Below are 72,089 nucleotides of genomic sequence, written 5' to 3' on the forward strand. Positions count from 1 at the left end.
GATGATAGAGTAATCATTATACAATCATTTTAGCCCTATCATAGAGTTTTCCCACGGTGCAGTTTTGTGTCAAATCGCGGTAAATCGCGATTGTTCGATTCTTTTCTTTTTCATTACGCTTATGATTAATTCCTGAATAAAGATATCAGCAAAAATATTTGCTATAAAACGAAAGAGTAATGTATTAGCTTTCATTTAATACCAAAATTGAATATCGTATGAAAATACACATGGAGTGAATTTAAGAAATTCAATTGCATGTGATATCTTTTTCAATCTTACCGTCTGTCATAGTATATTGAATTCCTTGCATACATCACATACAGAATGACAGAACATACAAATCAACCTTTACAAGCATTTTTATATTACTCATCATATAGGAGTTTTTCTGTTCAATATTCACCACAATAAGTCATGTTGCGCCACCTTTTTCTATTTTCCCCTTACTTATAAATTGCTGTGTTTTTCACAATGAACTTTATGTGCATTTAATTAATTTTCATAAATTAAAATATAGATTTGTATCAATGTTTGTGTCTAGATGTTTGATTTAGTACAGATGTTAAATTTTAATAACTGGTGAGATGTTTTTATTCTTGTTGATCTTTTTTTCGAATTGACTAATTTTAAACCACATTGGAACTCATCCGAAATAATTCGGAAAATGATTGGCAGTGCTATTCCATTTAGTAAGAACAAATACATGTAAAGTAGTAAAGAACGTGGAATAAAGCCAATACATGTACAAGAAGAATAAATTTTGAAACATTTAAATTCGAGAAAAACCAATGCCAAACAGCGTGTAATAATGAATCAACTTGCGTTAAAACACGCTCCATGGCATTACCATTATACTGGTTCAAATGTTTATTCTGCAAACAAAAGTCATACAACGAGATAAGCAATTTGAGGCATGTTAAGTCATTTAAGCGTGCTGATTATGTTTTAAATGACGCAAATTACCAGTCAGACTATCCAGTGGCAAGTTAACTCTCTATATAGATTACTTCAAAGACAAGGCGCTGCATCATTCATGCATTGTTAAGTAATTGCTGAAATGAAACATTGAACATGCTTCTGATGCGTCAAATCAGTCGGAGTGCTTTCCCAAAACTAACAGAAAGTCTAAGCGATGATCTGTTTGTGAAAAAATGCATTTTTGTTGTCATATAATTTGCTAGATACACACTGTTCCTTGCTTCGAGACCCTAAATGATGCTGAAAAAAAATCAGAAAAGCAAGTTACGATCGTTTGAAATTTCAAATTATTACTACCAATTTCCGTCAAAATGTAGTATTCCTACAGCTTTACAATTTATTCCTACCTCTCTGATAAAAATGTTTGCCAGGTTAGTGGATGACAATTATTTTCATATGGAAAATGATTACAATGCATTATCATGTGATACTGTACGGAAATGTATACCTTTAGCTGAGTGTGTGATATCCCTGCAATAAAAATATGTACAAGCCTGATCAAAGATGGTATGGGTATTGTAAAAAGTCTTTATGAAAAAGTCAATCTTTATGAAAAAGTCAAACAGTTTTTGGCCAAAAAAGCCTTTAAAACCCTAAAAGCTTTATTTGAAAACTTTGGTTGATATGATGTGGAACATTGTACAAAATCATCAGAAAGAATAAGGAGGTCTTTTTCAAATGATTGTAGATCTAAGGTTCTTCGGGTCATTGAAAGCAGATTAGTTAGAGATTTTAAGAAATTTTTTTGTGCACCAGAAAATAAATAGAGGTTGATAAGATTTGATATAAGAATTATTCTGCTGTCTCTGTTTGCTAATGAACAGATGGTAAAAAGTAATAAGAGGGGTCGCATTATATTAAGATCATTAGACACTTACGTTTTACTTGTATGAGGTATTTTCCTTAGATGTCAAACATGATGAATTGGAAAAAAAGACAGTTCTAAAGCGTCAAAACAAAACCCAAACATGTATCAAAGTTTGTCAATCTAGCTGGTTCTAATATTAACATATCTGTTGCAGTGAAAAGTGAATTCATCACGGATCTATATGACCCCAGAAGCAATGCTCAATCAGTACATAGCGATCTCAATAAACTAAAGAGTGAAGTCGACGATTTCTAAGGATGCTTCCTTAGAGAGACTACTTCCTTCTGAGGCATCATTCAGACAGCATATTCTTCGAGTTCTACTCTAAGTGTACGTCTGTATGAATGCTTATATTGCCAAACCACGTCCTAGATTATCTTTGGAATATGGATATGGGGAATAGCTCCATAGTTACAGTATATTTTGAAATTAATGTCCTCTGACTTTTTACAAGACCTTGTTTGTATATGTAAATTCAAAACCATTTGTAGAGAATTTTCCGTGCACTAGCATTTATTGTTGTCAGGGCAGTGGTGAATGTAGAAACCAGCTTACTCGTCAGATTGTTATAGAAGATTGCTACGATAAGGATGATGATTGAACTATTAATCTCAATGCCCAATATTTCAAGGTTTCTGCTGTCAGTGGCCTACAACTTGATGTGGTTGGGGAGCTCTCCCTCTGTCTAAAAAAAAATCCCAAAACCAAAACTAAAAAAACCCAAACCTGCCAATGGTCACGGATCTTGACGCGGTTGGTGCACTTTCAAACCAATTGGAGATATTTTTGCATCGAATATTTCGGAAGTATTACTATGACATCCACATATTTTTTTCTAAGTATTCCGTTACATTTTAGAATGGACGTGCATATTGATGTCTAGTGTTAGTGTAGTATATACCTAGATATCTTCCTTTGATTCGTAATCTCTGTGAATCGTGTTTGTTTGGAATTCACATATATATCGGGCTTTAAAATCGATTTTGGTCAAGCCTGCTATATATTCAATTATTTGTGTTGATTTATAAAAAAAGGGGGACACAAGTTTTCAATATGTTATTACTCTTGTACTAGTTGACTTATTTACATAAAAAAACTTCATATACTTTCGTGATCATGCTGACATTTATGCATCAAGACTTTTCTTTAAACATTTTTTTGGGTTAAAATAATCAATATTGAATTTCATAATTTTTCATTGAATCATGGACCGGGTGTTAACTTTACAGTTCTTATTTCTCCTTTGTTCTTTATAGCATGTTAACAAAACTATCCCAAAAATATATTTATATGTTGTTATATATTATTGCAAAGCTAAATATAAAAAACAAATTTTTTATGTCGATGATTTCTGTAGATAAAGACATTTTTTTCATTCTCTTACATGTTTGAAGAGGGGTTATACATCACTAAACTCTGGCAATCAGGCATACATATGACAAGATGATTTTGTGCAACATTCCCAGAGCATGATTCCTCAGTTATCATGAGGGACGACCGAGACATTGTAAAAAACGTTTCAAAATTGCGATGTTTTAAAATCCCCCTTTTGACCTTTGGCCACAGTTTTGTAAAATCTGCACCACTTTGGCACTCTACAACACGCCTTAATCAAAGTGTATTATATTTATCTCCAAAATAAGACCAAAATTATCCGTGAGATGTTTCGGTCCATTAAATTTTTATTTTACTTTACTTGTCACCGTACTATAATATGCCTGTCCCAAGTTTGGCCTGTAATATATTTGTTTTTCATTCATCATTTCGTACAGTTTATTCATGTGTTGTTTTGATTTATCAATCCCAGGTTTAGGGGAGGGTTGGGCACCCGCTAAACTGTTAAATCCGACACCAATATGTATATGCCAGTTCCAAGTCAGGAGCCATAAATTCAGTATTGGTCGATTGTTGCTGTATATCATATTTATGAACTTATACGTCATTGACAATTATAAAACATCTTATGTTTACACGAAGAATTTGGTATGGTCAAACCTGGGACAGTGGTATTATATAACGACATTAGAACAAACTGTAAATATCAGTTGCAAAAGGCTTAACTCAATAGATCGGTACGAAGCACAAAATATAAAAACAATAACACAGCATCAAAATAAAAATACTCGTAGTTACTGAAATCTTGTTCAGAGTGAATTACAACTAAAAACAGATAATGTTATCCCAGACTTAGGAATCAATCAGTTCACATCATTCAGATTTATTGTAAAGACTTAAAAAACAGTCTGAAAAACGTAGAACCTTGTACAAAGTCAAAATATAAGTGAATAGTGTCTACAAGATTAAGGATCATGAGTTTGCATGACTCTACAAAAAGTAAAATAACAAAAATACCGCACTTCAAGGAAAATTCAAAACGGAAAGTCCTTATCAAATGGCAAACTCCAAAGCTCACTCATCGAACGAATGGAAAACAATAGTCATATTCCTGACTTGGTACTGGCATTTTCGTATGTAGAAAATAGTGGATTAAAGCTGGTTTTACAGCTAGCTAACCCTCTCACCTGTATGACAGTCGCATAAAACTCCTTTAAATTGACAACATTGTGTGAGCAGAACAACAGATATAATAGGTAAAAATGTCAAAAATTGGGGTTCAGCAGTCAACTTTAGTGTTATAATCTCAATAACTAAAAAAAGAAACAACTATGTCAACAAAGAAAATATATATTTAGTTATGTTTTAATTTTCAAAAACAAAATCAATGTGAGTGCCCATGAAAAATAATGATTACAGATTTTACTACATTGTTAAATTACCAACCTTTAACATGTTTACAAATACTTTTATTCAAAGCATCAAGGAGTTTACATGTATCGTAACCAAATTGACGGGCCCCATCAACAACATAACTGTAAAAATTAGGATGTGATATTCCTTTTTAATAAGAATTATTTAGGTACAGGCAAACTTCTTAAGCAAATCTGACTATTGTCTTTAATAGAATTTAGTAACATTTTGATTAATTTATTATAGTGCAATCGCTGTCTTAGTAATTTACCAATTAAACTTGAATTACGTTTATTGAAATCTAAAATGCTACTACACACACGGGCATAGCTAACAAATTGTGAAACATAAACACCGTTAGAAGGGACATTACCATCTCAAATAAAAGCAACAGTAGGAACAAAAACGGAACAACAGAAACACTGAACTACGACAAAAGCAACCGCCAACATACATATAGACTTACTGTAGATAACAACTGCCATATTCCTGACTTGGTGCAGGACATTTTAGGAAAAACAAATGGTGGGTTAAACCTGGTTTTATGGCCAGCCAAACCTCCCGCATATATTATAATGTCAAAAATACCACTAAAATGACAACACTACGTGACAGACAGAATAAAAGTGAAAATTAGCAAAAATAAGGTTATATATGTCCAATATTTAAGAATAAAGGTATCCAAATGATGTGGATAATTATCGTGGTATTACTATTTTAAGTTGTAATGATAAATTATTTACTTGCATTTTGAATGATAGGCTTCATACATATTTAGAAGATTCTGGTATTTTGTGAAGAACAAGCAGGGTTCAGAAAAGGTTATAGTACGACAAATCATATTTTTTATTTGAAATGCTTGATTGACTTATACTTACATAGAAGTAGAGGTAGAACATTGTATTGTGTATTTGTTGACTCCCGAAAAGCTTTTGACTCTGTCAGAAGAGTATATTTATGGCAAAAACTAGAATAAGAAAAATTTGGTGTGCTGTCAGCTATAAAATTATTTTAAGAAAGTTCCCTCGGTATAATTTCGGCAATAATTTTTTTAAATATTGAAAGCAAAAGTGTCTTCGAAGTAACGGTAAAAGATTTTTAAATTTGTCATATTAATTGTTATTCAGACGACTCTTTAGTGAGTTTGGTCATCGACTGTGGTTCATAACAATACAGGAACATGTCTGCTATTAAAGGGGCCCATAATAATTCCTACAATTAGTCGAAAAACGTTATTGTCAAACAATGCATAGATGTCGTCAATAAAAACATTTTCCGTTTAGTCATCTCAGTACTGTTCCTGTAAGTATACCTAGCATATTTCCTTTTTTCTTAACAAAAGAAGGCTTGATATGAGTTACAATAAAACATTTTACAATCATAGGACCATTTTCAAAGGCCTATTCAATTGAATAATAAATAAAAACGTTAAAAAAGATTGTTTGACAGTGTAGTGTATAGGGTCGAGAAGTCATAGCCGTAAACCGAATGTAATAGACTAGTGAAATTCATCCAAATATTCCAAATAAATCATTCTATTGTTTTCGTATTCCTCATTTAAAAAAAACGAATCACAAGTTCTTAAATCAAAGTAATGAAACTAATTAACAGGAAAGAAGTGTTAGTCTTAGAACACTTACTAGGAGCCGAAATGAATCGATTTTTGAAGGGTTTTTAGCTGAGATGTGGCAGTGACGTGACTATTGTTGAGCCTGCGCCATTTATGTCGCGAAAGCGACAAAATAACGATCCTAGATTCCGTCGTCGTCTGCAATGTCGTGTTCATCGTACTCAGTGGCGGTGGCCACATTTAAGTTTGTTCTATGGTTAAAGTGTTTCTTAGACATCAATAACTTTGTCAAACCTGAATCGGATTTTATGAAATTTCGACAGAAGTTGATGTCCAAAAGACAGTCACCAGAGCAACAAGTTGAAATTTTTTTTTTACAGTTTTCCGTATTTTATTGATAAATGGCCTTGATTTTAACGTATTCCAATCATAAAAAACTGTGTCAAGGTGTAATACAACCATTGATTTTCCCCTATTAGTCTTTGTTAAATTTGCACTTTTCAAAAAATTGTGTAGAATTTATCTTTGTTTCAAATAAAGAAATACTTGGCATGAGTAAAATTTTATCCTGTTTAGATTTATAGACAAAATTTCACATGACATTTCATTGCATATAAGAAAATAACTATCACTGGAAGTTAACCAATCAAGTTTTCAACTCTTTTTACCTATGTACAAGCTTTAGTAACCATGTAACCTCAAGTTTCCAAAATATTCCATAGAAACACCAAATAAAAAAATAATTATGCTTTGAAACACCCAAGATAAATGTTTATAACCCAGAAATTGTTTACTGCAATGGAATGTAGGATTAATTTCCTACAACTGTCATATTCAAAGGAATATTTTTTTCGACCCATTTTCGTATGCAACCGGATGTGACATACTATGATTTGGTGGTATTACACCTAAAGAAGACTTTTTTGTTGAATAAACTGAATGTGATTTCTTTTCTTTGTAATACTTGTTATTTCAAGCATTACTGTTAAGTTTTGTCAGTTAAATAGTTTGAGAAAAATCTAGAATAATGTAAGACGACATCTACAGCGATTCGAGCAAAATTTCTTCGAAAAATCCAAATCAGGCCTCATCATGATAGAATATAGTGTGGACCAATACATGATCAAATATTTATCTCATCTGCCTACAAACAGTTGAATAGGATACAAAAGATGACTTTAGGATGATAAATACCATAAATGGACCTCTTTGTCTTCATTATAAGGTCTCTTTTGGTCCATGTATACCTCTCATTTCCTCAAAATTTCAACTTTGTAGGCCAATAAATAAAAATTTTAGGGTAAATTTCACTCATTTATGATAGAAATATTATAACAAATGAGTAATTGAGGAATTCAAGCTGAATGAACTATCCAATTAAAAATTTACTGACTCCAAGGAGGTTTCAATAAGTCCTTACGTAAAACTTAAATTTACGCCACGTTCCAGAGAGGGACATTAAAGGCTTCCCTTTTAGTGAATAATTTGTTGTTACTGGTTCAAAAATATTTCATTTACTTATAACTATATATTTATTAAAGTATTACTTAGGAAACAGTTTTCTTTTATAGCAGAATATAAGAAATAAGGAGAAAAGGTCAGATAAACCTCCTCAAAACACTGAGTATGGCTTGCTCTGTCTACTAATATTCATGGTAGAGTCCTATTTCAAGGCAATTTTCTAATAAAATGTGTTTTTGAGACTCAATCTACTCAGAATATTTCATTTCTTGTAATATTTCACTTAAAAAGCATGTAATTTTAACAAATGAAAGTACTCACTAGGTCAAAGGTGCATGTGCAGCTTCCCATATTAGGTGTAATAGCACCATTGATTTTCCCCTATTAGTCTTTGTTAAATTTCCACTTTTCAAAAAATTGTGTAGAATTTATCTTTGTTTCAAATAAAGAAATACTTGGCATGAGTAAAGTTTTATCCTGTCCAGTACTATAGACAAAATTTTACATGACATGTCATTGCATATAAGAAACTAATCATCACTGGAAGTTAACCAATCAAATTTTTACCTCTTTTTTTACCTGTGTACAAGCTTTCGTAACCATCTAACCTCAAGTTTCCAAAATATTCTATAGAAACACCAAATAAAAAAATAATTGTGCTTTTTAACACCCAAGATATATGTTTATGACCCAGACATTTTTACTGCAATGAAATGTAGGATTCATTTTCTACAACTGTCATATTCAAGGGAATATTTTTTTCCGACCCTTTTTGGTATGCAACCGGATTTGACGTACTATGATTTGGTAATATTACACCTCAACCTTCGTGGTGAATTACATTTGGCCAGAAGTTTTTCCATTTGCAAAAGACATTACCAAAAGCACATTAAATGTTTGCAACTAACAGGTAGATTCAGTATGGGGTAACATTTGATACACATCCAGTACTTTTTCCAACCTTCATAGTATTTAATGAAACTTTCACAGAAGCTTATTTATTATTAAGAAATAATGTCTGAAGTAACATTTTAAAAATACATTGATTTTTCATTTTCCTGTTTTTTTTTTATAGGTGGACATTAACATTTACAAACAGTCTGGGATTATTTTTTTTTACACGATACATTTCTACACCTTCATGGATCGTTATGAAAATTGGACAGAATTGTATATTGGAAGCAGTTAAATCCCATAATTCCAAAAATAGAGATACACATCAAGGTTAACACAAAAACTAAGGGAATGGCATCACCTTTCAGAAGAAGTCAGACCGATTGCGTCGAAAGGAAAACGTCTCCTGCTATTCATAGAAATAAGAAGATGTTGTATCAGTGTCAATGAGACAACACTCCATCCAAGTCACAATGTGTAAAAAGTAAAAGCTATAACAGGCCCCAAAATGACTAGGGTAAAACAATTCATACAGGAAAACCAATAAATATCACAAATAGCTACTTGCAAAACAAACAACTTATGTTTTACAACCAGAATATTTTAATCAAGTGGAAACATGAAAATAAATTATTAGTAAACCAATAACAATTGCTTTCAATACTGCAACACCACATTATTCTTAATACAAACTTATGATGGGTTTCTCTATATATTACGTTAATCTAACGGATGGTTAAACGATATTGTTAAATACAGCTATTTATGAATTAATTATATTCTGTCGGAAAGGAAGATTATTTTCAAACGTCCCTTTTATGATTTCTCCCGGAAAGTTTTTTTTTTTATTAATGTGATATACAAATCAGTAATCGGTCCTGAACAGCAATGCTACAGTTAGGTATGGTTTGGGGATAGAAATACCGTCCATCTACCCGTGCGTCCAATCTCTTTAGCGCAATTTTTGACAGATTTTTATAAAACTTAAAACATAGATTTATATCAGCAATGTCTCGGATGAGTTCAAAAATTAGTGACGACCAACTATTTTTTAAAGCTATGCCGCATGGAATTATTAATTATATGGAAAATTGCATCGTTAGCACTGTCATGTGTACATATCTTTTTATGAAACTTATTTTGTAGGTGTATATCAGCAATGTCTCGAACGAGTTCTAAAATCAGTGCGGATCAATTTTTTTATAGAGTTATTTAAGACATGTAAATTGCATTGATAGGGCTCTCATGTGTACAATTTTTGCCAGATTTTTATAAAACTGATATAATTGGTTTTAATCAACAATGTCTCAGATAAGTTCGGAAATCAGTTGCGATTAATTAATTTTAAAAGAGATATGCCCCTTAGCAAAATATTAATCATACGGAAGCTTGCATTGTAAGCGGTCTCACATGTACAATTTTTGCCAGATTTTTTATCAAATTCATATCAAAGGTTTACAACAACATTGTATCGGACAATTTCGAAAAAAGTGCCCTAGGTCACATGATCATCAAGGCTCTAAAATATAGCTTTCAGTTGTCGAGTAATGCCTTTCCTTGTTGGCTTTATGTAGGGCTGTAACACAGTACATAATGTATAATGGCAAGTAGGATGGTGCATGTATATCTTTCAAATCAGCTATGGTTTGTCCGCCGTAAAGGATTATAATTCAATTACCATGCCGTCACATCAAATTAAATTTCTTCAATTTTTATTATAATAGATAATATACGTCTAAACATGTGACAGCTATATGACAAACATTTGCCATTTGATAACCCGTGTTTATACAGGACTAACACAATCTAGTCGCCATAGACCACTCGACCAACTATGCTAAATAAAAAATTTATAATGCATTACTCGACTAACGAAAGCTCTATTTTATAGCTTAGTCGGTCAAATGATCCAGGGCGATGGAAGCGCCTCATTGCCTGCTCAGTGTCAAGCGCCCTTGACAACCCGACTAACTAAGCTAAATTAAAATATAGCTTTCTTAAGTCGAGTAATGCCTTTCTTGTCGGCGTTACCAAGGGTGTACATGAATCAGGCCGTTACTTTTCTCGTTTGAATTGCGTTACAATTGTCATTGCGGGGCTTTTTATATCTGACTAGGCAGTATGGGGTCTGCTCACTGCTGAAGGCTATACGGCGACCTATAGTTGTTAAATTCTATGCCATTTGGTCTCTGGTGGAGAGTTGTCTCATTTCAATCATACTGCATCATATTGTTTTTATGTTGTAACACAGCGCATGATGTAAAGTGGCAAACAGATGGTTTACCTTGCAGATTAGCTGTTTTTTGTCTATCGTAAAAGATGATAACTTTATTTGCAATGCCGTAATATCAAATTCTAGTTCTATTTTAGACGTCTTAAATTGTGACAACTCTACGACATACGTTCAGCAACAAATATCCTGTGGTTACACAGGACTAACACAATACTTTTTATAAACTTCGTCTCAAATGCAGACCAACAATGTTAAATATGCAAATTTGCTAACCAAAGTTATGTTTTTTTCTCAGCGGGTTTCGAACCCCTACTTTTGTGATATCGTGACAACACCGCCTGCACTGTGTGCCGCGCCAAAGTTCACACGGCCAACAAGTCTATATAAAATTAATTTCTCATGCAAGTACAAATCCACTGAAAAGACTCATTCGATAATATCACAATCGACAAAAAGAGGACGGAATTGTGGTTACGACAACTGGAACATAACCGTGGTCATCCACGACGCAGATATGCCTCGCTGGAACGCGGGGAATAAGTCTTATGCTTACATTTTCAGGCTCTATTACTAGAATGACTGTCATCATTCACATGCCAAATTGAGCTTGGATGAGAACCAAATTTGTATTCTTACTTCTTCTCATGATATACACAATATGTAACTTCAGCAATAGCAAATCTTCACTAAATATTCTTCCTGGATATCATACAACTAAATTACAGAGATGCCTAGCCTTATTCTGTAAACTAAGTATACTGTTATACAGCTGATAGTGCAAAACAGATAAATTAATTAGTGAAAAACAAACAAAATTGCATTATGGTGAAGGACATAACGTGTATTATATTTATATTTTCAGAGATAAAGCTGCTAAAGAATTTCAAATTGGAACCAAAAAAATGACCAAATACTTGAAATATAGTACTGGTAATGTTTATATTACTTTTATTTACCATAAGAAAGAAGATGAGTAATGAAGAAGTGTTTTTTATGAAGGAAATAGAAAAGGTACGAATTATGTGTGGCGAACTTTGCGATACATCACGTATTGGGCATCCTGGTCTATTTTTTGACATAATAAAAGCAAAGGTAAATTGCAAAGCTTTATTTAGAAATGTGTACGTCGATGCGACCCATGGATTTTCACAGGCTCCCAGATATATACCCTCTGTTTTTATGAAAAATTTCACTATGGGAGAAAAATTAAGGTTTAATGAAATGTATTTCAATCAGCCATATCTAGGAAATAAGGCAAAAACACCAGTCTGGACTAGGTTATAAATCGACCAATATATATCACAAGCGAAACTAGGACAATTGAACGGTACTTATGGCATATCTGAAACAAACGCGTTCAGAGATGGATTAAATCACGCTCCAGGTGTAAAAAGCGGGCGTATCTTAGTGATAGGTTCAGAATATCCATGGGTTGAATCATGTTTACTTAAAGCGGGTGCAAACAGTTTTGTAACACTTGAGTATGGCCAAAAAAAAAGTGAACATGATCAAATTTCAACAATGGTCCCGTCGGAATACAGACGTCAGTATTTAGATAACACCCTAGGATTGTTTGATGCAGTTGTTCCATTCTCTTCGGTCGAACACTCTGGGTTAGGTAGATACGGAGATGCTTTAAATCCGTGGGGCGATTTAATTGTAATTGCTAGAGCATGGTGTGTAACGAGAAACAACGGCTCATTGGTTCTTGGTGTACCTTACGATATCAATAATGATTATATAGCCTTTAATGCACACAGGTGTTACGGAGCTAAGCGATATCCTTATCTGACTACGAATTGGCATCAACATTATTTAGGAAAAGGAATCCACCGAGTTCATGTTTTTACAAAGTAAACTTTAATATATATGCATGTCTCCAAATATATAAATACATACGTGTTGGAACGATTCATTCCAACGAATCAATTGTTTAATGATATTTGTTAGCAATGTCTACCATGGTTGACTTAATGGCATAGTAAAACGGTGTTTATGACAATTTTAAACATTGATAATGTGTTTATGACTATTATTGATGAAAGATCGGTAACCATAACACATGTGTAAAGTAGGGTTATGTTTCATAAATCGTCTCATTTAATGTCCCAGTGAATGATATTAAAAACAAAATTGAAATTATATCAGTTGTGAAATTGATTTAATTTTTTGTTCATGTCGAGTTAACTATTAAGAGATAACAAATGTTTATATAAGGTTATTAACCCTAAACTAAAAGAAGAAGAAGAAAATAATATGGAACTACATTTGAACGACTCCGGTGCGATATTTTCAATAACGTAAGTTGCAATATATTTTTTACTTACTTGTCAATTTTGAAATTATGGTTGTTACTAAACACATGCTGTTAATGCGTGTCATTTACTGTCTAAATCCGACATATTCAATAAAACAGATGAATTTCACATTGATAATTGAGTTTAGATACAATTACCAATATCTTTATATATGTTATCTTACTAGTACTCTTGGTACAATCATAAACCTAGTAATAAATTGTTCAAATAAGGCCTTTGAAAATAGTGGAATTAATTACTTTTGGAGCGTCAAAAATTCGCTGGAAGTACTTGATAAATTGCATGCTTATATTGGTGATATCGAATCTGTTCAAAGTTTTGGTTTTTCTACCCTATATAGCATTTTGCCTCATAACCCTTTTAAGAAAAACATCACACACCTAATTAAATGGGCATTCAAAAAGTCGGAATGAGAATATATATGTTCAAACTCTGTTAGGTCATTTTTTAGAAGCAACAAACAAAAGAACTATGTCAATTGGACCTGCTTTGATACTATAACTGCCCTTGAATGTTTACTAGATAGCATTTTTGTTCGCAATGGAGATTCCGTATATCGTCAAGTTATCGGAATTTCAATGGCAACTAACTGTGCACCACTTATTGCGGACCTGTTTCTGTATTGTTATGAGTAACAATTTATGACTAAAATGAGCAATGACCCATCGAAACAACATCTGATTCCAAAATTTAAAGACACTTTTAGATATTTGGATGATATATTGGCTTTCAATAATGACGACTTCAGTATGTACACTAAAGAGATTTATCCTGCTGAACTGACATTAAATAAAGCTAATACTAATAATGAGCACTGCCCTTTCCTGGATCGTGATATCTATATCTTTAACGGGAAGCTTAATACGAGAATTTATGATAAAAGAGATGATTTTTAATTTCCCATTGTTGATTATCAATTTGTAGATGGTGACGTTCCCTTGTCACCATCTTATGGTGTTTATATATCTCAACTTGTTCGATTCGCTCGTGTATGTAACAACGTATTTGATTTTAACGAAAGAAAACTCTATATTACTGCAAAATTATTACACCAGGGTTTTCGATATCACAAACTAGTCAAAAGATTTACTAAATTTTATCATCGGTACAAGGACATCATTTGTAAATATAAATCAACATGCAGACACCTTATATGTTCAGGTATTTCACATCAAATCTATTAAAGTAATATTCTTTACAGAACACAAAAATGTCGGCATTCACCTCAAAAGCTAACCAAACCTTTGAACAGACTTATTCAGAAGGAATATAGTTACGATACTGTTGTCAGGTCATTAAAGATGGCATATTTTGTATTACTATTGATTCACTCATAGGGTCTTTGCATCGGAAATAAACAGATTTATTCTAAAACCAGTTGTTGTCAGGATACGGGTTATGTTCTTCTCATATATTTTATAATGGCATGATACTAAACCCCTAACGGGAGGGATTGTGCTTGATTTTCATACGATGAAGACATAATTTTTCAATCAGTTAAATTTAGGTCTGGAACTGGCATGTCAGTAACTGCTAGTAGTCCTTTGTTGATTTATGTATCATTGTCATTTTGCTTAGTTTCTTTTGTTACCTATTCTGACATCGGACTCGGACTTCTTTTAAATTGAGTTTCACTGTGCGTATTACTGTGTGTTTGTTTATTCTTCATTGGCTAGAGGTATAGGGGGAGAGTTAAGATCTCACAAAACATGTTTAGCCCACCCGCAGTTTTGCGCCTGTCCCAAGTCAGGAGCCTGTGGCCTTTGTTAGTCTTGTATGTTTTTAAGTTTAGTTCATTTATATGTTTTGGAGTTTAGTATGACGTCCTTTTTTACTGAACTAGTACACATTTTTGTTTAGGGGACAGCTAAAGCCCGCCTCCGGCTGCGGGATTTTCTCGCTGTGTTGATGACTCATTGTGGCCTTCGGCTGTTTGGTCGGGTCGTTGTCTCTTTGACACATTCTCAATTTTATGTAAAGTTAGATTATTTAATCACATACAACTATCTTGTATGAGTTATATCGATAATTTAATACAATACTTTCAATCTAATGTGAAAATTTAAGCTGGTTAAATGAGTTGTAATTTGAATTTTCATATCTTCTAATATTATGCAAGCTAAGATAACGTAACAGCACAGGCCATGTTGATGAAATTAACCCATCATTTAACATAGTTTTGCACGTTTCTCCATATGTATACCATGGAGATGTTTAAACTCTATGTACTCAAAGCTGACAAGCTTATAACTAAGTACACCAGATGAGAGGGCATACAATTTATCAGTGGCGCTCCAATCAAAACAGAAGGTACATTAAGTCAATAGCGACGTTAAAAAACATTGACATCCAAAAATATAGATCAAAGTTATGCCAATCCTGAAATGTTGATTTAATGAAAATAGACAAATACGAGAAAGCAATAGATTTACCTATGTTCAAACTCGTAAGTCCGTTTTGAAACACTTGTAAACAGGTTTTCTATTAAAAGGGTAATTACTATCTGAACAGGTCTCAACAATACCAAATTAAGCCATGTTTGGTCTTTCGTTTGCAGTCAATTAAGATATGTTCAGTTTATGATCGGGTTGTGCAGTAGCCTTGATTTACCTGCACAAAAAAGACCATGAGGAATTGTCAGAAAAGCAACCAAACAGACAGTTTATTGACTGCAAGTGAACCGTCTAAACTGTCCTGAATTAAAAACAAGAACATATGTTAAAAAACATTAACTCTTAAAAAGACAAAAGGATTTTAGGTATAGATTTTCAGATGATGTCAAAACCACAAAGTATGTTCAAGATTGAAATTCATATACATTCGAAAATAATCAACAACAAAAAATGACTGGTGAATTTGAACTCCAAATGGAATAAACACTGTTTATACAAAATCAGTCGAAATTTTTCTTTGCTGATAAGGATCCGGAGTAGCAATACCATGATAAACTATCTAGGAGAGATACCTCTTCTGCTATCGCTTTTACAGTTGTTAATAATTAGAAGTAATGAACTTTAATAAAGTTATTTTCAAATATTTTATAAAATGAGGTCAATTAAAAGGAAACTCCAGTGATAGGTTAAGTGAAACTGATATCCTAAGTACAGTGTCTGTTGTAATTTACTTTGAAGATTATCAGCTAGCTAAGGTTACAAAAGTTAAATGGCGGTAGAAAATAAAACAAATCAGATCTAGAACAAATTCTTAGGTCTCTTTACATACAATATTAAAATTTTAACAGAAAGTATGAAAGCCTTATAAAACATATTTGTTATGAGATATTTAAAAAGATCTTTTTTATTTTTGATTTCACAGTTATTGATAACAAATATATTTTATAAAATGAGTGCAAACAATTATAACTTCCGGTTTCAGATAAAAGCTTTTATCAAAATGATTTGACAAAAACATTATGTGTTAGTACTTTACTTTAGTAGTTGATGATCTATATTTTTGCGGGCGTTTACTTATTTAAAAATGCTATATTTGTATGCTCGACATAAATTTGCTACTTCTGGTTTATACTATTTCACTTCCATTGTCATTGAATATTTTACTTCCAAAAATATGCCAATTACGTACTTTTACCTTGAAATTCTATCAAAATTGGCTACCTTCGGTATACAACATTCACTTCCAGTTGAACAAAAACACATTTGTCCTTACATTATAAAAAAGATGTACAAATATCAAGCTATAACAGATACAAAAATATCAAGACATTCAATGTTGAAAAAAGTCCAATAAATATCATCGTATTTGTTTGAACCAACTCTATCAACTTTTCCCTATAACATTTTGTTCCATTTATTTTCTCTTTCTATCTTCTACATTTTTAAGCGACAAACAGTAACTAGGTCAAAATCTAGAACACCAAAATAGCCTTAATTTTAAAGTCATAAACATTGATCTCAAATCAAAAGACCTTTTTTTAACTTCCTCAATAAATATTAAGACGTAGCATTATTGCCAATAAGGCAACTATCCACCTAAAACCAAATGTTAAAGAAGCATATAAAAGCCATTTTGTGTCAACGTATGACCTTCAATAATGATCAAATAGATACCATAAAATAAGCTATAACAGACCCCTACACTTCAAAATGTAAAACAAGTCAAACGAGAAATCCAAAAACCGAATTTATGCACAAAACAAACCAAAATCAAACATGACCAACAACAAACGCTATATTTTAGACTTAAAGGTACTTTAACTTGGAACATGTATTGTTACGATTATTTCAAACATTCTTTGAGAGAAACTTTCTTTTAAATGTCACTGTTTTATTTCGTAGTCAAGTTTCAAATTACAACATGTCGCAAGTAACAATTTGGTAAACACCTTTTGTCGATATATATATTGCGGTTTTTTAGGAGCAAGAGCAAAAATCAATAGTGTGAACTAATCCAGTTGTGAAGTTTCCATTTTAAAGCAGTAACATTCCCTTTGCTCCATTGTTAGACGTTTATATATGTCAGGTAATACGTTACGCTCGTGCAGGTGCACACTTCACGGACTTCATAGACGGGAATAGGTTCCTTACACAACAATTACTCTAACAAAACTATGAGGATGAACGACTGAAATCGAAACTACAATTCTACGGTCACTATTGAGAATCGGTTGCCTGATATGATGAGTTGGTGTCTCAACCCACCTGTGACACGTTTTTGCGGTCCAATTCTACTTACCATCGCGAATTGGTTGACTGATATGATGTGTTGGTGTCTCAACCCACCTGTGACATGTTTTTGCAGTCCAAAATCTGTAAAGACCAATTAAATTGGCTTATATTCCCGATTGTGACATTTTTGCTGAGTGTGAATTCGTGTAGTTGGTGATGCATGCATAGCAGGAGAGGCTTACCCTGTCTTTGCATCCTGTCTCGCTCCTTTTATTTTTCATACGATTCCCTGATTTTTTTTTGTTACCTTGATTTGTGTCTTCCGAATCGAATTTCAAGGTTTATCATTGGTAACACTAATAAATGAATTTTAGTCTAAAACTGTCATTGTGATCTTAACATCGTCTGAAAAGTCTTAACAATAAATTATACAGTCATGTTGAGTGTATAAGTCAATGTTCAGTCTTATTCACAGCGGGAAATTAAGTACTGTTCAAATAAATCAGATCAAAATTGATTTACTATCGTAGACTGTTGTCGCCTTAATTAAAGATGGTGATGTTATCTGACAATACTGTGACATAATATTAATTTATTTATAAATTTATAAATACCAATGAGGACGCTGTTAATGACTGTTTATGTGGTGATATATATGTGCATACGGTCAATATTATTTTTTTTTACAATTTCTTCAGTTTCCGGCTGCATAAAGATTTTCTACTCTCTTGACTAAATTTGTCTGAAGGACCAGCGCGTAGAATATGCGAGTTATGATTTTGTAACAGAACACAACGTATTGATTTATTTTCGTACGTATGTAAGTCACATACGAAACAAGAGAATACCTATTATGCATTTCTGTTTTTATCATGCGTTGTGTGTATCTATTAAGTAAGGGTTTTCATTTATTAAATAATCCCACGGAAATACAAATTTAAGTGAACAATATATAATATGCAAATTGAAACTGTTTTTATTAGATATCTTATACAGCTGTTCTAAAGTGTATGCATATACTTGTAATTGCTGTATGGTTACTTTTCAGAATATCGAATCTTGTTCTGAAACTGTGCATATTTTTTCTGCTGTAGCACAAGCAAAGATGGATTTGAGTCTGATCAAATTTATTGTTTTAAATGTTTTTGATGGCTCTATCTATTCCAACTACGACTGTTGTATTTATGGAGAGAACGAACAAGCTGTTCATCGAGTAAACGCCGTTGTAAAAGAAACATACACTCATGGCAGTAAATTTTCCGATCTTATAGCAAGACAGTATGTATGTTCTGTACAAAAAAATTATCTAAAGATAAAGAATATACAATTGGTCGGAAAAATGAATTTTTGTAATTGTTCTCATAATCTTCATCCTGTGTTATATGCAGCAGTCAAGAAAAACAAGTTTGCAATATGTGCTAAGATAGCTTACAATTATCTTAATCCATTGTATCTTATTGAATGGTTCGAATATCAAAAAATGATGACAGTAGATACAGTACTGATATTTATACAAGATATAAATGAAGATGCGTATGCAGTTCTAGAATATTATGAACAAGAAGGGATTGCAAAATTGCTTCCATATCCAAATAAAATGCCTGGAAATATAGGTTTGTATGGAAATGCACATTGTTAATATATTTGTATATGTATGTTAAGAAGAAATCAGAAAAGAAGAAAATCATTATATATCGGTGTATTAAAAATCGTTCACATTATGCCTACCGGTTTCACTCCTCATGGAAGATATTCATGGTAAACATCCATAGTACAAGATAACAATATAAACGTTTTCGTTTGTAACTTAACGTTACAATCACAATCTTCCGTGAGGAGAGAAACCGGTAGGAATAATGTGAATGATTATTGCATGCACACGTATAAAATTGGGTTTTTTTTATCCAACGCAATCATAGGTTTGAACGTTGTTTTAAAATTAGACTTGTATATATATGACGCCCGACAAGCAAAAACAGCCCTTATAGCAAAAAATATATATTTTGGGTTTTTGTCTTATTTATACAGATGCTATCAATGCAACCTTCGTGCCAGTAATTTGTCAACGATCAGAGAAAAATTAGCTGAGAATTTTCAATTCTTATTGCACACAAAATATGCTCTAACATAAAAAAATGAGTATAAAGTTTTTTGGTGGAATACTTTGACGTCGATTTAGACCTGCTGAATTGTTTTACATTTGTCATTTTGTTTGAATTGCTTTACATTTGTCAATTTGGGGCCTTTTACAGCTGACTATGCAGTATAGGCTTTGCTTATTGTTTTTGGCCGTACGTACCGTGACCTATTGTTGTTAATTTTTGTATCATTTGGTCTCTAATGAAGAGTTGTTTCCTTGGCAATCATACCACATCTTCTCATATTTACTGCAGGGTTTGTTACTCGTGTTGTGTGGATAAAGTAGCATGTATCTCCGTGCCTGTAGTGTATGTCCATGTATTTTTATAGTTAAAGTGTTTTGCTTGTGAGAGAGCCGTTACATATTCCATTATATTAATGTTTTATTTCTTTGACTGTATTTTATCCCTGTCCCCTTTTACGGTTCTACTAAGAATTCTGTATTTACCATTGTTTAGGTCCGGGAATACAGTTTTTGTCCTTTGATTTTCATTGTCAACAAAAAAAGTCCCTATTGCGGACAGTGTATAACTTGCGCACATTTTGTTCATGCACCTTCCAAATTTATTTCTTTATGTTCAATGCATAAAATAGTGAGTATGGAAGTGAAATTACATCTATAAACAAATTGGTCATATAGATGAAGACACATTTGAAAATCTAAAACCTGAAAAATGAAAGACATTGAATGGTGAACACTATCTCCAAGGTAATGAAACAGTAATGGGGACAAAGATTTCACAGTGGTGAAGTTTAAATCATCCCTTCGTAAACTTTACTGACGCCATCACGAGCTGGTTGCCCGTTATGAAATATCTGTTTCACAGATAACAACTGATATGTTCCAATTGTCGTATCTATAGTCCCGTCCCCTTTCCCAGAATGAAACCTAACGAATAAGATGTATCACCGGGTTTGAATTTGAATAAGCAACAAGACGGGTGCCACATGTGAAGCAAAATCTGCTTACCCTTCCGGAGCACCTGAGATCATCCCAGCTTTTGGTTGTGTTCGTGTTGATCAGTCTTTAGTTTTTTATGTTGTGTGTTGCCTGCTGTCGTTTGTTTCTTCTTCTTCTTTTTTTTGCCATGGCATTGGCAGTTTATTTTCGACTTATGAGTTTGAATATCCCTTTGGTATTTTTCGCCTATCCAATTAATGTAGTATGGGGTATGAAATAGACATGTGTATTTTGTTAAACTTTGCAACGTAAATCTCTGCAATATATACATCGAAAACACAGAACAATTTTAGGTTTCCCCCCGAGGGTATCATCAGCCCAATAGTCAGCACCTCAGTGTTGCTATGACTTAACATTGATATGGTCATAGCTATACATTAAGATTATCAAACTTTTACTTTTTCGAAATACTAAGGATTTCTACCCCAGTTATAAATTACTTTCGCTGTACGTTTTGGAATTTTAGGTATTCATGATGGTCAACGTCGTACTTTATTCAATCTTTTAAACGTGTTAGATTCGGTTGTCACTGATGAGTCTTTTGTAGACGAAATGCGCGTCCTGTATACAAGAGATGCAAAAAATACAAGAGGGACAGTCAAACTCATAAGTCGAAAATAAAATGACAACGCCATGGCTAAAAATGAAAACGACCAACCGACAAACAAACGGTTCACAAAAAACAACATAGAAAACTAAAGACTGAGCAAAAAGAACATCAACAAAAGCTGGGGGTGATCTCAAGTACTCCGGAAGGGTAAGCAGATCCTGCTCCACATGTGAGACTCGTCGCATTTCTCATGTTAGTACAAACCCAGTAATAAGTCTTATACGGTAGAGCACATTCGGGAAAACATTACGGGATTGTAGTTACGACATAAGGAACATATCCGGTATCATCTGTGTAACGGATTTCCATAACGGTCAACCAACTCGTGATGGCGTCCTTTAAACTTACAAAGGGATAATGTCAACTTCACCTCTTGGAACTCTTGGTTTAATAGCTTCTTTGTGAGCAGCAACCCTCTATCAAGGAAATCATGATAGGAAATACAAGCCCTGGAATATCATATCAACTGGGAGATATATACTCCGTATGCAGGCGCTGCTGAATAGTTGCTGCATAGAAATGGAAAGTTCACAATTGGGAAGCTGAACTCATCTTTTTAATCGTAAAGTTTTGTTTTCAACCGACCCTCATTGTTAATTTCTAGATGTTAGTCAAGATATGATGCAGACTTAACTGTATCTGTTGTTTCCGTTCGGATAGATGCGTTAAATATGGTCACCAAATTTTGAATAATTTAGTGAGAGAATATCATCTTTATAGCGAACAGTACAGTTAAAGGATACTGCTAACTTCTTCTCTTTCTTCCTAAGAAGTTCCTGTATAAAGTCAGCCTCATATGAATAAAGGAACAAGTCGGCAAGAAGCGGGGCACAGTTTGTTCCCTTGGGAATGTTGATTAGTTGTTGAAAAACACGTCCTCCAAACGTAACAAATATGTTGTCAATCAAGAAATCAAGCATCTTTATAATGTCATTTTCAGGAAAAAGGTTAGGAATATAGCAGTTGTTTTTACTTCTTCCGTTTATTGAAAGCGTTTGATTTTGTCAGTATCTTAGAAATGTAAGGCTTGGCATCATGCCAAGAAATATTTTTTTCAATATATGCTTACAGTAATTGGTACTGTTTGTATATAATTTCATATAATAATGGTATTGATAGCTTATTGTTGTATGTTTCTTTGTTAAGTCTAGATGATGCTTTAAAAATATATATGCATTTTTTTTTGCATGTACATATAGCTTAAAAACATATGTTTGTTCATATGTTACACGGAAAATCTACATGTATTGCACCTTTTAATATAAAAAAAATACAAAGACAACGAAAAGGACGTAACAACTAAATAGGTAAGTTATAGTACATTGCAGTTTTCTCATATCGGCGAAAAATATAAAGTTAACCTATACTCGCCACAAAACAATTAAAAAGCTCGCAAGAACAGACTGTTCTTCCAATTTCAAAAACTTAAATTTAATATTTCCGACAGAAAACTAATAGTTTTAGTATACGTGATATCATAAATCATAGAAATAATTGGTAGACTTTGCAGATAATATATTCTATGATTTATTTAGATCGCGGTTTCCTTCTTCATCAATGGCATAACCGTCAAAATACACATGATGAACAAGTCGCAGTGTATTCATGCAAAGAACTTTTACAAGGATTCGCTTTTGTGGCAGTGGTAGATGTAGACGAGTTCATTGTTCATGACAAGTTTTTAGGATATACAGAAATACTTAAGGTAAATAACGGTAAATAGAAAAATAGGTGATTTAAAATGTTACCAGTTTTTTAATTTATAACTGAAATATACTCAAACAAGAAAACTTTGATGCATGTTATCAATTTCAAATATGAAATGAAAAAGGGACATTTAAAACTATAACAGAGAAAAAAGAAGAAAAAAGAATAAACAAAAAACATCAGTTCACAAAAGACTAAAGTAGAAACAAAAGTTTAAAAAACATAAACTCCAAACAAGAATTGAGCACAATTGTCACGGAAGGTTAAGCTGTGCTTACTCCATCATTTGAATCCGTCGTAGGTCAAGATATAAAACAGAACACATTGTATATGAGGAAAAACATCCGTCACCAGTGAAGTGGATTTTGGATTCATCAATAAAACTAAACCCTTAAGATCAAGTATTATCTGGTTTTGTTTTTACAATTTTAGGGAGGGGGGAGAGAGGGGGGAGTGAGGGGGTAATGATTTTATTAATACCAAAGCTAATCATTAATAATTATCTTATCATTACTATTGTTTGATTTGCATTCTTAGTCTATTACAATATTTTCTTCTTTAGACAGAGTTGTTACCTGTTTATCCGGACGCTGCTGCTTTCACACTTAATGCTTCATTCTTCATAACAGATTGGGGAGTTTCTGGAGTTGAACCTTTATTAACTAGTAGATACATAAAAAGATCAAACCCACTTTTTCATCGTTATAAAAATATCTACTTGCCTAACAGAACGACTTCTATGGATATACATTTGGTGTGGCCAAAGAAAGGTTACCGAAGGTATTAATCATTTACTAATCAACATTAAAGACAACACTCGTAAATTACCACAAATATATAATGCTTCGTCAACATGCGCGGCGTCTTTAGAACAGGTTGCAGTATGATATAAAATATTGAATTAAAACAACAACTTGGCTTTGCGGTTCATCGAAGGTAGTGTGACAACCACACTACGTGGACCATAACACAGACCAATTTCAAGATACCATACAATTATCTATGGAGTCCTCTATTAAGGAAAATGAATATAAAGATATAAGTACACGTAGTCAAAATCATTTGGAATACCAGATAATCCATTTGGAGAAAAGATGAAATATTTCGAAAAAGAATGAACCACAGGAACTACATGATATTTACAAAATAAACTTGATCCATGAACTATATACACAAACTTACAACGTTGACAGATCTACTACGATTTCTAAATTCCAAACAATTTCGGCGATCATAATCTAACAATTGTACCGACGCCATTGGAAGCAGTCCCTTCTTCTGGGTGAAGTCAGTGGAATTGGTTCTGAATGGCAAGTTAGGCGTTGTCAATTTGCAAAATAGAAATAATATTCCATTATCTTATTTCTATTTTTATAACAGTACCACTAGGAACTTCCAATGAGAATAACTGAACACAAACGTGTGTTAGACAGCTATCTACCACATAGTTAAAAGTTTGAATACAAGAAAACACGAACTCACCTACAAATAACTTTATATTTGTCCACTGTATTTTCACTTTCAATTAAAAATAACGTCGTCATGATTACTGGCACAACACTCCGGCGAACAACACAACATGTTTTGTACTCTAATGCTTTGTACTTCAATGTTTTATATCATACTATACTTGAGTTTTTCTGAAGACCGCTTTATACCAATAAAATAATTAATTCTCAGTATTTTAGGAGTTTTGTTGTCTTTAATGTCGATTAATTATTACTTTTATAAAGACAGATATTTTGTACCCACTCATGTATGACCCATCCACGCAATCCCCACCCTTTAGAATTACAGTTTTGTTAAAACTGAAAGGTGAATTGTGCGCATAACAACTCACTAATGACAACCATGCGAAGATCTCTTATGTGTTTACATCCTTGTTATAAAGTTGATATTTGTCCCATTGGCAATCATAAAACATTTCCTTTTTTTTTTGCGGAAGACCAGGTATTTTAAAGGGAAAATGATTGTTTGATTTTTAAGTGATCAGCAATATGTTAAATACATATATAATTAATTAGGTCTTTCCACCTTTCCGTGGAAAGACCTATTGGTTTTCTTCTGATTATTTTTTTTTTCTTCCGCCTAATTTTTTTCTTGCGGTGTATTTTTGTTTCAAAAGATGTCGCTTAGTTTTTTGGTATATGATATCATACAGTCTATACGCTTTTGAAACTGACCCTGTTTAACCGAACACTTTTCTTTGTAAGAGTTATCTCCCCAAACACTGTTTTTCTTGTTATGAGATCTCCTCCGCAACCGTAAAAGAAAGTGACAAATTTATTTTTCCAAATTGCTCGTTATATCCTCAAGATGTTAGGTTTTATTTTGACCGAAGCCGTTTAGAGATTCCATATGAGAGTTATTTCCCCTTTTGTATTTGATATAAGTGAAATGTATTTTTAACTGGAAAACCATAAGTGATAGAGGCCTAGGGTCTTTTGATATGAGGTCCTTGGTCCAAAAAAATGAAAATGAGGTCAAGGTCAAAGGTCAAGGTCATGTTCAAAATTTTGATTTTGGCTTGTTATCTCTTATTTTTAGAAATCATATAAGATATCGACAAAATCTTTTCACACAATTGTTAGTTGCGACATGTCGTAACACGTAAATTTTAGTTGAAAGGGTACGTAGACATTTGATGTGAGTCTTCCCCCTTTTATATCTAATATTAGTCGTATGGTAATAGAACTCATTAACAATATAAAGTAGAGGCCTAGAGTCTTTTGATTTGTGGTCCTTGGTTTATGACCTTGAAATTGAGCTCAAGGTCATAGGTAAATTTAACCTTCTAGATTTTGACCTTTGCTTTTACCTCATATGTATACATGATAAAGCCAAGGGACTTTTTGCATTAGGTTGCAAGCAATGTGACATTGAAAAAGTCAACCGGAAGTGACCTTTTGTAAACCGGAAGTAGCTATTTTTTGTACTAAGTTAATGTAAAAGTATATAGAACCATATATTTTTGGAATCAGTGTCAAGTAAACTATCAAACAATACCGGAAGTAACATCTTTTAAACCGGAAGTAAAAAATTATCTCCCTTATTTATATCTTTTTGTATAAAAAAAACATATATTTTTGGAATCAGCGTACAATAAGCTGTCATTTGACGCGGAAATTGACATTTAAAACAAAATTTTAATATTTTCATATCAAAATAGATCCTTACTGGTGGAAAGACCTTCAATTGTTCTCTGAACAATTGGTTTTTAATTATGTTTTATGTTCCGTTCTTACATGTGTATAATTTTATTGATCTAGTATCTAGTTAGACTTTCTTATTTTGATTGTCCATGAAGAGACATTAGTAACGGGTAAAAGGAAAGTATTGGTTTAAAAACAGCATTACACGTAAATATGAATTAAAAGTTGACTCTCTATGGTTTATAAGAATAGAATGTTATTTCTAATTTACAGTCCTTTTTGTTGGCATCTGTTAAGGAACTTCAATGATTGATTTGTATGATGTTTTCCAAGATCTCCATTAGTAAGGGTCTTAAAACTGTTTATTGAAACGCACAATTGTTGCATTGCTATTTATATTTGTGGTGAACATTGTGAATAAAATTTAAAAAAAAGTAAACTCTGAATCAACTATCCACTAAAGTTATTTAACAATGGCGTAATCAAACCAAATGCTTTTATACCAATGTCAACACCGAGCAACAATCATATATATTGTAAGCTATAAAATGTCCGGGACCAAAAACATGTATGTTAAACAATGCAAAAAGACCAAACAAAAAACTCATGTTTTAATGAGCAATTAAGATATATCCCGAACAGATACAGTCGTGTTACAGCACAACATCAAAACAAACTGTAAAATTATGTTGGATATAGATCGAATTATCAAATCGATACTGATCACAAAAAAACCAAAATGCCCCAATTTACTTACCTATAAATAGCTGCGGTTAGGAAAATATATTTCAAAGTTAATTTCACCGAGAGCATATACCATGTTTCCAAAGAATTGAATATCAATCAGTACATTTACACCTGCAATGCATTGAGTGTTAAGACATGAAATATAGTCTCAAAAAAGCATGATATGCTTTAATACAGAAGACATTTTTAACTTATGATATCCCAAAAAATACCAGGCTGAATTTATACACAGCAACAAAGTATTTTCTTTTCCAGTTTTATACTGATTCATTCCCAAAGAAAGTCATTTTTTACGGTATTTATTTATTAAGATGCATACGACCAGAATGTAGTGATGCATTAGTGATTTTAATTTTGTCATACACAACAATGTATTTTCTCTGTAACGGGATTATGCTACGATCTCATAATATAATTTTGTATCACTAGAGAAAAGGCTACGAAATACTGATACAAAAATGCTAAAAATCAAGGATAAGTTGTATGAAAGAGTAATTGCAGTTAAGAAAAGATGTGGTATATCTGCCAAATAAATAACATATTTCTTTATGAATTGAATTGTTCTATAACACATACAAGCAATCAGATTGTTGTACACAAAATATTAATATTGATTTATGTACAATATTTGCAGCCAATTTCTGTTTTCAGTATATATTCATTTTCAGCAGTTGTAACAGTTTCAAATATAAAAAAAAGATAAAGAGTACTTGTATGATTTTGTTATTTTTTAGCATTCATTTGCTTCAAGTGTATTATGTCGAAGTTATATATTTTAATATATTATTTGGTTTGTTGACGTCTAAGAAAAGTGAAATAGGTATACTAGATATAAAATGTAGGGGCGTTACCAACACTGAACAAAATTCTACATGAGTACTAAATAAACTAAAATAACAGAAATAATGTGATTTCATTAAATTTCAAAATCAATTAAGGACTGCATACCCCTCATGCGTATCTTTGATTCTTGCCGGGGTGTGGCATTACCTAGATGTTTTAAGTTATGTCTGCTCTTTAACAACTGTTTTAGGTTTTTGACTTCCACAAGCTGTTGACTTTATCATCACTGAAGAGAAATTAATTGTCAAAATGCGCATCTAGTGCACAAAATTTGGTTACGTTAATGTTTTTGCTACCACTGATTCGATTCCTCTGCTGCTAGAATGTTAGGCACGAAGGTATTGCAAGCCAAGTAGCCAGTACTTCGATACTGGCAGACAACTATGAATATCGTTCTATATAAACAATTAGTATTTGAAAAAAAAGAAGATATTTGATGCATTATGATTGGAGCAAATTATTTTTATGTCTTTTCTTTCATACCGAAATGCTTTAAATTTGACGTCAAAAGTTTGACAATTCGGAAATTGAGTGCACGCATTTGTTGCTGACAAATTTACCGTTAAATACAGTGTAGAGGTATATATATTATCTTCTATGAGACAAGTGCCTGTGAAGTCAAGATAAAATAAAATATATACAACGTAACAGATAACAAATTGAACAAAAAAAAAACAGTTTTAGAACAGGGAAGACATGTCCATGATAACTATACAAGCCATGATAACTATACAAGCCATGATAAATTAGAGAAGCAAACCATTTCGGCAAGTAATGGACGGACGCCAAATTGAGATGATCTTTAACATATTTTAATTATGTCTGTCAAATGTTCACTGTACCATGTGCACACAATTGTTAACAGAAGATTAATGTGCAAATTAAAATTTCCCTTGAAGAGTCAATGAAAGATATTTGCATAGCATTCGAGCTATTAAACTTCAATTGTAGATTACTGAACCTGGTAAAAACTAAGGTTAACTTGTACAGACGGTACTTTAGATAGGCATAACTGATTGACGATCGTGATGAGAAAGAATTGAAAACATGCAAGTTTGGAAATAATTTGGCATTGGTGATAATGACCTTTTCAATACCTTCATTATGTTAATCTCAAAGTTTTGATCTTGAAGATGTGAATTTTCCGTCCGTAAATTATTCTATTTCTATGGTACCATTAATACTATTATTCCGATTGAGTAAATAAAGGCGACATTAGAATACCGCTGTTCAATAGACATACATCGATTACGCGAAAACAAATCCGGGTCACAAACCAAAACCGAGGGAAACACATCAACTATAAGAGGAAAAAACCGACACAACAGAAACACTGAACTGCAACAAAAAGAAACGCCAAACTACAAAAAATGGACTACTTGATAACAACTGCCATATTCCTGACTTGGTACAGGGCATTTTAAGAACAAATGGTGGGTTGAAGCTAGTTTTTTGGCCAGCCAAACCTCCCGCTTATATGGCAATTTTAAATAATATATAGAATTGTGTTAGTAATGGTGTAATTATTTGTACTTTTTAACCATGTCGGTTTTTCTTCTGAATCAAAACTGTGTATAAACCCAAAAAATACAAGAATGTTGGATGTATAAATACCGAGACACGTCGTATAGCAATGCGAATTCGGCAAAACAGTCATATTAAGGAATGGGTCACGTTCGGTACTTAGCAGACCAGACCACCTAGATGGTAAACCACAATCTAAGAAGTGGTAAAAATGCCGTTAGTTAGTTTAGACACAGACACAGCGTATAGATCAACCAATTCGTGATGGTGTCCTAAAATTTACGGAGTGTCATTTTTAATCTTTCCTCCTCATAACTCTGCTGGAGCAGTTTCTGCGTAAGAAGCACACTGTATATGAAGTCCGTATAGTGTGAACATGCACGAGCATAATATCAACTGAGATATGTAAATAACATACCCTTTTCTAAGGGTGACGATAATGCATGACAACAAATAAAAAAAAAAGAGAGTAATATCTATAAACACATTCGATTACATCATTGGCATCAGTTAAAATCATAATAGTTCTCGTTTTACTAGAAATGATTTACCGTTATTTGAAATCAGTAGACCTTGTAAATAAGAATGAATTGTATTACATCCACACGAGCAATAGTTATATAAATCACTGTTATCTTATTTAGCATTAGTTGATTCCTTCGTATTATTGTAAAGTATATATACCGGTATTGGAAACAAGTCGTTTTTTTATTTGGATTCCGTATGATGTTACCAAATACGTGAACAGTTACTTAAATTTGTGTCAGTGGTAATAAAATGTGGTAATAATGACAGTATTTAATATTCTGAGGTCTGTTGTTCAACTTATCGTTGGTACTGACGAATGGATTGAGAACAGAGTGTTGTTCCACTTGCTGTTATTACTTTGAAAACTGTTAAAATGCAAAATATTTCGATTAATTTAATCCATCCCATGAAGGTGTATAGAAGTTTAATTATACAATTAACAGACTAGCATTAATCTGACACCTGCATCAAAGTCTATTAAGGGTAAATGTTATGCAACAAAAAAGAAAAAGAGAGGATCGAAGACAAACAATGACAGAGTTTCCAACCGGAAACAGACACATGTTGTATGAGTAACCTTATCAAGCTATGTTGGAAACTTTAAGAAACAAATTTTACACTCTGTTTTCTTCTTCGACCGACCGCTTCTATCATTTCAGATGATGAAATTTGTAAACAAACAAATTCAAAATCTAGAGCCTTAGTCATGGTTGAAATGGTAATTAGATATAAGAAGATGTGGTATGAGTGCCAATGAAACAACTCTCCATCCAAGTCAAAATTTATAAAAGTAAACCATTAAAGGTCACAGTACGGTCTTCAACACGAAGCCTTGACTCACACCGAAAAGTAAGCTATAAAGGGCTCCAAAAATTACTAGACGTGTAAAACCATTCAAACGGGAAAACCACGGTAATGTTTTTTTTATTGCAAAATATGCATTGAGGCATATTTTGTTAATTTTTGTTTGTTTTTTAATTAGAATACATTAATTCCTGAAATACTGAAAGTAACTGACCCTTGAAGCACATTTGCATTATGAAATCTTCAAACAAACCAGTTTCAGTTTTCTTACTAATGTTACCATATACAAATATGTACATATTTAAATATAATATAATTCACTTACATTTGACAACAATAAGGAAGAAAAAAGCCACATTTTAAAGCAGAGAAGGAATTTATAGGTCTTGATTCACAATACATTGGGGGAACACTAGCAAATTAAAAAAAAATATATCCATAAATGTAATACCATGATCAATTTATACAATGATTAAAACAAATTGAACAATAAGATTTAATCAAGTATTTTGTAATCATGCGATTACATCTGAACAGCTCGTTAATGTAACATTAATCATATGATTAGTTAAACGACAATTTGAACATTAGACCCCTGGTATCCAAAAAACTAAGACTGCAAAAACATCTCGCGAGTGAGTGACTGTAAAACGTATGAAGAGTTGATTTAAGTCAGCCTCGATCACAATTCTTTTGACAAATTTTGTGTATAAGGAGCACACCCAATCAAAAGTCCTTATATTTCTTTTTATATTCATAGTTGAAATTATGTAGTGATATAAGAAATCATTCGACTGATTCAGCAAAGGTGGATTGTTCATTTGTTACGGGACTTTCCGTTTGAAATTTTCCTTGAGTTCGATATTTTTGTTATTTTACTTGTTGTATAACAAAAAACTAAACATCTGCAATGTGCTCACAGGTAGTCAGGAATCATGCAATTTCTGATTACGTGCAATAGACTGAATAGTAACTTAATCAATTACAATGTAAAAAACAGATGTTATCCTGATTATTTTTAGATTAATTTAAGATAACTTTCTGATTATAAATTTTGTATATGGAAATAGTCTTTGATATGAATAAAATGTTTATGAAACTAGTAGTTGCTATGATTGATTCTATCTTCTATATAACAAGTTTAATATAGACAAGCTAGGACATGAATAGTGTGTAAAGTGTGTGATTTATTTTGTAAACAGTTCACTTACTGAATTTACCGTCAAAATGTTTCAATATGAGAATGAATCCTTGTGATACAAGAATATGCTTTGAAAACATTTTGTATTCCCTAATGGAATACATATGATATTAACTCCATTTTTAGTTTACACAAAATGTGTTACTAAATCACATATACATGTAAATCAGTCCGTTTTTGTATCGTTTTAATTGTTTAACATTTTTCATCTGGAAGACTTTTATATGTAACCACGCGGTATGAGTTCTGTGTCTTATTGAAGACCTACTCTACCATACTCTCAATTTAATAATTGATTAAATCATGTTATTAAAAAGAGCTTCTACAAAACAATAGAATCACAGGTACACATTCATTGCTCAAGGACACGACCATTTGTTTTAACTAAAAAAACTGATTCAAATTACAAATTACACCGAAGATGATTTATTTAAATGCTGTACATATTTGTTGAAATTTGTTTCAACAGTCAGTATTCCAATATTTACTTTTTGTTTAACTCTAATTGTAGACTTGTTTTGGACTCATATGAAGCACAGTTCATACAGAATCTCATAAAGACAAAAAGAAAAAGCATCTCCCAAAGTTCTTTAATTAATTTCCTGATCAATCTTTCATGCCCAATTACTCAATAATGGACATTTTAATGAGTGTTACTCATCAAAAGTGCAAAAGAACTTGAGAATAATCATAATTATACTTTACATTAATCACTATAGTTCTATTATATGATGAAATTCTAAAATTGTGTACCTTACATCAAATCACTCTTATACATAGTACAATGACAAGTATAAACTCATCATAGATACGAGAAAATCTCACAATAATTTAATTTTCCACTAGCTAACATTCCAATTGTCAGCAGGCACATACCATTTGCTCCATTGTATATATGCAATCGTTTATAATCTTTATTTCTCATTTTTTATTACTCATTTTTGGTTTGCTGGTTTGATTCTCTCTATAAAAAAGGTCAGTTGTGTAAGTTGTTGCTGACCTTTTTGCAACTTTATGTCTGGAGTGGATTCACATTCTTGTTTCTCAGGTAGGAATTGTTGTATTGCACTTTGTTTTTTATCATTTGAATCATTTTGACATATTTTCATATGAGTCGGAGTTACTTCAGACACTTGTCAAAAACAAGGAGATCAAAGAAGCTAGATCATTTCACATTCAAATATATTGATGACGTTTTTTCCATTAACAATTCAAACTTTTCTGATTGGGTTCCATTAATATACCCTCCAGAACTAGAAATTTAAGAAACATCAGACACGGCTTCTTCCGCCTCAGGTTTAGACTTATACTTCGATTTCGACATAAACGGTCACCTCAGTACCAGAATCTTTGACAAACGAGACGATTTTCATTTTGAAATTATCAATTTCCCCAACATTAGTAGCAATATACCAACTTCACCTGCATATGAAATATACATTTCCCAACTCATTCGGTATACAAGATCTTGCAGCTGCTACTCAGACTTTATAAAACGTCATCAGTGTCTGAGCAGAAAGTTGATGAACCAGGGTTATGTCAAAGAACGTCTAGTCCTTTTCTAAAAAGGTTCATCAAATGATGCCAAGACCTTGTTGTTAAATATTCCATATCAATTTCACAAATTATACATGATGGTCTTGAATTAATTTGCCTTTGTAAATTATTAACCTTTACTGTTTAGTCCATTTAAGTAATATCCTTTTGGCGTGGCTCGGTACGTATACATCCCGATATTGTGTTATTTGCTATGGTCATTTTTTGTATTCGTGTTGATCATTTTTGCTTATGCGCTTTGTCTATATAGAAATAAGAAGATGTGGTATGAGTGCCAATGAGACAACTCTCTATCCAAGTCACAATGTGTAAAAAGTAAACAATTATAGGTAAAAGTACGGCCTCCAACACGAATCCTTAGCTCACACAGAACAACAAGATATAAAGGGCCCCAAAATGACTAGTGTTAAACAATTCAAACAGGAAAACTAACGGTCTAATCTTTATAAAAAACGAGAAACACTTATGAACATGCCATTTTGTTTTTCTTTTTTGACATATATGTTTGTTTTTACATTGATTAAGATAACACTATGTTGACTGTTGTACCCTTTCTTTTGAGATTTTCACCTAATATGTCTGTTTGTTTTGTTCACACATTGTTGTCAATATAATGGATTTTTTTGCGTCAGTCATACAAGTGAGAGGTTTAGCTAACTTTAAAACCAGGTTAAACCACCATTTTATACATCTGGAAATGCATTTACCAAATCAATAATATGACAGTTGTTTTCCATTTGTTTGATGTGTTTGATTCCGCCATTTGATAAAGGAGTTCTGTTTCGAATTTTCCTTGGAGTTCGGTATTTTTTGTATTTTTACTTTTTGCAATGTAACTAACTCGTTTTTCCCTATGTTTATCATCTCTGTATTTTTACAGTGAACTGTTTGTATATACTTTTGCTATTAATAATAATGTATGTTTGCCAAGCATTTCCACAAGATAAATAATCACGCTCTAAAGGGAAATTTCGAGATTTTTGACTAAATATGGTCATCATAACATAAAAAAAATATTCACAAAGTTTTATCAATCTATGCGCAGTAATAAAGAAGAAAATCAATAATTATTAATTTCTATAGACTACTGCCTGCAGTACTGACGTTAACTACTGATATTGCATACCGGGATTTAAAGAACAATCATTTGAAGTTTTGTTCTTTAATCATATTTCAACGTAATCATAAGCGCGCCGATGACTGATTTTCATAGCTAATTACCATCCAATAATAAGAAAATAAAACGAACAAACATGCAACTTGTTACATTCATAAGTTAAAAATTTCTATGTTCACCGTATATATGTTGCTTTTTGATATGTTGAAAGCGCAAAAAGTAAATCTTTTAATTGTTTTTAATATTTTCTTTTCCAACGAATATGGGGAAAAAATTAGAGAATACAACGTTAACTGTAAGGACAATAAGTCACGGTACGTTTTGATCCTTGATTCAAGTAAACATTTCTACGCTAGGACTATGGTAATACAATGTATATTCATCCCTGGCAATACACTGGAAGCCTTGTTATAAAATCAGGGTCATTTGCAGATCGGTATTTAGCCGTGTCTCTAGGGCACACCGTTCCTGGTTCGAAAAAAAAATCAACAAAAATACTGAACTCCGAGGAAAATTCATAACGGAAAGACCCTAATCAAATGGCAAAATCAAAAGCTCAAACACATCAGACGAATGGATGAAAACTGTCATATTCCTGACTTGGTACATGTATTTTCTTATGTGGAAAATGGTGAATTAAACCTGGTTTTATAGCTAGCTAAACCTCTCACTTGTATGACAGTCGCATACAATTCCATTATATTGACAACAATGTGTAACCAAAACAAACAGACATAATAGGTAAAAATGTAAAAAATAGGAGTACAGCAGTCAACATTGTGTTATAATCTTAAACACTATAAACACAAAAAAATATGTCAATGTCATTTCGGATGGAGGTCGAGTTTAATGCACAAAGTTTAAATACATATTTAAGGGGCATAAGCTACGAAATACAAAAATAAATAAAAATCGGATTTTTTTTGTTCAATCATTAATGCAAGCAAAATAGCGAAATAATAATTCACTTTAAGAAGCCAGTTTGGTTCAATTTTGTCAAAATAAGCTAAGAAACATCGCTGATGAATTATTCACTTGCAAGTGAATAATTCGACCTCATCATTAAATCCGTATTCAGGTGACCTTCAATTTAACCCCTTAGCTAGAGATGGGTTACGCATGAATTAGACGTGTTCAGTTATTAAAAGGAAAAGAATGTCAACATTGAAAGTGAAACAAGGGTAAACCATTTGACTGATTTGATCCACAAAAAAACTAATTTTGTACACGATGATTAACATATTTTTTAACCTATAATATGAAATCAAACGGACATAGCAAACGGACCTAGAAAAATCCGATTGCACGAGTTTGCTATCTATCTATATCTATATTTATATTTATATCGGGTTATATTACCGTCGGCAGTCTTCGGAGGATACCTCGATGGTTCATTAGATGGTATCGAGACTAAAATACACACGAAATGATGATACATATTATCGGGCCTATTCATTGTAAATTATCTATTTTAGACTTTTTGTAATTTGGATATACGTTTTATGAGAATTTGAGTTAAATTGGTGAACATGAATTTGACAGGTAATGCCCATTTAATGGAAGTGGCAAAAACAAATAGATCGCCGTGGAATATTAAATTACATTGAGGGTTATGTCCGTTGTTTACCAAATCATGATATTGAACATGTATTTCATATACATGTAGGATGAATAAATTCGATGTTCTAAATATGATAGATAATGTTCAAATTAAATCTACAGGAAATGTTACTAAAATCAAAATGACTTTTGTATTTGATCAAAGATTTGTATAGGACAAATGTAGTAAGAAGGTTCTTACTATACAAATCCTTGATTTGATTAGTTTAAAAACGAAGAAATAATCTTGGGGAAAATAATAATCAACTGTTAAAATAACAGTATATCATTTGACTGATCAAAACGAAAAAAAAAACAAAAATAAAAGTTTATAAAATTGGTGTATCCAATGCGCTTTTGATTTACCTCATACGGTTTAAATTTACATATGGTATTAAAAAGTTAGTTTTTTAGGGCCAATATAAGGCCTTCGTAGCCATACTTCTTTGGCGGAAGAAAACAAATGATTAAAAACCAATTGTTCAGAGAACAATTGAAGGTCTTTCCACCCGAAACAATGTATTTTGATATGAAAAAAATTAAAATCTGGTTGAAGATGTCATTTCTAGTGTCAGATGATAGCCTAGTGTACGCTTATTCCAAAAATGTATGGTTTCTATACACTTATGTTTGAATTAAGGGAGATAAATTTCAAGGTCATCAAGCAAGGACCTCATATCAAAAGACCTTGGTCTCTGTTATGTATTGTTAATAAGTTATATTACCACACATCTTAATTTTAACATTCCAGGGGAGAAAATTCCTAGGAAATGTAACGGCACCGCTTCGAATAAAAATTTCCTATAACGACAGATCAAAACTAACAATTTAGTGAAAAACCTTTTGTCGATATACATTACAGTTTCTTAGGAGTAGCATGAACAATCAAACGTAAAATATTAAAACATGACCTTGACCTTTGACCTTGACCTCGTTTTCTTTTTGATAAACCCAGGACCTCGAATCAGAAAAACCTAGGTCTCTATCACTTATGGTTTATGAGTTACTATTGCATTTCTCTTATGTCAAATACATAAAATAAAATAACTCTCATATGGAGTCTTCAGATCTCTTCGATCAAAATTATTTTCGACAACCTGGGGATATAACGAGCAATTTGATAAACTAATTGTGTCGTAATCTTTTACGGTTGCGAAGAAGTAGTGCGCACAAGACAAACAGTGTTCGGGGAGATACCTATAACTAAGTAAAGTGTTCGGACAAGCAGAGTCAGTTTCAAAAGCGTATAAATTGTTTGATATCATATACCAAAAATCTAAGCGATATCTTTTTGAAACACCAATACAGCGCAAGAAAAAAATTAGGCGGAAGGAGAACAAATCAGAACAAAAGCAAAAGATCTTTCCACATAAAAGTGAATGAATCAGAGGGGTGTAAAAATAGTTTATATTTTAGGTAAAATAGGGAAAGAAATAAAGGAACAACCACAAACGTTCTTCAAATTAGGGGATATACTATTTTATACTGATTATCGACTGGGAACAAACTTTACAAAACTTAGAGTGACGTTTGAATAAGTTTGAGCATTAGAAAGAGCACAAAGTATGCCTTACAAGAAGTTTCACTAAATCTATTCAATGGTTATGTAGAGGAGTTATGGATAGCAGGAGTAAAGCTTGTGCTATTACTTTGGGTGCCCCCTGCTCGCACCCTAGCTGAAATTTCGTCATACAGACAAGCAATGCAGAAAACAAAAACAGTATGCTCAAGTACACTTAACATGGAAGACGTAATATAAGTATATTTTCCCATTTAATATCATTAAAGGAGATCAGTAATGCAGAATAAGTTCTCACAGACAGAACATACGAACAAACGGACAGATCATACAGACAAACGGACTTAAGGACGTCATGAATACTATTTATCCCCTTTCTAATCTGATTAATAAAGACTGTAATGCAATGTTACAACGGCAGTCATTGGTGACGTTTTTATGGCGTGATTAACTTGAAGTTCAATATATTCATGTTTCCATTTATGTACAATAGCTGTATGCGTGTTCAATCCTTCAAACAAACTTTTTCTTCGGGGTATTCATTTAACAGAGTAATAATATCTTTGGTTCTAATATGACGTCCTTATTACGCTTTTTAAACAAAGCCGTGTTCTACTTAGCACAAAATATGTTTGACACATGCGCACAACCTTACTGTTTACATTCCCGTTATTTTCATTGTCATCCTAATAAAATATTTATATTTTAGCTGCTTACATAAATTTTTTTTATATATTGTTATTAAAACATAATATATTTACCCTGCTATTAGTTTTTAAACTTATCAAATATGACAATGCAATGTCCATAATTCATGGGGAGGAAACGGGAATAGCCAAACATTCCTAAGGTATTTTCGTACGCTTCAACCTATAAAAATACCATATTTGTCCTATTAGAACCGAAATAATTCCTTCATGCTAACGCTCAGTGTAAAATATTGACAAATATAATGCCTACCAATGTTAAAATGCCCATAGAGCATGACATGAAGGAATTGTTTCTTAAATAGTGTATGTATCAATACTTACATTCATTAAGTTTTCAATAAATTAGAATTATGTAAAAATGTATTGCTTTACAATTATAAACACTTACTTATATTCAGGTATTGCACAAGTTCATAATTTTCAAATTCTTTTTACCTATAACGTGTTAACGAAAAATCTGTCAGATGTGTACTGATTGATATATTTTTTTATTGGAAACATGATTTATTTATTAATTCTTATTGGCTCCAAACTAGCTTTTAGTAACTGTGGGTATCATATGATTGGAACTTTGTGTCTTTTGTCTTCTTAGTTGTTTTATTTGTACTGTATGTCGATCTGAGGAGTCACTATCATTTCAACTGATTTTCACAGTTTGTAGTTATTGTGTGCTGTTACACAACTGTCTCGGGTTAGGGGAGGGTTGAGTGCTCGTAAACGTATATACAATTTCTACATTCTTTAAATAGCTGTCCCAAGTAAGGAGTCTGTAATTAAATGGTTTTGTATTTGTTTGCTGTATATTATATTTGTTATTTGTTATTCAATTTTTTATTTTGACATAAATCAAGGTGTAGGTTTACTCGTGAGAAGTATTTTACTCTTTGTCATATCAGTGGACTTTAATAGCTTACTATATCGTATTTTGTTCATTGTACGGTTGATCTCTAGTTGATAGGTATCTCAATTGCGACCATAACACATCTTCTTATATCTATATATCATTTGTATATATACTTTTACCACTCACAACGTTATTCTCTTTTTTTTTAGAGAGAACTGAACATTAATTAAAATGGCATTCATAGGTGTTGATGTTGCTGATGTCATACAACAACTAAAACCACTAACAAGATTTATGAATGTAAGTAAATATTAAATGGTTTTTGTATTTGTTGCGCCCATAAAACGTCACATTATACTTCAATGATCTGAGAGTGTGTTAAGATGTAGGCTTTTCGGTGATTGGTGAATGAAATTTACAACTGATATTATTAAATGTATTTGTAAGATACAAATGTAACGTAAAACTGGAATAACTAAAAATGTATGTAAGATATTTTTGGTTTCTTTTAAGAAGTTCATAGTGTTATTAAAACTAAGCTTTGCACTCTCTATAGCTTACCGGCAGATTTATTTTGTTCTACTAAGGCTATTATTTGGTTCATGTCCGATTATTTAATTCTTGGCCAGTTTTTTGCTGTGATGTCCTCTACGATTTCCGCACAATACAATGTATGTTCGTCTTTTAATTCATTTGTTTGAAAGGAGTTCATGGTAATTTGTGAATATTTAAATCTTGTGATGTCAAACTTGATTTCCATCTCTATCTTTTCTATGTTTCTCTCGGATGTCATTTGTAAAACTGGATCTGCAATATACACCTAATATTTCAATATGATCTCCTTATTATCAGATCAATCTTAATACATAACTTTATCTGACTAAAATGTGAATTTCCTGTCTGGAATAAAAGTTAGAACTTAAAATATAGGCATGCTATACAGATAATTTAAAGGATGTGTCAGCAATCCAACTGCACAAAAAGATACCTAAAGCATACGCTGTATGTGAATACTCAGTCGTAACAATGAAGTGTTTATACAAACACTAAACCACTTTAAGTCAGACAATTCGGGGAAAAAGTAAACAAAAGACTTTAAAAAATCTGATATAAACACCCAATTCCTTTTTAAAAGACAAAATTATGAATATTTTACGAATGGCAATTACTGAAATGTTTCTGATTCAGGACAGTCAAGAGCGTGTGGAGGGATTAAACTTCTTTCGACATGCTAGTCATCCACTGAAAATTCCGATCGGTAAATTAACAAATAAATAAACAGAAGAATGTGTACACATGTACACCAAAAATCAATAACCATCAGGTCAATAAATACGATGACAAAGACAGATACAAGTAAAACAACATGAACAAAGCATAAAGATACTAGAAAGAAAGAGGAAAGAGATACCAAGGGACAATCAAAGACTATAGGTCGAGTTTTCCTCTATTGAGATATTTTAAAACCTACAGAATACGAAAAATCCACGTCCTTTTCTTGTTAATCGGTAACACAACGGTTGTCACTAGAAAGCTATGCTATTTCTTCTGCAGCACCCAAGTTTATGCTCAGTATTTGGTAGGGTTCGTGCTGCTTAATCTAGTATTCAACAGGTTTTTTTTTGTCGTTGTCCATTTTGATTAAACATATGAATCTGCCTATTGCTCCTTAGTCTACGAGTTGACTGGGCTATAAAAATACGGCAATTCCTTGGACTTCGGCAGCGACACCATTGCTAGAGTGGGGCGCCAGATTGTCTCTGCGGGGTGAATAATTAATAAGCAATCACGTCCAGTCGGAATGAGGACGTTTAATCCGATGCCTCGTGTAGAGAGAAAGCCTCGCCCTCTACACACTAAAGAACCCTTGTAACAATTCTCTCAGGCGTCTGTAGGTGGCCTGTTGCAAGGCAAATATTCTGTCCCTATCCAACACACCCTAATGTTGGTTAAAACACTCTTTTTCTGGATAGACTGATTTCGAGTTTCACATACGATTTTTGCGACAGTGTTGTAATGACAGACCTGTACCTTGCTCAAAACTAAGAAGATGTGAGTTTTCTTTTTACAGACATATCGTCCATTTAGGGGACAACTATTTGATTCTGAAGTGGGGTCCAGCAGACTTTGTTAATACCATTTCTGGCCCTCATTAAGTTGGAAATAAATAATCTTTCTTTATCATACATCAAAATAAACATACTGGCCAAACATATTTAAGATGTTCAAAACAAGGTATAGAATAGGTTAAGAAATATTGGCAGTGTCAAATGCAAAGGGCTATAGAGAGCGTACCCCTTTGACCGTAATATATATATATTTAATATATGTTTTTGCTTTAAATCGTCTAAAAACATTATTCCATTTTGGATAACCCTTTCCAAGCACCCTGGATCAGCCCTGAATGTTAATCTATTATATTTTAATATCACAATCATGACAATACAATGTGTATCCTACCAACATGCGATTTTTAAAACTTATTAATTTAGGGGACGGTGGGTAGTTTTTGGGTCAATTTTCGAACAAGCAGAAAATAAATATTCAGGCTCTGGTCTGTGCCCGTCCTTACATCGTTTTATAATTTCTAGAATCTCATAAAATGACACTGTGCGATTTATTCTGCATCATCGTCGTTATTGTACAATTGTTAAACATGTTTAATGTCTTCAGTCCACTTCTCGCATCATGTACCGCCGTTTTGTTTATACCTTGAATAAATTGGACTAACCTTTTCCAATAAGTATATCTGACTTCTAGCTCCAAAATGAGATCAATTGGAGAGCCCCACTGTCCCTTTAATTGTTGTACAACTTGTTTGCTCATTTTATAATGGCTACAATTACCGTTTGATTGTGTCACATGCTATTTCGTGTTTTTGTGGGAGGGGCGAATATCCGATTGATTCCGTAACCATGGAAACAAAGTTTGGTTAGTTATCTTCATTGTTTGCCGGATGTGCGATTGATGCCGTGACCATGGTAACAATGATCGTTTATTTAACTCGTAAGGAAACAGTTGTATCAAAAGGTAAAGCCATATAAATGTCATGAATACCATCAGTATCAACTTGAAACGCCGAAACTCCATTACAGCTATCCCTCTTACACCTCACTTCCAGGACAAATACTACACATATGTTTATTACCTGAGGTCTCTATGAGCAGCCTAACTTCTGTCAATAATCAACTGCGCCAAAGTTTCATCATTGAAGACCAGAATCGTATTGATTCCCTATTAAACATTATAGCCATATAATGAACATTTATTAATTAAAAACAATCCATATTATCTTAAATGAAAATTAAATTCAACTACACATATGCAATATGAATTAACCCACTATTAACATTACACTAAATGTATCTTTATTCAGATCTGTTGACTTTTCATAAAACGCATGTCATATTTGATAATGGCTACAACAACTATTCCATTAATTGTCCATACTATTCTTTGTGTCATCAAGAATATATCTCACTATTTGCATAATAGAATTTATTTAAATTAAATTAAACTCGTTTAATGAATTAGCAAATATTTGTATTGACAGGCTTGGCAAATCGAGTCGTCCTTAACTGCTATTGTTATGCTAATTCGACCATGTGAGATTGCCGTAAAACTTCCTGAACTTTAATAGTTCACATTTACTTTTAAAACCAAGCTGAGACGACGTTGGAAATTTTAGAAAAATAAATAAATAAAGATAAGTAATGTAATTTAGTTTAGAGGAATACATATTTTAGCTTGAATTCGGATTAAATTATTTGTTTTGTTTTGTTTGTGATAAATATTTAAATTTACTTTATTTCGATGAATCCAACTTGCAGTGTGCGTTTATAGGCTTACTTATTTTATATCATATTCATAAATGCCATGCACATAAAAGAATATGGGGTGCAAATTTATCCATACAAAATTTAATTTTGAGGAGTTAGAACACTTGTATCGATAATTTGGTATAATTTAAATCATGATTTGATGGATATTAGTTGAGATTAATGGCCGTTCTGCTCGTTTGTGTATTATGGAGTTCTCTTACTTTTATATAGTTTCAAAACAGCAAATATACTTAGTGATGTGTCATGTTGTACATATAGCCGAAGGATTTGTCTTTTACAGCAATAATATGTATTATTTCGTTACACTTTGCGGAAAAATAATATTAGTTACATAGTGAGAAGTGACGTTATACGATATATACGGGGTCAGTAAATCCCATATGGAATTACCTCATATATATCGTATTAGGGTACTTGCATACTGTGTAACGAACTTATCTTACCGACTATCTTAACATGTGGTGTTTAGACTAGTGGCCTATAAAAGTGATTCAGTCTTCAATATTTAGTATTAAGGTCCTACTTCCATTTGTCTATACAAAAACAAATACCAACAATAACAACTTGTTAGCTTCAAATGTGTTTTATAAATTTATTTCGATCGTTCTTCATCATTTTCTTCGTCTGTTGAAACCTTTCAGATTTTTCCTCGGGCGTATGACATTTGCGCAGATTTTTAAAATTTTCGATCTTTCATTTGCGCCGATTTGATTTTTCATTTGCGCCATTTTTGTACAGGTAAACTAAAGGTGAATGTTATTTTTATTTATCATTATAAACCTCTTCCGTTCGCCAGTTGTACATATGTTATGAATGGTATTATAACATGTATATAACTGCTGTCCCCTGCAAGTAGATTTTTGTCGTTTTCATCTGGCTCAGAACTGGTGTTACGCTAAGCACAGAGTATTAAGACAAATCAAGTGACACTGGTAAATGGCTATCGCAATTTTTCGGGCTACGACTCCTTCCCCAAGTTGGAATCGAAGACTGCTTCATGTTTGACATAATGTATAACGCTCCTTCTGGTGACAAATGTCATGCATTGTTAGACTACGTACTAAGTACTTATATAAATATAATTATGCTCATCTTCACGTTATGCACCTCATTTCTGGGCAGCTGCACCCATTGAAAACTAAGAGGATCGACGAATAACAGTCCAGAATCATTACAATGAACAAATTATAACATATATACAATTAGCTATCGGAAGAGGTTTACAATGATAAATAAAAAAAATAACGTTCACCTGTATAAATTTACCTGTACACAAATCGGCTCAGATGAAAGAAAAAATGGGCGCAAGTGAAAGAAAAAATCGGCGCAAATGAAATGCAGATCGACGCAAATGCAAAACACCGTGTTGTTTTTATAAAGGAACGTAACATCCCTAATAACTGTGTATTGAAATAAGTCCCGCCTACTAACCTAATATGAAATACACACCATCTCCATGCGGTTGCTTGTAACCAATCATATTTCTAGAAATGTATAGGAGGTATGATAAGATATTGTATCTAATCAGGTCAACCTTCTGCGGAGGGTCCACGGACGTTATTACTCACAATTTTTCATTATAAAATGTTAATTTAAAACATTTATTACGCCTGATTGTCCATGTTATGATAGCATTTATGGTTTGAAAGTCACGAGGAACTTTTATTTAAAAAAAAAATTCTGCCTATCACTGAAGTCGAGAGCACCCACAAAGGTGTACTTGAATATGCCCATACCTGTACTTATTTTAAATGATATCATTATTTAAAAACCTGTTTTATGGAATTCATTACTACATATGGCACTACATGCAGTAATCCCATATCTATTAAGTATATAATTATTAAATATAAGAGAACGATGATAAAGGATTTTCGATAAAATTTCCTTATGTTTATATTGAAACATCAGAAGGAACATAATCATAATTTTGAATACTGAAATTTATGATCTTGAACCATTGATTTAAAACAACTCAAATTATATGAACATAATTTTTGAACATGTTTTGTTTATACAAATGCCTAGAATCTTTAGGTCATTGGGGTGTGGTGGAAAAGGGGACGCATGAGTACCTGCAGTTGAATCTCAACTACCAGAGAGACGTCTTGGAAAGAGGAACCGTGATGTCGCTGCACCGGCAAAATCAAGACATTGAAATGGTAGCTACAGTTGAAGTCAATGCTTTTTTTCATAAACAAGTCCAGGCTCCTATGCCATTTCAAGGACATCACATTTTAGGGCCGGAGGGATCAGCATAGAATTTTCAAGCGCCATTTGTGCAAGTACAGATAACAGCATCTGTACCTATGCATAATCAAAATGGTGAGGAATAGTGATAATATGCTGATACCTTGTCAGTCAGAATGTGATGTTTACAAAATAAAAAAAAAGAAAAGAACAAATAGGGGATAGGGAATTTATTGACTTATCGCTTATCAAAATTGTGTCAGTGAAATTGACAGGCCTCAAAATGTCATAAATTATTATATCATCGCCGGTTTACTTGTCAATTCGTCTAACAAAAACAGCAGAGATCAATTAATTCAAAATATTGAATCGGAATCGATGTATTTATTATGTATATGAATATGTTTTGCAACGATTCTCAAATTTAGCTATTGAATTGATTACTTATGTGTCACCAATTAGAGGTACACATGTTTTTTTTAGAAGATCTATCGTTATGATCAGCTATTTAGGTTAAGATCTTGGTCTTCTATTGGTGGCATGTTATGGTACACTGTTATAGCAAATGGGGAATCAAAAAGATATAAAATTCAACAGACAAGTGTATTCACCCCGCAAAATCTGTATGTGTCTATCCCAAGGCAGGAGCCTGTAAATCAGTGGTTGTCGTTTGTTGCTGAATCAATTTTAATTATATTTTTTCTTCATTGTTTTATACTTAGATCAGGGCGTTAGTTTTCTCGTTTGAATCGTTTTACATTTGTCATTTCGGGACACTTTTAGCGGACTATTGGGTATGGGTTTCATTTGCTCATTGTCGAAGACCTTACGGTGACCTATAGTTCTAAACTTATTTCATCTGGTCTCTGGTGGATAATTGTTTCATTGGCAACCATACCACTTCTCATTTTTATAGGCAATCGATCATGCTTGGATTATAACTTTAAGGGTGCGTGTTATAGACAGACTTGTTTTATACCCATTCATTTTTTTTAAATACGGATTAACACACCCGTTCGCTTTTTATTCTCAAGTAAATATCAAGGAAAGTTATCGTTGTTTCCCAAATGAATACATGTGAACATATTAAATTACATTTGATGAAATTTCTATGTAGCAACATTCCAGTACCGCCTGCATACGGGGTATATATCCCTCAGTTTATACGATATTCCAGGGCTTGTATTTCCTATCATGACTTCCTTGATAGAGGATTGCTGCTCACAAGGAAGCTATTAAACCAAAAGTTCCAAGCGGTGAATAGATAAAAAAAGATGTGGTATGAGTGCCAATGAGACAACTCTCCATCCAATCACAAATTGCAAAAGTTGAAATCATCTCTTCGTAAATTTTACGGATGCCATCACGAGTTGGTTGACCGTAATGTAATATTCGTTTCACAGATGATAACGGATATGTTCCTTCTGTCATAACTTCAATATCGTTCCTTATCCCCGAATTGTACCTCCCGAATAAGACTGTTTACCGGGTTTGTACTAACATGAGCAACACGATGGGTGCCACATATGGAGCAGGATCTGCTTACCATTCCAGAGCACCTGAGATCACCCCCAGAGTTTTGTGGTGTTCGTGTTGCTCATTCTTTAGTTTTCTATGTTGAGTTTTGTGTCTTTTTCTTTTTTAGGCATGGCGTTGTCAGTTCATTTTAGATTGCTGTGTGGATGCAGTAGAAAGTGTTCCCTTGCTTGTAATGTATGCCTTATATTTTACATTTATGGGTTGTTTGCCTTTGAGAGAGCGTTCACATGTTTATTATATCGTTGTTGTTAATTCAATATTATGGTGTTTGGATGTATATATACTCATCCACGCTTGCTGTTTTTATTATTGCCCCCTGTCATGGTTTTACTTACATTTCATATAATCTCTGTTTTGCCCTGTGTTTGTTATATGTCTCTTTTGTATTACGTAGGTCTTTGTGTCGGGCGTTTTACAACAGTTTTTGTAAGAGTTTTTTACTGCTTTGCCTATTATTTCTTGTTCCGTAATTGTGATCGTTATTCAATGCTACAACCTCCAGTCTTTATTTATTTTTCCTATACCCCTATTTATATTATCATGATATAACGTAATGGAAAGAAATAAAAAAAAAAAAAAAACCTACTTCTAGGATATCCATGTGCTTAAAAATCGTATTTGTAATATAAATTCTACAGTGGCCTATCAAAATTATCCTACTACATTTACACTGTAAAAATGGTGTTTAGAGTGTAAACATAATCCTAAACGCGAATTTTGTTCTCACTTGAGCACATGTTTAACCCTAAACCTGTTCTAGTTTTTGTACATGTTTAGGTTTAGAACACCATAATACTGTCCCCTAAGAACATGTTTAACCCTAAATATGTTTAACCCTTTAGAACATGTTTAGCCTCTATGTGTTCCTTTCCTAAACATGTTAAACATCCGCCATGTTCCAATCCTAAACATTGTTAGCCTCCATCATGTTCAAATCCTTAACATGTTTAGCCTCCCTGAAGTTCCAATCCTAAACATGTTTAGCGGGCATGTTTGTGCTCAAGTACTGGTAGTAAATACTTATGTGACAAGAATCATCCAATCAATCATCAAAGACCATACAATAACTCCAAAACTGATCTACTGTCGGTGTCTAACATTACATTGGAATCCTTTGATGTGCAAGCAGTCGCAACCTGAAACAGATTAAAACAATCTACAAAGTATCATGTATAAAATACCTCAATTTTAATTGTGCAGAAAGTGTTGATACACGCATGTCATTTTCTGTCTGATTGCTTCGATACCCTATACAAGTTTCATATACTTTATTACAAAACACTGGACACTTTTAATTTGCAAAACACTCATTTGCAAATCCGCCGCCGCCTCTCCTTAGTGCGGAATTATATGGGATTCAATAATTTCATTGCTTTTCTGCTGTTATTATTATATATATTTTGTAATTTGATTTAGAAAAACATTGGATTTTCAATATCCCATGGGATAAGGCAAATCCCATGGGATTGACCATTATCCCATGGGATTTTGGTTAAATCCCATAGGATTTTTTTGGGTTCCATGGGATAATTGTAGTCCCATGAGATATTTGTTGTTCCATGGGACAAAAGAAATCCCATGGGACTATAATTATCCCATGGGATTTTTAATATCCCATGGGACAAAATAAAATCCTATGGGATTCAAATTATAAATATACAGTAATGGGTATGTTACAATGAATTCTGTTTGGTAGTAAATTGTTTTAAGATGAATCTTTTTAGTTGAATATCTTTTTTTCGTTGGAAACGTTAATGCAATTATATTGTTCTATAACTGTCCAAAACTAAACTTTTAAACAACAAAGCAGATAATGTAAGTATCAATATATGTTTATTTATGAATTCTGGAATACTTTTTTGAAACACAATTATTTCCCATTTGAAATCAATGAAAACTTTTTCAGGATATCCCTCCACCCAAAAATTATAATTAGTTTCTTATCATCCAGCATTGTGTGATCATAATGTATAGTCCACTTTTTGGCCAGAACATTGTCATTATTGTGGTTTTAATATCTTTAGGTTTTAATAGAACTTCAATTCATTGACTGAGTGATGAAAATAATAACTGATCTGACTTTTGTCTTTGAATTTATTCTGGTCTTGTTTCTGTGTTTTCTCCTTTTATTATAAGTGATGAATTTCAATCCTTCTGAAAAAGAACCAATAAAATCCGAAGTTATGGATAATAGAAAATTGTTTGCATACATGTAGCAATAACATATGATTTTCAATAAAAATAGCTATGCGGTATGGATTTTACTGATTGTTGAAGGTTGTCCAGTGTCATCAGTTGCTAACCTCCTACACCCTTTGGTCCCTGATGGAGAGTTGTCAAATTAGCAATATACCACATCTTCCTATTCTAATATTATATCACAATCAATTTATGTATTCTTCTTTATAGCATTTGGGTATTTTCCCCAGTTATATATATATATATATATATTAGGTAAAACAGTATTTAAATTGAATAGAACACTGCATGCATCATTGTTCTAAAAATAGAGTATTACATAAAATATCTGAACTGTATCCCTGTTGGCAGGAATTAAATCCATTACTCGAAGATATATCCCCGGTAAATAGAAGGGACCCATTTATAAAATTTTCTTTGGGAGACCACTAGTCAGAGAGGCAGAAAAAAGCCCCATTTGTAATAAAGTCGTTTATTCTGTGACAACAGACCAGTTTGTTGAATCACTAAAGCACGCAAATCACATAATCAATTTATAAAAGGAAAAGGCCACAGCTTTGTAGGAACCCATAGATTAAGGAGGGTCTCATATTCCTATTGCTCTGAAAGTAAATCTACCACCAACTGCTGAGAAAAAAAAATTACGACATGTACAAGTGTTATGGACCAACTAGCGTAACGGTTAAAATGAACCAGACACCATGAACACAAATTAAACAAAAATTGATAATCATAAATTAAATAACAGCTATCACACATATTTGAAAGAAATATATTTTTATTTGGAGCAATGCCTTGCTGATGAATCATTCAGTTGATAACTCAAAACAGCTTTCACCAATCTTCATGAAACTTTGGTGAATTGTTTAAATTTATTGACATAAGTTTCCTTTCCATTTCTATTAGGTATTTTTGATACCTGGTTTTGGAGTATAGGGACTTTATTCATAATAACGGGTCGAAATTATCGCGTTTTTAGACAATGTCTCAAAACACATTTTCATGAAACTTGCTGAAATGTAACGTAAGCTCCCTTACGATTTTTAATATATTTTAAATTTTACTTATTCCAGTTATTGGATGTTATTCATAAGAATTATTCATGAATTGTGCCACTGTGCGCAAGTTTTTTTTATTTTTTTTAAATTTTATACACCACTTTTAGTCTTTAAAAAAGTGGGGGTGGGTATACTGTTTTACTTCTGTCTGTACACCCTCAAGCCAGTCAGTCCTTCCGTCCCATGAATATTTTTCGTTACATCTTCCTCAGGAACATATTTTACTTATTCCAGTTATGGGATTTTATTCATAAGAATTATTCATGAATTGTGCCACTGTGCGCAAGTTTTTTTTTTTAATTTTTATACCCCACTTTTAGTCTTTAAAAAAGTGGGGGTGGGTATACTGTTTTGCTTCTGTCTGTACATCCTCAAGTCAGTCAGTCCGTCCGTCCCATGAATATTTTTCTTTGCATCTTTCTCAGGAACATTACAAGGATTTCTGAAATTTGGTTTCAGGGTTTATATGTGTCAGCTATACCGTGTGATGCTTTTTCAGATTCATCACTCAACAACCTTTGTTTACCTTTTACTTTAAGGGTATGGGGATATATTAGTAGCTCACAGATTCACTTGTTTGTTTTAGATTTTTTTTTGGGGTGGGGGGGGGGGGGGGAGGGGGGGGGGGGGGGTTAGCACAGCTCTCTATTTAGCATAGGATGCAGCAATTTTAGAAATCCAAGAAAAAATTGGCATTTATATATCTATGGAGGAAATCCGGATATCAAAATAGGGTTGTGTGGCAGACGTACATGACGTAATTTCTTTAGTTTAAAAATTATATGAATTATTATACATATGTTTATGCTCCTTATTTAAAAAAAAGAACTTATATGTAATTAAATAATTACTTTCTCTTATTTTTTTAGCTCTTCTGTCAATTACAAGATACAGTATGCCATTCCAGCTTTGATGAAATAAAGTAATGGTTTGATTTGGAGAGCTTTATTATTATAGACAGGTAAATTGTTTTATCCTGATATCAGCTAACTATTGTACAATGAGACAACTCTCCCCAAGAAGCCAAATGACACAGACATTAACAACTATGAGTCTTTGAATGGCCTTCTACAATGAGTAAAGCCCATTCTGCATAGTTGGCTATAAAAGGCCCCAAAATCACAAATGTAAAACATTTCAAAGGAGAAAACTAATGGTCTAATTGATGTAAACAAAAATGAATGAAAAAGAAATATGTAACACAGCAACAAACGACAACCACTGAATTACAGGAACATACATTGTACATACAGAATGTGGATGGGTTAAACATGTTAGCGAGCCTGGCTTTTCTTCCTGTTTTATGATGTATGCAAATAAATTCTGTTCTAACATCATGTACATTGTAAGAATAGTGTATGATGTAAACTCAGAAATTATTGCAATGTTTTTATAAGGCAACTTTGAATATCGCAATAAAAGGAACTCACATTCTGAAATCTATACATATAACTGTACAAGTATGCAGATTTTTCTGAAATCGCAATTATAAATCTCACATTTTTGTCCATTTTTCGAAAATTGCAAAAATAAATGAACCCAATAATCATGATAATTTCTTAATTTAATCAATGTTAATGAAGTATCTGTACCAGCAATAAAATTTATTTACACAGACATGACAGATATTAATACAATAATATACTGAACTTGCTAGCAAAATTTTTTTAGCTGTGGATTACTGATATTGATATTAAAGTATTCCTATCGGAAAAGGAGATACAAAACAAAGAAAATTAACATAAATACATAAATTTAAATATTCATTACATAATACATCTTATAGGCACATCTGGGTTTGTGTCTCGCCTTGACGGAGTCAAAATGCGAGACATAGGTATGCTGTTTCCGGCGACGGCGGCGTCAACAATGTTTTAGTTTGTGATTAGGTCTAGTTCATGGTGAACCACAAATGGTAGGTCAATGATATTTGGTATGCAGTTGTATTAGCATTGGTACATCTCATTACCATGGAGATTAATTGGCCCAGCCCCCTCAGTCAAGGTCTATTGACTTTGAAACTTTTCATAGTTTACATGTATTAGTTTGTGATTAGGTCAATTTATGGGGAACCACTAGTGGTAGGTCAATGATATTTGGTATGCAGTTGTATAAGCATTGGCATATCTCATTTCCATGGAGATTATTCAGCTCCGCCCCCTCTATCATGGTCTATTTACTTTGAAACTTTTGCTTAGTTTACATGTATTAGTTTGTGATAAGATCATTTAAAAATGAACTGCTAATGTTAAGTCAATGATATTTGGTATGCAAATTTATTGGCATTTGCAAGTATCATTTCCGTGGAGATTATATAGCCCCACTCCTGATCATGGTTCATTGACTTTGAAACTTTTACATAGTTTACAAGTTAATGTTTGTGTTTAGGTTTGTTTAAAGGGGAACGACTTATAACAAGTCAATGGTATTTGGTATGCAGTTGTATTAGCATTGGCACATCTCATTCCACGGAGATTCTTTAGCCATGTACCTTCAGTCATGGTTCATCGACTTTGAATATTTGCATAACTTACATGTTAAAGTATTGCTATTTTAATTTCAACATTTGCATTATCAAAATTACAAAAAGGCGAGACATATCTCTGTGATAACAGTTTATTTTTTATTTAACTTTAAAGTTTTATAAAAGTACATGTAGTGCACCTTATTAAAATGTGTGTGGAAAATTAAATCCTTGTTCAAATGATGAATGAAGACATTATTAAATAAGGACAGGGAAAGTATTTTGTTAGCATTTTAACAGTAACTTCTTGAAGAAATATGTTTGCACTTACTTTTGATTACTTTTCACATGTTCAAAATTTCATTTAATATATATTATATTTGCATTTTCATATTTCAGGGATGATGACCTGCAGTAGAAAGTTCCTTATAACTCATCATGGCCATTACGGAAGATCTGATAAAAATTTGTTTAGAAAGCCACCAAATATGTCCATGAAAAGTAGAAAAAAGACAATAATTCTCTATAATGTACATATATGTACTAAGCAGAAGCATTGACTGTTTCAAGACCAAATGAATCGGAATTTAGTGTTTTGATGCTGAGAGACAGAGGAAAATTAACTAGACAATTTAGCTTCTTTTTCATCATCATGTATCACTGAAGTTGATGTTTACCATCTTAAAGAGCTTTTACCTCAGTTAAAATAAATTCTAAATACGGACAGTTTGGAGATTTGTGAATTTTCTTACAATTGGAGTTTCAAAAAAGGATTTCATTTAACAAAATTATATTTCGTGGATGTAATTTGTAGTTTCTTTCATGAAATATTTGAAAAATCTGCAATACATTTGTATCTGAACAAGTTAGAGATCTACAAATAGACATATGATATTCAGTTGAACTGTAAAGAAGGAGATATTCATTTATAAGACTTATATGAGTGTTTTGTTATTTTTATGGCAATTACGGGCAAAAGATAGTAATTGATTTAAACATTATTCCTACCTAGATATACATGAGATATCTATCATATACATGTAGGCATACAATTCACTGATGCACTACTAATCATACTAATGGAGTAACATGTAATTATAAAACTAAGAATATGACATATGATTGCCAATAAATTAACAACTCTTCATCAGAGAACAAATAGTCATATTGTCCACCAGCATGACTAGAGAACAAGAAGATCATATTATATCATGATTCATATTTCAATTTCATTTCATTTCATAACAGTTGACACAAAATAAAGGTATACAAAAAGTTCAGAAGCATAAAAAAGTGTTTTAATTGCAGTTGTTGTTCATCTTAAAGTGACTTAGTCATATTGATGTTGGCCTTCAGTACTGAGCAAGACCTCTGTAACAGCCACAGAATGTTTGAACAAAAAAATTATATACTTATATATTTGTCTATACTTAGAAATCAGATTTTTTTTCATTTCTTGTCTAAATTAAAATTGGTTATACAATTGTATACGTTTGGCAAAAAAATATCAATTTATTTAAATTATGGTATTATTTGTATCCAGGATTTTCTGAAACTGCAATGATTAATCTCGCATTTTTAATTGTCCTTACATTGTTCAATAGTTAAAATTATCTTGGGAATAAATTTACTCAAAAAATTCTGAGTCTTTTTGAAGGATATATAAACTTGGAAACTTGTGATGGAATATTTTCACAGTAACTGTTTTAGAGATTCTTATATCTAGCATGTTTAGAAAAAGATGTTGGGTATACATGTATGGCAATGAGACAGCATCCCCAAAACAGACAGAAATTGCTTTTTTCTCAGTTTGAAATTGCACACATATTTTTGTATTACAGCTAGAATTTGATATAAAAAAAGATGATCTGGTATAATTGCCAATGAAGTTTTGATTTACAATTAAGTAATTTTTTTACTCGTGTGATTGGTTCAGGTAAAGATTAACCACTGATTGTACCCTTGTCAATGATATTTGTAGGCAGTAGTTTTATAAGCATTTACACATCATTTTAATTTCCATGCTAGCTAGTTTGTCCTGTCCGCTATGTCATGATTCATTCACCTGACACTGCCTGAAACTTTTGGATTGTGTATATATGTATTAATTGTGATTGAGTTAGTCATTTCTGTGTATTTATATTATATATGGTACATAGAATTTCTTTTATTCTGACAGAAAAGAAATACCATTCAGTTGCCTCCAATCTCAGCAGGTGATGGGAAATAAGTTTTCTGATTTTGGCATGTTTGAGATAAACCTTAAAATATTATGGCACTTGATAATGAAAAAACAATTGATTGATTGTGCTGAATTTCATGTAAGCACTTTTGGCTATTTCCTGGCTGTCTATTTGAATTGTTGAACACTGGTAGGCAGGGATTTAATATGAAATGAGCAGCAGAAAAATATAGGTTACTATTTCCAACTTCATGGTATAAATGTAAACTATAAGGTTGAGAAATTGAGATGATATATATGACAATGTTGTTGATTGAATCATAGGTACATGTACATGTATCTGAAACTAATTGGATGTGGGTTTTTTTCACAGATGCGATTAAAATTAGTCGTGTATATATATGCATCCGATATTTGTCGAACTGGTTATTGCTTTATGATATAGTGTAAGCAAAAATAATGAGAGCTCAAGGTACATTTTTTTGAAGTATGGGGTACTCAATGCCGTAGCTGCCATACAAAATACTGGCCTAGTAACTGGTGAAAAATCATATTCATTTATAGGCAAAAAAATTACCCTACCCCACCAGAATAAAATTCAAAAAGACCTCCCAATCATGATTTACAAATTGATACCAGTCACACTTGAGATGCAGGAGATATTCAACTAGTAAAATGTGAATATTTATATGCAGGTAGGAGTTAATATTTATGATTTGAACATTGTCAATGACAAAGAGCAAACAAAAAAATCATGAATTTTGGTATAAAGTTCTGTATGAAAATGCAAATTTTTGCATTAAAATTTTAATGGTTCCCAATATACAAGCACTAGAAGAAACTTTATAGTATACTATTAATGATATAATAAACTTGCATTTGCAAAAATGAGAACTGCAATATGACCCCAGATGCGGATTCCGGATTTTGACAAAAAAAGGGGGGGCTGCGTGTCCCAACACTAATCGAAGTTATGGACATATAAGAAGTGTATACATTAATCATAAATTGGTTGATACACAAGGGATCAGAGCCCACATGAATCCGCCTCTGCCATTTCAGCCATTTGCGGTGATATACACAAGAGGCGGAATGCAAGAAGATGTAAATATTCTATTTTAAATCAAATCAAATCAAATAATTTTATTGGTGTAAACTCCAATACAGGAGTGATACCAGCTGACATTTACAAAATACAAATACAAAAACAGACAAAAATAAACAAAAAACAAATATACAGAGATATGTTTTCTCAATGATAAGAGACACATATTTTATATCTACATTGTGGAGGTGTTATTCATACTATGTTATCACTTCAAGCTATTACAATAAGCTTTAATACTACAACAGTTCTTAACAACATTATGTTTGCTTTAAATGAATGTTCGAATCATACATATCGCTTATTTAGTTTCGACTTTTTAAAGACTCTCCTTGAAATAGAAAAACGTTCTTTTATTTGCAATTACTTATGATTAAAATAGTTTTACGTGCCTCTTTTTTTTGAGTAAATATTTTTAAAAAAATTAAACCACACTCAACAGTGCCGTCATATTAGGTAGAATAATTGTACAGTTGATTCGCTTGATCTTGATGTTTTGCTTTTTTTCTAACCGTCATTCAAATATACCTGTTTAAAAAATCGCCGAATTGTTTACCTCTGATTTTGTGAGATTATTAGATGAGTTTGAAAATTCTCCTGCAATTAGTAATAAAGAATAGTCAATAATTGTATATTGATGGAAAGGTAATTAATATATAATGGAAAACAGTGTATACTATATATTTTTGTTCATTCAGATTTTTTACAAAAATAATCAATAACTAAGAATGCATATATATTTGTGTTCAAATTGGTTTAAAACTAATTGTTTGAAATATGAAGTTGCCATTGTTATGTTCAATGAAAATATCTTTTCATAAAAACTCTAATTTGTTTTTCTTTAAACTTTGTCACTAGTTTCGACTTTTTAAAGACTCTCTATGAAATAGAAAAACGTTCTTTTATTCGCAATTACTTATGAATAAAATTGTTTTACGTGCCTCTTTTTTTTTGAGTAAATATTTAAAAAAAAATTAAACCACACTCAAGAATGCCGTCATATTAGGTAGAATAATTGTACAGTTGATTAGCTTGATCTTGATATTTTGCTTTTTTTCTAACCGTCATTCAAATATACCTGTTTAAAAAATCGCCGAATTGTTTGCCTCTGATTTTGTGAGATTATTTGACGAGTTTGAAAATTCTCCTGCAATTAGTAATACAGAATAGTCAATTATTGTATATTGATGAAGAAGGTAATTAATATATAATGGAAAACAGTGTATACTATATATTTTTGTTCATTCAGATTTTTTACAAAAATAATCAATAACTAAGAATCAGATATATTTGTTCAAATGGGTTTACAACTAATTGTTTTAAATATGAAGTTGCCATTGTTATGTTCATTGAAAACATCTTTTCATAAAATCTCTAATTTATTTTTCTACAAACCTTGTCACTAGTTTCGACTTTTTAAAGACTCTCCTTGCAATAGAACATCGTTCTTTTATTCGCAATTGCTTATGAATAAGATTGTTTTACGTGCCTCTTTTATTTTAATCAATATTTAAAAAACAATTAATCCTCACTCAACAGTGCCGTTATATTAAATAGACTAATTGTACAGTTGATTAGCTTGATCTTGATGTTTTGCTTTTTTTCTAACAGTCATTCAAATATACCTGTTTAAAAAGTCGCCGAATGTTTTGCTCCTGATTTTGTGAGATTATTCGACGAGTTTGAAAATTCTCCTGAAATTAATAATAAAAAATAGTGAATAATTGTATATTGATGAAGTAAGTAATCAGAGTATAATGGAAAACAGTGTATACTATATATTTTTGTTCTTTCAGATTTTTGACAAAAATAATCAGTAACTAAGAATGCAGATATATGTGTTCGAATGGGTTTACAACTGATTGTCTGAAATATTAAGTGACCATTGCGAAGTTCATTGAAAGCATCTTTTCATAAAAGCGCTGATTTATTTTTCTGCAAACTTTGTCACTAGTTTCGACTTTGTAAAGACTCTCCTTGCAATAGAAAAACGTTTTTTTATTCGAAATTGCTTATGAACAAGATTGTTTTACGGAGCTACTTTTTTTGAGTCAATATTTTTAACAAAATTATACCACACTCAACAGTGCCGTTATATTAGGTAGAATAATTGTTAAGTTGATTAGTTTGATCTTTATGTTTTGCTTTTTTACTAGCAGTCTTTCGAATATGCCTGTTTAAAAAGTCGACGAATTTTTGCTTCTCATTTTGTGAGATTCTTCGACGAGTTGAAAATTATCCTGTAATTAATAGTAAAAAAAAAGTCAATAATTCATATTTCAGACAATTAGTTGTAAACTCATTCGAACACATATATCTGCATTCTTAGTTAATGATTATTTTTGTCCTATATGTTCTCCCATTTATTTGTATTGTAGTCCTGTCATGTAATGTTGTCATTTTAATGATATATTTAACATTGCCTTAAAAGCGGGAGGTTTGGCTAGCCACCAAACCAGGTTCAACCCACCATTTGTTTCTTAAAAATGTCCTGTACCAGTTCAGGAAAATGACAATTGTTATCGTATAGTTTGTTTCTGTGTGTGCTGCATTGTCGTTTGTTGTTTGTTCACTTCAGTGTTTCTGTTGTTTCGTTGTCCAAATGTACTATATTGTATTGTTTATTTGCGTAATTCTCTGTCCGTAATGTTGTACTGTATTCATGTCATGTAATGGTGTCATTTTAGTGTTATATTTAACATTGCCATAAAAGTGCGAGGTTTGGCTAGACAGAAAACCAGGTTCAACCCACCATTTTTTTCTTAAAATGTCCTGTACAAAGTCAGGAAAATGGCCATTATTATATTATAGTTCGTTTCTGTGTGTGTTACATTTTAATGTTGTATTTCTGTTGTGTCGTAGATCTCCTCTCATATTTAATGTGTTTCCCTGAGTTTTAGTTTGTTACCCGGATTTGTTTTTTCTCAATCGATTTATGAATTTTGAACAGCGGTATACTACTGTTGCCTTGATGTATATTGATGAAGTAACACTAGTAACTCGAATTTAGCTTTAACGGACAAAAACGCATTAACGGCATTTAAAAAAGATTAATGAAAATTGAATAAAGATTGACAAAAATTATAAATTATTTTTAATGCATTGCAATCCATATCAAATCATTTTAATACCAGTCAAATAGTTTCCCTTGCGGTCATTCAAGTTAATTTGAGATGTGGTTAAACTGCGTCAAACTAATTAGCCACGCCCCTGTTAAACTGAATCAAACTGATGTTAAGTCCTTTTAAACTTGAAAGTGTCCGCCTTTTTGTAAGGTAAATCACTCAAGCAGAACAGCATCCTCGTGTATGTAATATCATTAATCCGCTCCGAGCGTTATCGATTTAAGATATTTTACTGGTGGTTAGTTTTATATATGTTTTCCAATATTTATGTTATACGTAATGTTTTATATGTATATTGGAATGTATAATGTTATACAAGTGGTGAGACTTTAATAAAAAAAATTGAATCTGAATATATAAACATGCTTCACAATTAAGATTAACGAATGAACAATAGATATATAACTAAATTTATAAATATTGATGCACGATTTAAAAAGCACAAAGTGTTAATCTGTTAAAAATAAAATAGCTCTTTATATCAAATTATTCGTTTTCAACATTGCTTACTAATATGAAAACTCGTGGCATGTAAGTAAGGTATGGTCTTTTGAATATATCTGCGAAAAAATAAAAACCGGAGAGATAATAAGAAGGTCGTAATTGTACTCATTACAAACCTAGAAGTGAAGGATGTTTTTTTAAATCAATAGACAATAAGTTTTAATAGATGCATATTATATTTTCGTTAAGAAAAAAACATTAACATTTATACCGACATTTAAAATAGCTTGTAATTAAAAACATTTTTTTTGATAAATAATAAAATTGATCTAGATGAGCTTGACATTTGTTGAATTCATTTAGTAAACAGTTTCGTCTTGCTAAAACTTGTAATTAAAGTAACAGCTCAATGAACTTTTAAACCTGTGTAAAATTGTAATACCGGTCACTGGTTAAAAATGTGTGTTATTTGTGTAAAAGCAGCAAACGAAAAATGAAATTAGAGGTGGGTTTACGAAGGGATTATCGTTAGGTCCGCATGTAAAATAATTCTTGCAAGACATGAACATTTGACGAACTGGACTGGCTATTATGCCCTCGCACGGTCGGCCCTGGCCCAAAAGGAATTTTTAAAAAAAACCTTATTTTTATATAGCGGCATTCAAAAACGTTTTTAAGACCAAAAGGTAACTTAAACATTGTAAAGCACGTAGGATAAAATGTTTCTCTCATATAATTGTGTAAGGCATATTTTAGCGGTAATTACTAGATATAAAAAAATAATTGGCTATTCTAACTTCCCAAGTTTAATCTAGGTGCTCTCGTAGGCCACGTTTAATATTCAAATAAATTTCATTGGTCGGGATTTCATAATGTGTTATCTGATATTATCTTGAAAATAATTGCGGGAAAGGGCTGTTAAAGTGCAAAGGAAAACTCTTTTTCTTTTTGCGGAAACGTGAACGAAGGAACGTGCTACAAATAAAGACCTGCGATTGTTTGTCAATAACTATAATTTACAAAATAGTAAAATATAACTAATGATCAATGTCAAAATTATTGGAAGTTTTGTGATCATGACATCACCTATGTTATGTAGTATAAATACTCGAATTTGTCAATTATACCACATCTTCTTATTTGTATAATAATCATGTCAAAATACGAAAATGGAACGAATGTAGTGAAGTATTGTGTCCATGCATGACGATATCAAAGTCGCGTACATATACGAAGAGAAGATGTGATAAAGACGTAAAAGAGACAGCAACTCAACCACACAACATACCAGAATGTGTACAGTTAGCTCTTGTGTGCATCCTTTCCTTAGGATTTGACTTTAAAAGATATTACTACTTTTGAATGAACATACCGGAATTGTACTATTTTTTCGGAAAAGTAAGGTATTTATTTCCGGAAGCGTAGACTTTAATTGTGGAAACGTATTCTTTTTCCCGGGAAAGTAATGCAAAATTTTATATGAGCAGTGTATTTGTTTCAATGTCAGTATATAAAGCATTAACTAGTGTTAATGTCTATGGATGTATTAGTTACAGTTGCATACTAATTGAGAGATCGTCCTTTTTGATGTTCTTCGTGTGGAAATTATTCTTCCTTCAGCATGCATCTTTACTTTGTTCCTCTAATGAGATCCTCATTTACCCTTACATTATAATAGTTTGTGGACCCGTATGTATTAAGGGAATGGCACTCTCCGTGTATCGTACGTAAAAAAAACCAACTTTCGTATATTTTACGTTTTAGAGTCCTACATGTATGTTGAATTTTACTCAGAACTTAGAAAGTTGATATCGGCGCGGGTTATGCTTAAAATTAACCTTTGATTCTATATGTCAGATAACCTACTTGTTTTATGTAGGATTGCTGTCTGATTGAAGAATAGCCGTAATTTTATCTCTATATATTTTTTTTTTAATTTTTTTTTAGGGATGCATCCAATTGCATCTTTTCATTTGAAATATATTTCCGTGACGTAATCTCAAAAGATTAGTCACTTCAATAAAAAAAATGTAAGCGAAAATGAAACCTCTTCTCGCATGTTGCACTTTGTGTAATTGTTCTCTTCGACAAAATTAAATATAAAGAAGCCACAATTTGGTTCCTAAATGGATATTTTTTAAAACCCGGGGCCTAAAGCTAGGTAAAGCCTATCTCTTGATACATTTTCTTAAATTCGGCAAATTTTAGAGACCGACCGTGCGAGGGCTCAGTCTGTATAGCCATTCAAGGTCGTTAAAACTTTGATCATCCTTGTAGAGATTTTTTGAAAATACGATGGTTGATGCCTTTTTCGAAACTAAAACATGATCAAATATAATTGGTGGCCTTCTGTTTTCATGTTGTTGTCTCTTTCACATATTCCTTATTTCCATTCTTAATTTTAGATAAAGTAAAAAATTATGATAAACAAATGTATTCTTGTTGTCAGATCAAAATACATTTAACAAGCAAGTGCGATAAAATTCCATTCGTTACTATTACGTAAAATATATATCACGATATCTCAGTAGCATGGGTTAGAATCCCGGCGAGGGAAGAACAAAAAAATTTGCGAAAGCAAATTTACAGATCTAACATTGTTGGGTTGATGTTTAGACGAGTTGTGTATATATATATAAGTCCTGTGTCCAAGTGAGAAATAACTACATGTGGTTTGTATATCGGGGAGAATTGACAACGGGTGGTATGTATACTAAAATGTTTATCGTCTTCCATTATGCATGACGTTGTGGATGAAAATTATTGACAAAAGAATAAAGAAAACAGAAAATAACCAGACAAATACATAGAAAAGAAAATGATGAGGTTCTAGAATACATGGAATAAAGAATGATCGGCAAAAGGTATAACGAATAGAAAAAATTGCCTAAAATGATAGAATACAGAAATGATGAATCCCGATTCAGTACCTCACAATCTGACGATGACATTTAGCTTTAGGGCAATTATGGGCAAACGACCAACAACACAGTGTTTTTTTTTTATGAAAGTTCACATACAAGCTAATTTTTACAAAATCAACTGGAATATGTAATAAAAACTATATCTATATCTTCATGTGTTGAATTTTAAAGATAAACGGGTTTGATGTTTTCGATATTTACTAAAAATTTCGGTTTCTTGAACATTTCTGTCTCCTTAAATTTTGTTTCAAAAGATAAACATATGCGGATTTCGGTAAAGAGATAAGGAATATCTTCGTTACAAAATAAGGCTCTACATTTGTGTAACAATCCTTATCAAAAATCCTTTTTGTTAAAGAAAGAAATTGATTTTAGAAGAAAAAAAAAACGGCATTTTTGTTGTTTATTTATCTAGTTGAAAAAAGTCGGTTATTTCTTCATAAAAGTTGGAACGAATAATCTTCATCAGAGACATATAGTAATTGTATGGGTGTATAACGTTTCCGCATTTTTAGCAAAAATCCAGTTCACGTTTCCACATTTTCGTGCATTACTTTTCCGAAATAATTAGATACCTCTTTTCAGCATTTTTACCTGTATTTCACCTGTAAAAAATGGTAATAATGATATATCGGTATAAGACTTTATTATCAAATATGGTCATCTCCTCCCGACACAGATACCAAAAGAACCACAACTGGGCCGGAATCGTTTCTCCCAGTTCTATCCATGTCACACAATTATATTTATTTTTATGGACGTTTTGCAGAAGATCCAAACAACAACTTACATCAAAATTCGGTCTTTATCAGCAATAGCATCAGTTCGTAAAAATGATCGCAAACGTGCTGAATTCGTATCCGAACAGTTTGTCAAGTATGGTAGAGAATATAATACGAGGTTAGACTTTATAAAGTCAGTTGGCTACAAGTTTACCGCTTTAAACTGTGCTACATGTACTGTATAATAGTATACTGACGCTTAAGACATATATAAACTTTTAGTGCTGAACATTGACTTTTAATTGGTATATGACCATGTGTGATTTTTATCATTTTAAGTTGATACATTTGTAGTTTCATTTTAGTCATAAAGACTTATCCTGCTCGAAGTCCTACTTCCACTTAGTTGGTGAGTAAAAGGGGATACATTAAAAATTTAAATGCGGAAACGTAAATAACCTTTGATAAAATCAATGTAAAAACAATGATGAAAAGAGTACTATAAAAATGCGAAAACGTAAGAATTTTAATGCGGAAACGTAGTGCCAAAATGTGGAAACGTAAAACGCCGAATTGTATTATATGTCTCTGTCTTCATACAGTATCATGCCAAACGCCATTTTTTAAAAGAGGGGGTCCATGTTCTCGTTTTTAAGCTAATGGTTAAATCTCGAAAAGATGCATTTTTTCCCGATATTTCACAGTTTGACGTCGCGAAAAATAACATTTTACGGAAGCAAATAATCAATTAATGTGTCGATAAAAAGAACGAATTCTACAATATATAAAATTCTGTCAAAAATCATTTCCTGGGTCAATATTATAAAGTTCATCCGAAAAAGTGATAAAACTGATAATAACATACTAATTCAATTTCATGCAATTAGGTTTTAATGCTAAAAGTTTTAGAAGAAAGAGTTAAATGTCTTCTTTAAAATATTAAGATTAATTCTGCGAAAACATCAGAGAGAGATAAAACAAAAATGCATGCAACCAATTGAATAAAATGGAGAATGGAAATAGAAAATGTGTCCAACAACAATCCGACTAGAGAGCAGAAAAGGTATATAAAGCACAAAATTTGCACCATAATTGAGTTACCTTGTTTTGTAACCCCCATTGACATAATGGTTACATTGGTTACAATGGTCACACTCATACAAGCTATCATAAATCATATTATTCAGAAATTCTTTTTGGGGATCATTAATGTACGTCCAGTGGCATATATATAACATGCATGTCGGAACAGGAAAATTGACATAAGGTACTATTAGAACCATGTTCACATTATTATACATTAGACATATGTCTCTGATTATACCCAACAATTGTGATGATGACGAATTTCTTAAACTGTTCGAAATAATCTAACCGAAATATAAATCTGTAATTTTACGTCCATAACTTCGACGAACCAAATTAAAGCGAGTAATACTTCGACCTGTTTTTAAATCAGATTGGTTTTGAATGTTTCTCTCGTATATTCAATATGTATATGCATGTATATATTCTAAATTGAGACTATCTATTATTATCATAGTTTCATAACATTCTTCCAAGGCGTATAAGGGCGTTTTTCAATAAAAACGTGATTTCTTGTCCCAGCCACTTTTAAAAAAATGTGTTTGATCTTTACAAGTAATTTTTTGTGTAGTTAAAACATTGAATTAGATTTAACATTTGTAAGCAAAGAAACATACTATTTTTAGAGGGATTAATAAGATATTGATTCCTGAATGGTTCAAAATAACCAAAATGGCATGTTTCTAGACCTCCTGTTCAACATTCATACTCTAAAATATTGTAAAAAAAGGTAGAAATAAATGTTATTTTTACTTAATATAAGTTCTTTAATTATTCAAAAGTATGTTTAGAGCCAACATATTTTATTAAACAGTTTTTGACAAAGATTTTTAATTTTAGAAGGTGTGTCCCTTGACATTCCTGACAAAATGTCCACTACGAAACGAAGTCATTAGATTTTGCTAATAAACAGTTTTATAAAATCAATGTTTGCAAGAGATATAAACATCAGGGTCTTGCAAAAGAAGTGATGATTTTATAACGGCAGTTAAATTGTTGGCAAAAAAATTTGAGCACATCAAATGAACCAGAGTGATACCGTATTTTTGTTAATGTCCACTACGAAACGGGTCAAATATCCTTCGGTATCTGGTTTTAAAATTATGAAAAAAAATATCAGTGTACAGTTTAGTACGTGCTTTGATGAATAGAATCATTCTTGTTACTTTTGCAGTATAAGGATTGTGGGGGAAAAAAAAACATGTGAATATGTCAACTATGAAACGGTCACCTACGAAACAAGTATGGGAGAAAAACGTTTCGTAGTGGACACTACCACTACCATGCAGTCGTTTTTTACTCTTTTTTCAATTATATTCGTGCAAAACAATTAACAAGAGTTAGTTTCATGTAATTTTCAGTATGTTTTTATCAACATAGAATAGGGTTGTTGTCAACTACGAAACTTTTTGTCCACTACGAAACGTTTTTGTCAACTACGAAACTCATCAAAATGTCCACTACGTAACATGAGTTGTACCTTCATATGTGAAGTACTGCCTAATCTTTATCGATAAAAAATGGTTCTCCTATTCAGACAAAAATAAGATCTTTCTAGTATATAAAGTAAAACAAACTGGAAAGTCTATAGGAGAAATTAAAATGCAATAAGATGTACGTTTAGAAGCAGTTTCGTAGTGGACAAATGTCCCCACGAAACAGTACATAAATCATGAAAATAATATCATTTTAAAGAATATTTAAGATTGCACCTTTTATTTACAAACAGGTTCATAATAGAGGTATTCAAAATAACTCTTGAAATAAAATTTTAGACAAGTTGATTTTCCATTTTTTTTAGGTCTGAAATTCACACTTTTATTGAAAAACGCCCATAAACCAATGATCGACAAGTGCGTACATTTTGTGAAATCATTTATAATGTGTATGTTTCAAATGTCCATATCTATTGACAACGAGTATATACCCTTGGAAAATATGTAAATAGATTTTTATTTTATCGGATCTTTTTTTGGGGAATTAGTAAGATTTTCATAAATATCATTCTTAACTCCAGAAACGTTATTTATAAACAAGCGTATAAGTAATGACTATAGTATATCACTATCGGACACACAAGACAAAGATGTATATTACACCTGATATTTTCAAAATGGAAAGTTACAAGTTATCGGCCGTGTACACTGATCAATACCCTCAGAGGTCAAGTGATGCACCAACTTGCTTTATGTAATTGTGTAATAAGAGTTTTAAAGTCCGACAGGAAATCGCTTGAATACCTGGACGTGTCATCTCACAATACATCTGCGAACAATTTCTTCAGCCATGCTGGTGATCAGATGAGGGAAGATCCGAATTTATTTAAAGAAGTTTACAAAACCGTTTTACATAGAGAAATTATGAACAAACTAGACTTTCGAAAACATTTCTACACGGAACACTTCTTTATGACTTTGAACTTTGTCTTTTTAACTAATTTCCATTAATAATACTTTTTTCAAAAACTAAATAAAAAATTAGTTTCAATACGATTCCTTATTTAGAATTTAAAAAATATGCTATTATTTTAATGTGGCACGCGCTCTTCTTGTGTAATGTCTAATCACCTTGTTAATTGATCCAATAAATCTTTAAGAAAAAACTTCAAACTAAAAAAAAATAATTCTTGTGTTTTAGTAATTAGAAGAGATAAAGAGGTATTGATCTTAAAGTCATATGAAACCTCAAATTAAAAAATATGACTTTATGTTTTTTATAATGAAATGGATAGTTGTCATTATTAAACTTATGTTCAAGTGTTATACAAGTGCTCAATATCCATGCTTCTTTGTTGATTGATTTGCTTGACAAACAGCACCAGATAATATAATATCTTGTGGAAAAACTACATTTGACGGTACGTTTATTATTTATTCATAACACTATTCCATCATGGGCTTGGCATAGTTAAAGGAGCTTAGTGCACAAAGGCGGCCTAGGTGGTGTTTAGAAGCTCTCGTAAATTCAGTCTCCTGATATAAAGGCTCCAAGGCAGCACATTCGTAGAAATACCGCAAAGGACCTCCTTCGTACACTAAGAAGAAAAATGTGCACTAAGGACCTGATTGAATGATACAACTTTCACAAAGGACATGGCATATAGAAATAGACTTTGTAAAAATACATTATTTTAAACTTTATGATCATATCTTTTGTGAGGGGGGGGGGGGGGGGGGGGGGGGGGTCGGAGGGGTCCTGATCCCGAAATCCCGGGCTTAAAAACATGAAATTCCGAAGTCCCGAATTTAAAAAAAGTTAAATCCCGACATCCCGAAATTCGAAAAACCTTGACCGTTTAGAATCCACTTTGTATACTGATAAAACATGTAAAATTGAAGATGAGAAACATTTTATATTAGACTGTCCTTATATGCAGATTTACGTGAAAGTTTATTTTATGAAGTTAAAAGAAGTAATGGTGATTTTAATATTTTATCTGATGATGATAAGTTTATATATCTTTTTAAAAGTACTGTTTTTGGTGTGGTTGACAAGACCTGCTGTAATATTCTAAGAAGAAGAAATTGTTTTTTTATATGCTTGATTGATAGTGATGTTTTTGCAGACCTGAAATATTTTATAAACATGATAAATGCAGTTATATGGTGCTTTTTGTATTTCTGTCTGTTATATGTTTTACTTCTATGTAATATCGTATTTTCTACATTTATTTTTAGCTCATCTTGCGTCCGTTGTCGTTAGCTTTTACAAAACATCTTCTCCTCTGAAATCACTGGGCCAAATTTTAGTTATAGAACGGTAATTTTGTTCAACTGAAATACTTTTAATGGGTACACATACTAGATTTACTAAGGATAAGATTATAAGAGTTTTATTTAGGAGCAAGAATATATGGTTTACATTATTTTTTTAAATGCATCAGTGTTATATTGATAACATAATTGAATTTTATAATTATACAAAATACACATATGGCGGAGAATGACAATAAAAAATCAATGACATCCGTAATAAAGGTAACTTTCATAGAAGACAATTTAATATGATTATTCTCTTTTTGAAAATAATATTATTATAATAACCTCTTGAAGTCTTTCTATGTCACTTCTATAATCGGGTTTTGAAGAATATGTTTTATTCTCAAATGTCTTTCAAGGTATTATGATAGTATGTAAACTATAGAGTTGTAAATGTGGAAATGAAATCTCAGAAGCATTTTTTTTTCTCAATTTCTATCTCAAAACAGGTTTCTTTAAAAAAAAACAAGTTTACTAAAGCAATTTCCTTCAAAACAAAATAAAGCAAAGGCAAAGTAAACATTAAATTCAGTTTTTCATTTTTCTTTTATCAGCTTGAAATGGGCGTATTGCATTTTCGCTAATTTTTCAAAGTTCCAATACTACGTTTCTGGAAACTTAAAGTATACGTTTCCAGAAATTGTATTTATTACTTTTCCGGAAATTTACGTGGTAGTAAATTATTAATATTTGAATATATGTGAGATAAATTGTTTATTTCATATTTTTATACAAAAAAGGTTCTGATCTTATATCTACAATATACTAGATATAAAAAAAATGAAAGTTTCACCTTAGTGAAAGATGATGATGTTGGAATTGATATATTTTTATGTTTCGCCAACCTGAAATGTCTATGATCGTCTATGCAATGAAATAACTAATATTTTCATAGATGGCACAGTTAATTATTCAATACATGGGTGTAAAATGGTAACTATATTCCTCTTGTGTTTGCGCTACTTCTACTTTTATCAAAATGTGGGATCTGCTTATTGATGTGTGCACTTCCCGAAGACTAACTCTCCAGTCCGAGGTAGATCATATTGACTTTGAATGTGCAATGCATACTGCTGTTACAAAAATTTCATGCTGCTTCAATCAGTTGTTGCAGGTTTCATTTAGGACAAAGTTCAAGGTACTCCTTTAACTGGCCACCCGCTGATTGATATTTCGACATAAACGAAGTTTGTGTAGATAAGATTGAAACAACAGCAGGGGTCCAGATAAGGTACTCCTTACTTATTTTCTCGAAAAAGTAATAATTTATTTTTTCCGGAATCGTTACTATTTTCTCGAAAAAGTAAGGTATTTATTTCCGGAAACGTAGCCTTTTTTTTGCGGAAATGTCATCTTTTTTTCCCGGAAAAGTAATGCCAATTTGCGGAAATCGTGAAATTATAACATCCTAAACCGTTAGGTTTATTCAACGACTATCATTAATTAATCAATTAGTAACGATCAAAAGACGATTGTTATTTGGATATGGTTGATTGAACTTAATGATTGGGAATTTGCAATAAGCCGTTAGTCACGTGCCGAGTGGCACGCGCTGATTAAAAAGACATTTTACTTCAAAATTACAATATCTATTGATACCAAACTTTATATTAATGAGTTATATACTTATATCCATGTTCTTTGTGATCTTAAAACATCGTTTTTGTGTCCTTAGTGCACTAAGAAGTCCTTTGCGGTATTTCTACACACCGTTTCATTTTAAAGATACTATATAATATGTTTTTGCATTGTTTGCACATTGAACACAAACAAATCTAAATAAATAAGGAGATGTGGTATAATCTCTCGTCAAGAGACCAAATAACACAGAAATTAACAACTAAGCGTTTTTTGCCTTCTACTATACATCTGACGGTGACTTTTAGCTTTAGGGCAATTTAGTGACCAGAGAGAAGATATATAACCTTCTGTAGAAAAATCATTTGAAAGGTAAATATTATTAGGGTCATCCGGAAAGCTGATGAAAATACTTTAGATACAGAATGTATTTCTTTTTAATTTATGCAATTCAATTTTGATAGTACACGTTTTTAAATCAGTAATATCTTACGATTCAAATTAGCGTTAGGCAAACTATAAGCAATTCGTCAGTATTTCAATTAGTTATAAGTCCTAATGAGTGACATTGGCCGATCTGAGTGGTGATACTTCTTATTTAGTTTGATTTTTAGATGATCTGTTATAATACTTAAAGTGTTTTTGACATTTGAAATAATAATAATTCGAACTTAACTATTCATTTTCTTACTAGCGTCAACAACTGGTAAATGCCAAATTTGTTGTTAATTCGTATACTAGTAAAATTAGAAGATACGGGGATGTCGTGTGACTCGTGTCTGTGGATTGGATATTAGGAAGTGATAATGAAATGAAATCCTCCTGGGCCTATACCATGTTTAATACACGTGATTTGCGTTATCGTTATATCCGAGACAGTCCATGCAAAAAGGTACAAAAAGTCTCGTTGACCTTTACAGATTACGATATTGAAGTTCGATAAAATATTTTCAAATAAACAGCTGCGCCATGAGCGCATGATACGCCCGTCGTCTTGTGTGTGAATTGTTATTCAATAATCATAAATAATTTCTGACATACGGCCTGACATGCAAAAACCTCCCTTTTTTACAAAAAACTCAATATCTCTAAAATAAAATTTTGAATCAAAACCAAAAAGTATACAGATCTTTAGATTAATATAACTAAGAAGTGTGTAAAATTTAAAGCAATAATCATAAATCGTTTTTGAGATACGGCGCGACATGTGAAAAACCCCTCTCCCTTTTTTTACAAAATACTCAATAACTCAAAAATAAAATTTTGAATCATCACCAAAAAGTATACAGATCTTAAGATTAATATAACTAAGAAGTGTGTAAAGTTCTAAGCAATAATCATAAACTGTTTTGAGATACGGCGTGACATGTGGAAAACCCCTCCCCCTTTTTTAACAAAATACTCAATATCTCTAAAATAAAATTTTGAATTTTCACCAAAAAGTATACAGATCTTAAGATTAATATAACTAAGAAGAGTGTAAAGTTTTAAGAAATAATCATAAATTGTTTTTGAGATATGGCGCGACATGTGAAAAAAAAAACACACACCTGTTTTAGTTACTAAGTCCCGTAACTCAAAAAGTTTTAATCTTATTTTCACTAAAAAATATACAGATCGTTTGACTATCATAAGAATCAACTATGTTAAGTTTCATAAAATTTGGATAAGTCGTTCTGATGTTACGGTGCGACATGTTTACGGCGGACAGACAAATGGACGGACGGACGGACGGACGGACACCGGATATTTGTATATCATAATACGTCCCGTCAAAAATTGACGGGCGTATAAAATCTATTTCTATCAATGTCAACATTCATAAAATTGTGAATTTATGTAATAATCAGCGGGGTATAACGACTGAATTATTCGGGTTACACCACCTCTATATTCTGTTAAATAGTCTTTTTTTGCCTCGCTTCTTATTAGCTTAGTTTCCCCATAATTCTCAAATCTGTAAACCCCATTCATATACTTATAAATGGTGGTCCCATTTATAGCCTCATACATGTAAATGATAATTGAAACAACTTGAAACAAAAAACACACAAATATTTGTGTATGCATGGGCTTTTAGGGAAATATTAGTCCCCGAATCTGTTAAAATGTAGATCTCAATAAGAATATAATAGCAGTTTATCTATGATTTTACATTTATTCTTGATAAAATGTCAATTCATTCTTTTCTGGATTGAAGGGGGAGGGGGGTGAAGAGAAGGATGGGCGGAGTTAGTTTTTTTTTTTTTTTTGACAAATTGTTTATTTCCTTTGAATATAAGGGACGAAAAAATACTTCATTTCGTTAAAAAAAATCTTGTTTCATTGTATTAGAAATAAATAAATTCATTTGTTGCTGAATAATTTCACAATAAAAAGACAATTCGAAAAAAAATATGAATATGTTTACCCTCGCCGCATTTTTGCGCCTGTCACAATTCAGGAGCCTCTGGCCTTTGTTAGTCTTGTATAATTTTAATTTTAGTTTCTTTTATATATTTCGGAGTTGAGTATGACGTCCATTATCCCCATATTCATTCCCAATTTCATTTACAAGAAAATTAAATGTAAGTACTCTATTTTGGTATGAAGACATGTTCCATATATTAATAC

At 32.1% G+C, this 72,089-nt stretch overlaps 1 long non-coding RNA gene across 1 annotated transcript; it reads left to right on the top strand.

Moving 5' to 3' along the window:
- Nucleotides 1-50,962: 50,962 nt before the first annotated feature.
- LOC127726793 (uncharacterized) lies at nt 50,963-53,490 on the top strand. Its single transcript, XR_007993682.1, has 2 exons — nt 50,963-51,049; nt 52,952-53,490. It is a non-coding gene; the product is annotated as an uncharacterized LOC127726793 (long non-coding RNA).
- Nucleotides 53,491-72,089: the final 18,599 nt, after the last annotated feature.

This window comes from Mytilus californianus, unplaced genomic scaffold (assembly GCF_021869535.1).
Source record: "Mytilus californianus isolate M0D057914Y unplaced genomic scaffold, xbMytCali1.0.p SCAF_1, whole genome shotgun sequence".
NCBI classification, from domain to species: domain Eukaryota; kingdom Metazoa; phylum Mollusca; class Bivalvia; order Mytilida; family Mytilidae; genus Mytilus; species Mytilus californianus.